At 38.3% G+C, this 66699-nt stretch overlaps 7 protein-coding genes and 1 long non-coding RNA gene across 9 annotated transcripts; 5 read left to right on the forward strand and 3 right to left on the reverse strand.

Moving 5' to 3' along the window:
* Positions 1-10698: 10698 nt before the first annotated feature.
* On the forward strand, positions 10699-13256 carry LOC109175310 (homocysteine S-methyltransferase 1). Of its 2 annotated transcripts, XM_019324559.1 has the most exons (8): positions 10702-10978; positions 11382-11438; positions 11524-11729; positions 11818-11947; positions 12302-12505; positions 12627-12698; positions 12825-12980; positions 13014-13256. In XM_019324559.1, exons 1-7 carry the CDS (start codon positions 10808-10810, stop codon positions 12975-12977), a joined length of 993 nt encoding a protein of 330 aa, XP_019180104.1. In that variant the 5' UTR covers positions 10702-10807; the 3' UTR covers positions 12978-12980; positions 13014-13256. The 2 variants fall into 2 exon arrangements, with proteins under 2 accessions (XP_019180105.1, XP_019180104.1); XM_019324560.1 differs by lacking the exon at positions 13014-13256 and having other exon boundaries at positions 10699-10978; positions 12627-12699; positions 12822-12955.
* A 2485-nt stretch (positions 13257-15741) lies between these two features.
* On the reverse strand, positions 15742-16452 carry LOC109175483. Its single transcript, XM_019324742.1, has one exon. The coding sequence runs from the start codon at positions 16450-16452 to the stop codon at positions 15742-15744; it is 711 nt and encodes a 236-aa protein (XP_019180287.1).
* Positions 16453-18348: 1896 nt separating this feature from the next.
* Positions 18349-21489, forward strand: LOC109175484 (protein FAR1-RELATED SEQUENCE 7-like). Its single transcript, XM_019324743.1, has 5 exons — positions 18349-18433; positions 18528-18623; positions 18790-18861; positions 19024-20095; positions 20409-21489. Exons 1-5 carry the CDS (start codon positions 18349-18351, stop codon positions 21487-21489), a joined length of 2406 nt encoding a protein of 801 aa, XP_019180288.1.
* Positions 21490-30311: 8822 nt separating this feature from the next.
* Positions 30312-32346, forward strand: LOC109175318 (zinc finger protein CONSTANS-LIKE 16-like). Its single transcript, XM_019324570.1, has 3 exons — positions 30312-31127; positions 31208-31810; positions 31902-32346. Exons 1-3 carry the CDS (start codon positions 30642-30644, stop codon positions 32181-32183), a joined length of 1371 nt encoding a protein of 456 aa, XP_019180115.1. The 5' UTR covers positions 30312-30641; the 3' UTR covers positions 32184-32346.
* A 1018-nt stretch (positions 32347-33364) lies between these two features.
* Positions 33365-36134, reverse strand: LOC109175312. The gene is made up of 3 exons (XM_019324562.1): positions 35801-36134; positions 34876-35081; positions 33365-33746 (listed from the first exon to the last, which is right to left on the reverse strand). The coding sequence occupies exons 1-3, from the start codon at positions 35900-35902 to the stop codon at positions 33482-33484; spliced, it is 573 nt and encodes a 190-aa protein (XP_019180107.1). The 5' UTR covers positions 35903-36134; the 3' UTR covers positions 33365-33481.
* A 5247-nt stretch (positions 36135-41381) lies between these two features.
* On the forward strand, positions 41382-41742 carry LOC109176228. Its single transcript, XR_002053355.1, has 2 exons — positions 41382-41537; positions 41625-41742. It is a non-coding gene; the product is annotated as an uncharacterized LOC109176228 (long non-coding RNA).
* A 915-nt stretch (positions 41743-42657) lies between these two features.
* Positions 42658-43455, reverse strand: LOC109175485. Its single transcript, XM_019324744.1, has one exon. It carries the CDS (start codon positions 43453-43455, stop codon positions 42658-42660), a length of 798 nt encoding a protein of 265 aa, XP_019180289.1.
* A 5435-nt stretch (positions 43456-48890) lies between these two features.
* LOC109176227 (IST1 homolog) lies at positions 48891-53205 on the forward strand. The gene is made up of 6 exons (XM_019325684.1): positions 48891-49174; positions 49542-49674; positions 49767-49870; positions 51356-51527; positions 51625-51765; positions 52471-53205. The coding sequence occupies exons 1-6, from the start codon at positions 49125-49127 to the stop codon at positions 52846-52848; spliced, it is 978 nt and encodes a 325-aa protein (XP_019181229.1). The 5' UTR covers positions 48891-49124; the 3' UTR covers positions 52849-53205.
* The last annotated feature ends 13494 nt before the right edge of the window (positions 53206-66699 follow it).

Genomic DNA, 66699 nt, shown 5'->3' on the forward strand with positions numbered 1-66699 from the left:
GTATGTAATAAGTCAATGGTACAATAAGGTGCAACTGTTTGCAACCCCAAATTGTTGTTATAAACAGTAGCTCGCCATTCGAAGTAACCTATTGTTAAAATAAAAAAAATAAATAAATAAATAAATATATATATATATATATATATATATATATATATATATATATATATATATATATATATATATATATATTATGAATATAAACATATTAAAATATATATAAGTATTTATATGGATATTATGAAACATATACTAAAATTTGACAATGAAAAAATTGTTTTGTTCATGTATTTAGGGAGAACTAGAGAAAGTTAGGGATAAAAAAATTCATAGAAAAAATATAAATCAATATAAACAAGCAATAATGAAGTAAAAATAATATTATCTCGAATTTGTAGAGGAAGATTGTAAAGTTTAGGAGAGAGAGAGAAAAAGTAGAGGTTAGGTATGAGGAAAATATAGGATAATGAAGAAAAAAATAATTTTATTAAAGTTAGATAGGTTTATAAAGTTTAAATAGGGAGAAAAATAGAATTTAAATACAGAGAGAAAATATTCAAAGTTGTTAGAAAGAAAAATTTTGAAATCTTGGGGTTGATGGTTGGATTTCAACTATTTATATTTGAAAATGAAAAGTCTACAAAAGTCCTAAAATTAAAAAGTCTACAAAAGTTCATAACTTTTTGAATACCACATAACTTTTAAAGACTCTTTAAAAGTCTTAATCGAATACCACACGACTTTTAAAGACTCTTTAAAAATCTTGATTGAATACCACTTGACTTTTAAAGACTTTCTAAAAGTTTGAATTGAATACCTCCAAACTTTTAAAGTTTATAAAAGTCTTTAAAACTCTATGAAAATCATGATTGAACTCATTGTCATCCTAAAACGAGAAGAGAGAAGGTAGCTTAAGCGATTAATTAAGCCATATATATTTATTATGTATGTAATAAGTCAATGGTACAATTATATATGAGGTTTCGCAACACCCCGCCGAGTCGTACCAGGCCACCAATTAACTTACATATGGATGGGCAAGAATTAGTGAGTTAGTAATGATTGTATCTTGTGTCATAAGCACTTGCAAGTAAACTTTTTATAACACATGCTAATTGTAATATAAATACCTAGCCATCATTTATGAAGAAAAGAGGCCGACTTTAACTCTTTAAGATCAATAAAAGAGTGGCTCTTCTTTGTCTAGATATAGAGTGAACGGTGCACCTTTATACATATGTAGTGAGAAGAAAATATATACATTTGAATCCAAACCGATAACATACCCCCTTTTGTCACTTTCTCCTTGCTGATATCTACACCATTCATGGTGAACACGGTTCCAACGGTGTTAGTACACCGTTATTTTTTTTTTTTCTTAATTAATTGCGTGACTTTTCTTCTTTATTTTCACATTTTGCGGTTTCACTTTAATTTGAGGTGAACAAAGATTTCGGACATTCATAAATTATGAATTCATGCATGCACATTCACTTTGGAACCATGCCTACACATTCCCGTCCGAAATCACGGACATTCATAAATTATGAATCCATGTCTGCACATTCACTTTGGAATCATGCCTACACATTCACTTTGGAACCATGAGATTATGAATTTTCTGTTATAAGATTATGAATTTTCTGTTATGAGATTATGAATTTTCAGTTGTGAGATTATGAATTTTCTGTTATGCGATTATGAATTTTCTGTTATGAGATTATGAATTTTCATTACATTCATAATTTCGGACATTCATAAATTATGAATTCATGCCTGCACATTCACTTTGGAACCATGCCTACATATTCCCGTCCGAAATCACGGACATTCATAAATTATGAATCCATGCCTGCACATTCACTTTGGAACCATGCCTACACATTCACTTTGGAACCATGAGATTATGAATTTTCTGTTATGAGATTATGAATTTTCTGTTATAAGATTGTGAATTTTCTGTTATGAGATTATGAATTTTCAGTTGTGAGATTATGAATTTTCTGTTATGCGATTATGAATTTTCTGTTATGAGATTATGAATTTTCATAAAATTCATAATCTCATAACAGAAAATTCATAATTTGATCAAACGCGTGCCGTTAACTCCACATCCGCGAATTTTTTTTTTTTTTTAACCTAAAAACGACGTCGTTTTGCCTTGTGTTCACCATTCTCGGTGAACACGATTCCATGGCATAATTTGCGATTGTGGCATTCAACCTACTTAGATTTATCCCGTCAGTACATTAGATTGACTAAATCTTTCAATATGTATATATATCTAGCTGTTACAGCGCGTTTGGTTGGAGGGGATTACGTGGGAAAGGAATTGCAATTTCATGGGAGATGAATTACTGGGAATAAAGTGAGAATTTAAATTCGAGTGTTTGGTTTACAGGAATAGAATTACTAGGAATTTCAATTCTAATGTTTGGTATACATGGGAATTGAAAGGATTAGTAATATAAAGTCTAAAATGCTCATTATTGTTGTGGTATTAATTTTAGATTAAAAAAATGGAGGGGTAATTTTGTCTCATTAGTAATTTTTTTTCTTCTTAAAATGGAGGAATTGCAATTCCTTCCAACCAAACTAAGTAATTTTATAGCCTTTGGAATTAGGTGGAATTAAGTGGGAAGGGAATTTAAATTCCCTCCAACCAAACGCCGCCCTGTTAGGGTTAATTCCTTGACCTATTAATTAAGGCCTACTATATTATTGCATATTACAAACACTAATTTAATTTATAAGTGGAGTTCGATGTATGATATTGATGATTTTATCGGGAGCGAGTCCACCATAAATCAGGTACATAAATATAAAATAGGAATAGGAAAATAACACTCTTATTATCGGGGCACGAAGCCCAATAAATATACACAAAGACCCCTAGGGACCGACCCAAGAACAGTGGCCCAAAAGAATAAATAACTAAGCAAAATAACTTAAACTAGAAAACCCAAGGACAGCGGCCCAAAAGAATAAATAACTAGCAAAATAACTTAAACTAGAAAATGAATAAACATAGAATAATTAAATTACCCCCGGGATTGAAACCTTGACCAACCAATTCAAGGAGAATGACTCAAACCACCATACCCGCATGGGCAACTCAACTGGTTACACAGGTGAAAGTTTGAAAAAATAACCATGGATTGAGTTTCACCAGCGGTAGTGTGGGAGCAACCTCTTAAAGTGAGGGGGGTTCCTTGTGCGCAGTGAGCCAAGGTCTAACCTCTGTAGTTCATGTTCAGTTGAGGAATGACTCAAACCACCACGTAATTAAGAGAAGTCTTCTCGTTTTTTTAGGTTTCGGGTCGGAGTGTGGGGGGCCCTTAGGGTTGGGGTTCAGCCTTTTGGAAGAATGACTCAAACCACCACGTAATTAAGAGAAGTCTTCTTGTTTTTCTAGGTTTCCTAAACAGACGACAGCCCCCCTCATCCCTTATACTGTTACAGGACCCTCCCAAGTTGTCCAAGTGTACGACATCTTGCATACGTCCACCACCCCCACCCACATGTCCCATCTCCTTGAGTTGTATGTCGACCGCCACCTTCACCCGCGCGCTATCCCGCGTTCGTCACCAAGCACGACGCCCTCCAGTCCCACGTTGCTCGCCACTCTGCATGCCAGCAGCCACACCACACATCGATCGCCATGAACGCCCGTCGCCACGGCTCAACTCCATCCACGCTACCACACTGCACACCTCCTAGCCGTACATCGATTGCCATGCACGCATGCCGCCACGTCTCCACTCCATTCGTGCCGCCACACCGAACGCCCACACGCGCCGTCACATCGATCGCCATGCACGCCTTTAGCCATGTCTCCACTCCATTTGTGTCGCCACACCGCCCGCCTCCTAGCCGGGCAATCTGGGACGACTTCGATCGCCTTGGGGCGACTCGCTTCCTTGGAGACGACCACGCCCCCAGAGCTGTCACAACGCGCACCTCCTAGCCGTACATCGATCGTCATGCATAGGGATGGCAATTCTACCCGTACCCAATGGGTTCCCCGCATCCCCGCCCTACGGTTTTAAAATACCCGCACAATTTGGGTAATGGGTGCGGGTATGGGGGGAATTTGTATACCCGCGTGGATATGGGTGCGGGTGTGGGGGGAGGTATCTGATGTGTAGCAAAAATAAGATGTGAGCTCGGGTGTGTTATGTCGTCCTCAGGGGATTGGGGGATATGGCACGCAATATGCAATCACAATAAACTAGGCACTAGCATAGGGAAATCAACAAGAAGCTAAGCAAACTACAAGTTTAAGGAAATGATAAGACTAACACATATACACAAAGATAAACACGAAAATAAAGAGATAGGACTCAAGCTAGGGAGCATTATCATCTAGATGCTTTAACAACCTAAGGGATTAGGGAGAACAAGTAACCAAGGAAACAAGCGGGAATGCACGTAGGTATCCTAGTCTACGAACCATTCTCGTGATTAATAAACAAGGATTAGAACAAGGAATTGCCCACTTTCGTGGTGAATCAATTCCAAGTCCATCAAGCACACAAAGCATCTAAAGCCCCCAATTTCCCCTGTTTTCGTAGGAAGAAATCGGGTCTATGCAAGGGGTGGCTTGGATTCATCACCCAACTCTCGTTGAGGCAAGGAATCCTCCAAAAACAAGCTAATGAATGTGTACATCAAACATTAACAAGATATAAATACAAAACCTTCACAAACACATGAACCCTAGGTTGGAGTTCTTCCCCCTTTTTGCAATAATCACAAATCAAGCATCAAGATAGATAACACAACCCTAACTCAAGTCCATAAACTAACTACTCATGATTAAATATCATAAAGAACCCAAAAGCACAAGCATTAAACATAAATCTTGCAAAAGAAAGAGATGAAAGAAAGAAAACTTCTCTAAAGAAATTGGATGGTGGAATCTTGAAATGTTGGAGTCCAAGCTTCAAATCCAAGATTACAAGCTTCAAAAGTGTTAAGAAACATAAATCTAAGCCTAATCTAACCTAAAAATATGAAGGAGAATAAAAGAGAGTGTCTAGGGTTCTAACAAAAGTCAAAACCATGGAAAAAGAGCTCAATTCGAGCTTAAATAGGGGCAGAGCAGGTAGGGACGCCCTCAGGGATGGGCGTACGCTAGGGGGTACGCCACCTGCTTCATTCTTGAGCTGATGGATGGGCGTACGCAAGGGCGTCCCATTTTTGGTGCATTTCCAGTGAACACTGGAATGGTCGTACTGGCATGCGTACGGGCGTACGGCAGGGCGTACGCCACCTGGTTCCTTTTTCAGATCTCGGATGGGATGAGGGATGGGCGTACGCGAGGCAGTACGAGGCTCCTGGAAACAGAATTCTGTGCACTTGTCTTGACTTCTAGGCTATTTTCATCCTCTAAAACCATTTTATTGGCACTTATGGTCTTCAACAAAGTTGTACCCCTTTAAGTTGGCTTTCCAATGGTGCAATAATCACCCCATTTGGACATTTCTAGGCCGAGATATGGTCAAAACACCGAACAGTGTCCGAAATGAGCGAAAATTACAATGTCTTGATCTTTTGCTCCTCTTTTGTTTTGGTTTGCCCAAATGACTAAGACCATTGAATACACCATTCTTAGGTTTCCTTGGAAGTGTTTTGCCCATCAACTTAGCTTCTCCTTGGCTACCATGGACTCTAAATGTATCCATAATGCTCCACTTGACTCCAATATCCACCAAAATGCATGATATTACTCATCTTTGATTCCAATGCTTTCCAAACCAAACTCCTTGCAAAATAACACAATTTAGTCCCAATCTCATGAAATTTGGAATGATCTATATGCAAAATGGCTTAGAGAAATGGGGGAAAATATAGACAAATAAACACTTATCAGTATCCCCACCCTGCACTTATATATACACATACTTGTGTTATTAGTATTTATTTATTATATAAGTTTATAATAAAAATGCATAATGAATTAAACTTCTTTATGTGCTAGTGCCTCGGGGATAATTCAATTGAATTATCATCTCATTGTCTTCGCTTTTTGTTTATGAAAATTGATTAGGAACAACACAAATAACATAATGAGGAAACACTTAATACAATTTATACTACCAACACAATTTTAGTTCTAATTAAGGACTAACTTCATTGGCTCTTATTAAATTTTAGAGTTATGTTTAAACTTATAAAAAAATCCATGTGATAATTAGAATTGTAGTATAAATTTGTTATTAGAGTTAAGTGTAATATTAATAATTAAAGTTGCGGGTTGGGTATTACCTGCACCCGCAAAATCCCCGCGGGGGCAGGTATGGGGTAGGAATTTTATTACCCGCGCGGGTGCGGGTGCGGAGAATGGATTGGGAATGCGGGTGCGGGGGCAGGGGATATATCCCCGCACCCACCTGCCCCATTGCCATTCCTAGCCGTGCACACTTGCCGCCACATCTCCACTCCATTCGTGCCGCCACACCACACGCCCACCCGCGTCGTCTCTTAGCCGGGCAATCTGGGACGACTTCGGCCACCTTGGGACGATCTAGGACGACTTTGACCACCTTGGGGTGCCTCACTTCCCCCGAGACCACCACGACCCTAGAGCTGTCATACCGCACACCAATTACTTGCACTTGTAACATATTTTACTTGTACTTCGATATTCAGTTATTTACAAAAACGTCATCACATCGTTTTTTACTGTGAGTTATTTTTTTTTTCTCTCTCTCTTATATATATATATATATATATATATATATATATATATATATATATAAAATTTATAATTTATAATTTAGAGTACCTTTTTTATGTTATTGACCCTATTAAATGTAGAGTAAAACCTACTGAAACACAAAGAGTCAATGTCCCACACTGTAGTTCAAACCTGAGACTTCTTATTTGAGGGGTCACAATTATATATTGAGATTCAAATTCGAAACCTCTCATTTAAGGGGTCACAATTATGCCGTGTGACCACAGTATACATAATTTAGAGTAACAAAACTCGCGTAAAATAACTTTACATGTTATATATACAATGTAATTATGTAATTCCCAAATGCAACTTCATCATTAACCTTAGATTCTTTGGGCTTGAAGTTCCCATCGTTATTGGATGCATGGTCAAACAAGCAGGCAGGCTTAATACAAGCGAAGAAAAAGGCCTGCAGTTATTAAATCATTTCGCATTAGTGCGTTATTTTATCGATTAATTTATTTGTAAAATTATATTTAATTATTTAATTTGACAGACTCAAATTGAGATGACTAATAATAATAAATAATATGGTTACTAAATTAACTATTAGACTTTTTCAAAATATATATATATATATATATATATTAAACCAACTTAGATGTTTTTGCCCCAGTCCAAAATCATACCATCACATCGAATATAGATTAAAATTTATTTGAACAAATACGAGTTTATTTCATAGAGATATGGTCAAATGCTTTCAAAACTATTTTAAAATATTAATTACTTGCACCATCAAGTAATTAATAAAGGAATAAGTTACTGATCTCAGATGTATTCTTCCCCTTTCTCTAATAAAGGAATATGAGTTTGGCCAGTAAGGATCAAGTCTAATACCACGTGATTAGGGCGATATGATTTATAAGAATTGTTGAGCGGAGGTTGGTAAAAAGTCAAGTCTAGTACTCAAGCTCTCGGAAATGTGATGGGAGTATAAAGAAATAAAGCTATACTTTCACTATGAGCTAATTAACATTCTCTCCCTTGACGAATATATCATTTAGGAGAAAACACACATCTCACATATACCCATGGGTCGAGACAACCATGCTCATCTAACATTTGGAAATATCCAACAACTATGCTCATCTAATATCTAAAAACACCTAACAAGTCCAAACAATGTTTGAACTTGTCACTAGTAAGTGTCTTTGTCAACATGTCTGCTACATTCTCACTTATATGAATTTTCTGAAACAAAATCTCACTAGAACTCTAGAAGCAACCGACTCTCTAACCTTATGAAAGTGTACATCAATATGCTTGGTTATTGCATGATATACTTGATTTAGCTAAAAAGATGGCACTTTGACTATCACAGTGCAATTGAACTCCACCTTACTCAATGCCTAATTCCTTAATCAAACTTGAAAGCTAAGCCACAAAACCTCTTTAGCTGCCTCAATCACGAGTCACGGCCATCTATTATGCCTTAGTTGTGGACAAAACTACAATCATGGTTGCAGTAGGCGCTAGTCGCTAGTTAGGCGGTAGAGTAGCGCCTAGCGCCTAAACAGCCTAGGCGGCTAACTATTAAAAAAAAAAAAAAAAAAAAAAAAAAAACAGTACACGTGTGTGTCGCTCTGTGTGTGTGTGTGTGTGTGTGTGTGTGTGTGTGTATATATATATATATATATATATATATATATATATATATAATGAAAAAAATTAACAAGGTCGAGTTGGCCAGGTTAACTCAACTATCTCGACCGAAATAATGAACGAGTTAACTCAGCCGAGTTAGGCGCTAGGCGGGCGCCTAGGGGGAAAATCGCCACGATCTAGGGGCGCTTATACCGATTTTTGCAACAGTGGCTACAATAGACTGAATTGATGATCTTTGAGGGATCTGAGCACTACACTATGCTTACTTCCCAATGGGGTCATCCATCCTGTAATTGTCGTAAGTCAAGCAGGTTTCATCGCTTTTTTTTTTTTTTTTTATGGAGCCAGAAGCCTACTCAAAAAGTTTCTTCCATTGTGTATTAAATTTCAGTACGTAACATTGTTGTCAAAGAAACTCAAAAAAAAAAAAAATGATGAAAGAAAATAATGAAAACCCTTCAATTGATTTCAGGATGCTTTTAACATTACATAGAGTACCATATATATACTATCACACTTCTTAAATTAATGCAAATAAAATAATAAAGTGACTAATTATTTTTCTAATTATCAATAACACATAAATACTAATTATTTTCCTAATTACATATATAAAATAATATAGATTTTATTGTTGTGAGATTAGTGCCAATCAATGGTGTATCACTATAAAGGAATAAAAAGAGATTTTTATTTAAATTAAAAGTAAAATTGGTACACATCTCATCGCGATGTGAAAAAAAAAAATGAAGCATTCATGTCTTTAGTCTAAACAATATAATAAATAGTCTACATCATAATTAAAAATTAAACCTAATTAAAATATACTGTACGGAATAATATACATAAATAAACCGATTGAAGGTTTTTTTGCACATAGCTTCAATGTTCAAAGGCTAGCTTGGTGATTGAATTTAAGACTTCACCAAACCATCAAGCTAGCTTTGACTTGTACGTCTTATTGATGTTGGTGAGATGTCGCATTTCTTATATGTCAAACAAAATTCATTTTCATGCCTCTTTTCAACCCTTCACCTACCGCAGAATATTATATTTTTATGCATTTCTATATCTAACAACTACACTCAGTATATTAATGAGTTATCCTAACTTAATAAAATTTGAATTATAAAGTTACCTATTAGGCTATTAAGCATATAAGCATATTAATGCCAAAAATTACTAATGTAACTAACTTGCATTGTAGTATATATTCTGATATTTACAAGAATTCTAAGTGCACAATTCGTATTTTTTATGAAAAACCAATAACTATTTCTATTGACAAATAATTGTTGCTATCAAAGACAAAAGTAGCCCAACCTCTCACCAAGGTAGTCTTGATGAATTTGACACAAGAAAATTATAGTTGTGATGCTATTTGATAAAGACATCATGTATTTTATTTATTTATTTAAATTGTTAATAATATTCAATTCATCAAAGACAATTTATTTTCATGTAATGTAACTAGTAAGTATCCGTGCATTATTAATTTAACAAATGAGCAAATTACACTTTTGGTCCTATGACTATAGGAGATGTGTTAATTTCACTCTTGACTTTTAAAACTAATAATTTAGTCCTTTAACTATGTTTTTTTTTTTTATAGCAAATTTGGTCCTTTTGGTCAAATCACCGGTGAATAGTCTCTTTACCATCTGAGTAGTTTCTTCTTCTTCGCGTTCGGCTAACAGTTGCCAAGAATCTCAATTATGTTCACATATACACAATACTAAGGCTCGAACACTAAACCTCCCACATAAAGGGCCTAACCGGATACTAGTGGATCACAAGCCACTTGATTTGTTGACGTTTATTTGATTTGTAATTAAAATTACATGAATTTATAAAATGATGTGAATAAAATTTCTTAATCACACTTTGGAGGAAAAAAAAATTTCTTAATCATTTTGCTTTATTAATATATATTAAATATTAATATATATATATATATATATATATATATATATATATATATATAGAGAGAGAGAGAGAGAGATAGAGATATAGAGATAAGATAGAGATTAGTAGTAACTTACTTAAACGGGTAAAACTTATAGGTTTAAAATTTGTTAATTAACGAATTTAATTACATTATTGGCGGAATTAAACACCAATTTGATACTTTTTGTTCTATATATATGCTTTATAGGTAATTAAGAAGCAAGAAGCAGGTAGATAAAACCATCTAAAAGGAAGGCAGAAGAAGAACCTAAAGTCATAACCCGTCCGCGTTCACAGCTGTTTTCGCATAGGAATCACAACTAAGTCATCATCCCATACATGCACCAAAATCTATGTATCTATTTAAAAAACAATATAATAGGCCAGCTCCCTCGGAGACAAGCTCCTCCTATAAATCAAAGCTAGCTTTCCGAAGAACATCTCATCTCCCAAGCTAACGTGGTCTCCATACCCTCTTTATTCTCTAGCTTTCAAAGAAATTAAAGAATGGGGATTGAGAAAGCCAAGGCACTCTTGCAGGATCTAATAGATAAGTCCGGTGGTTGCGCCGTTGTGGACGGCGGCTTCGCCACCCAGCTCGAACGTCACGGCGCCTCCATTAACGACCCTCTTTGGAGCGCTCTTTGCCTCATCAAAGATCCTCATCTCATCAAACGGGTATGCATTATCAAATCAGTTTTATATTACTATCATTGTTAGTTGTAATTATCTATACGTTAGTGGCAGCATATATATATATATATATTCCTAAACAAGTTTCTTTAATTTCTTCTTTTTTTGTTTTTTTATACGGAGTATTAATTAATTTCAAGTTGATGAATAAAATTTATATATTTGATTGAAGATAGTTTAGAAATTCTTTCAAACAAGTTTTTATATACGGAGTAATTGGTACAGTAATAATTAGTATATAATATAAATGTGTGTTTCCTAAATCAGGGCAAACTAAAAATTTCAATTGGAAAAAATTAAATGTGATTCAAGCAAGGTGTTGTATTTGTAATGTTTGATTAATTGCATCTAATGGAAAATTGATGGATTTTGAATATGTGGTGATCAGGTGCATTTGGAGTATTTGGAAGCTGGGGCAGATGTATTAGTGACTTCATCTTATCAGGTTTGAATGATTTCTTAAGGTTGACACATTGTCTGAACAACTTTAAGAATAACCTAGTTTAGTTTCATTGCATGTATGGTTATAGGCCACTCTTCCTGGATTCTTGTCTAGGGGGTTTTCGTTAGCAGAAGCCGAGTCACTATTAAAGAATAGTGTTCAACTGGCTATAGAAGCCCGGGATAAGTTTTGGGATTCTGTGAAAAGAAATGGGAAGCAGAGATATAACAGGGCTCTTGTTGCAGCCTCTATTGGAAGCTATGGAGCTTATCTTGCTGACGGTTCAGAGTACAGGTACTTGAGATCTCTCATCTCTCATCTATCACTTACATTATATTGTGTATTTAGTTGCATATATGCCTAATTAACATCATGCTTTCAGTGGGAAATATGGACCTGATGTAAGTCTTGACAAATTGAAGGATTTCCATCGTCGGAGACTGCAAGTCCTTGTGGGAGCAGGGCCAGATTTGTTAGCATTTGAGACCATCCCAAACAAACTAGAAGCCCAGGTACTCCATTTCTCATATGTAGTTAATTGGATAAAATTGTAGTTATACATCACTCCTAAGAAGTGAGATCAGTTTTGGTGCAACATTTTCAGCTCAACACTGCTGACATTAGTCATTTTTAAATAATGTATGTTGTTTCTGTTAATTTATTGTATCTTCCATTTAATATAGTACTATTGCACAAGGCAATTAGGTCCATTTTCACATCTTCTTTTTGTGGGGAGTTTGGGTTTCTTACAACAAGATAGTGCTATAGGAAGTTAATATTTTTATTTCTTAGCATAATTGTTTAATTATTCGGGGTAGTAATGCTTGCCTGCCTTCTAATTAGAATGTCCACATGCATGGCGACAGGCTTGTGTGGAGTTGCTGGAGGAAGAAAATGTTGAGATTCCATCTTGGATCTGTTTCAGCTGTGTGGATGGTGAGAATGCACCGTCTGGGGAAAGTTTTGAGGACTGTCTCAACATAATTAACAAGAGTCACAGAGTTGGTGCAGTCGGCTTAAACTGTGCCCCTCCTCAATTTGTTTTGAGTCTCATCCAAAAATTTAAGCAGGTATGTATATATAGTATATGTTAGTAGTTATTATTATTTCCACAATATGAATTGAAAGAGCTAGTCAAGAACAGAAACAGTTGCATTTATTTATTTATTTATTTATGCACTTATTGTGCAGATGACTGGGAAGGCAATAGTTGTTTATCCAAACAGTGGTGAGATATGGGACGGCATAGCAAAACAATGGCTGGTATAAGTCCCTCTCTATCATAATTTCAGATTCTCTTTTAATTTGGTTAAATATAAACTTAGCTTGTGTTGCCAAATCGAATTATATAAGTTGACATGTATGTATGTATGTATGTTGTATTGACAGCATTCAAAATGTTTTGATGATGACAAGTTTGAGTTATTTGCCCCTTTATGGCGAGAAGCAGGAGCTAATTTGATAGGTGGATGTTGTCGTACCACACCATCTACCATTCAAGCTATTTCAAGAGTCCTCAAACAAAGAATGATTCAATATTAACAACATGTTTTTTTTTTTTTTTTTTCTTCTTCTTAGCTTTCTCTTATAAGATTGCACCTTTTGTTGAGACAGAAAGTTACGTTGTAGCAACGAGTCTTGTATTACTTTAATTCATTAAAAGTGATGAGTAATTATCTCAATGCTAGTTTGAGGCAAGGAGCGGAGATGCACTGTACTACTTAATTAGCTAGCTTGTTCATTTTGCTTTTTGAGATCAGATCAGAGGCAACGTAACTTTCATCATTTCAAAAAGCTACGACTATTCATTATTCAACGTAACATCAAGTACGTGCATTGGACATAAAGGCAGAGTGATGTGCCATCTCAGTTTATTTATTTATTTTGAAAACAAAACAAATATATTAATTAAACTCCGAAAAGTAAAGCATTACAAATGAAATGAGGGTGGATTTACTTGGTCCTTTACGGGCCTCCAAAAAAAATAATTGAAAGAGAATATTGATTTAATATTTTTTTTTTTTTTTTGTATCAAACAATGTAATTTAAATTTTTATTTCTTTCATCCCAACCAAACATTGTATTTTTCCAGTTTCCACAAGAATATTATCAAGATTCTAGGATTTTAATCAACCTAAAGCTTCACGTATTTTCGGAGTAAAAACTATATTCCAAGCTACACATTTTGCATGAATTACGCTATGCTGTTAGTTCAGTCTTGTGAGACTTGTCAAAATTTTAACTCTCTTTCCTTTTGATAAGCACTATAGCTTGGGAAAAGATCCTTTAGATAGCAAATTCATCTTAACCAACTCTTATGGGCAAATAGAGTTTGTATAGTTGTTGAGTTTTGAATTTGGTCCTCAACTACCAATTTGGTCCTCAACTATCATTCTTACTCAATTAAGTCCTCAACTATGTAACTTTTACTCAATTAAATCCTCAACTATACAATTCTTACCCAATTTAGTCCTCAACTATACAATTCTTACCCAATTTAGTCATCTGTATTAATTTGACTGTTTGTTGACTGTCAAAAGTCGGGATAAAATTATAATTTTACAAGATTTCTCCTTCCTCTCCATTTAGCAGCGCCAAACCATGCAGCAATACACTCCGATCAGATTTCGATCGTCAAAAAATCGTTGGAAATCAAATTCATGGGCTACCCACTACTTCGATACTGACAGGTTTAGAACCCAACCGGAGCTTATTGCTACATGGTTTGGCGCTGCTAAATGAGGAGGAAGGAGAAAACTTGTAAAATTACAACTTTATTTCCACTTTTGACAGTCAACAAACAGTCAAATTGACAAAGGACTAAATTGGGTAAAAATTGTATAGTTAAGGACTTAATTGGGTAAGAATGATAGTCGATGACCAAATTGGTAATTACGACATAGTCGAGGGACTATTTTGGGTATTAACTCTTGAATATATGACAATTAGTTGAGTTGGAAGCTGAGACCTTACCTTCAAAACGAACAAACATGCTCTACAAATAAATTGAAACTAACACACTATATTATTGCGACGGTCATACATTAATTTAATTTATAATTAGAGATTTATAATAGTTTATAGTCTTTTTTTTTTTTTTTTTTTTGAAAACCAACCAAAAGATGATTGTACTAATGAATCAAAGCTGCAATCCAGTCAGGTAGGGCTGTTAACGAACCGAACATAAACGAACAGAGGTTGTTCGTGTTCGTTTGCTAAGAATTTTGGAGTGTTCGTGTTCGTTTGTTAAGATTTTTTAAAATCCTGTTCGTGTTCGTTTGTTAAGCGTTCATTAGTGTTTGTTAACGTTCGCGAACACGTTCACGAACGTGTTCGTTTACGTTAACGAACATGTTCACGAACGTGTTTGTTAACCTTCGCGAACACGTTCACGAACGTGTTCGTTAACGTTAACAAACACGTTCACAAACATGTACGTTAACGAGCATGTTCACGAACATGTGATTTACGTTCATGAACGCGTTCGTGAACCTTTAATAACCAAACACCTGCACATGTTCATGATCATAATTCTTTCGTGAACAACAAATAATCTACGTTCAAGAAATAATCAACGTTCATGATCACAATATAATCTATGTATATATATGTTTGTGAACATTATTAAACGAACACAAAACGAGCTTGTTCACGAACATTATTAAACGAACACAAACGAGTTTGTTCACGATCTCTTAGCAAACGAGCATACAACTGTTCAAGTTCTGTTCGTTTATCAACCGAGCTCTAAACTTTGTTTGTTAATGGTTCGTTTACCTTAACAAACGAACATAAACGAACACTTACCGAACACGAACACGAGTAGTTTGCCGAAAGCTCTGTTCGCTAACACCCCTACAGTCAGGAGAGATAGAATCCCAATACATAAACTGGTCATGTGAAAAAGCTAGAGAAGCTAGAGTGTGAGCATGTGAATTAACATGCCTAGTAACATAACTTAACGAGCAATAATTAAACAAAATCATTGAGGTCCTATATTGGTCCACTACGACCCCAACATAGGATAATATAGTCGTTGATTCCTGGGGTATAGCATTCCGAAGCTCCGTGCAGTCCGTGAGGAGATCCACCGTTGTTACATTTTTCTCTAGCAGCCAGGATAGGGTCTCCTTACAAGCTAGCAGGGCCTCCGCCATAAGTGGCGAAAAAAAAACCGGTAGCTTTCCATTTCGTGCCGCAAAAAAAGAACCGTCCAGCGAGAGGAGCACTATGCCGAAGGTGGCTTCCCCAGTGGCCTGCCGGAAACCCGCATCTATATAGCATCTTGGCCTGAAGTGGTTGCCATTCATCTGTGCCGCAACCGGCTCGGGCTGAGAGGGCGCTGATTGTCCTGTCGGAATGAGCTCAAGGCAACCGTCGCTCTCCTCCATGCGGCGGCGGGGTGTGGGAGGGCTCCATCCCATACCGCCGAGTTGCGGCTCCTCCATAAATGGTACAACACTGCTACCATGAGTCCACTCTGCTCCTCTGTCAATATTGTAAGTGCACCCGTTAGCCATGCGGGGAATGAGTTGGTAATAATATTTGTGATAGGTAGCTCGGAAACATTCCAAACAAGTCTAGAATATTCACAAGTAACTAATGCATGCATAACATTCTCATGAACCAAACCACACATTTGGCATGTAGGGTCCACCTCCACCCTCTTTATAATCAAATTAGTAGTTGTAGGGAGAATATCACAAATTGCCCTCCACATGAATGTCTTCCATTTTGGAGGTACCTTCATCTTCCACATAATAGTCCATTTATCAAAATCCCCTGGTGTATGTTCATAAATCCCCATAATATTTTTGTAGGCATTCTTTACCGTGTAAATCCCTTTGGGGTAGCCAAGCCAATACCATGAGTCCTCATATCCTGGGCTTATAGGGATTTTAACTATGCGACTCACACCCTCATCATTAAATAAATTAGCTAAAATATGGGGATCCCAAGTATTAGTCTGTTCATCAATTAACCCTGCTACCCTGGCGCCTCTCAGCTCCTCAGGCATGTCTGTTTGAACGAGGTGGTTGGGATCATCCGGTAATCATAGGTATCCCCAGATCAATGTTGTTTCCCCATTACCAATCCTTCTTCGTACTCCTGCAAAAACCATATCATGTTTATAGACTCTTTGTTCTACTAGTTGTGTTGCTAAATTTTATCCTTTTATAGTATAAAGAACTAAAGGAGATAAATTGTATGAATTACAATTACAAAATACATTGGAATAAATTCTAGAGTGTGAGGATCAAATTGTCCTCTCTAATAATGCTATATCTTTCTTTCCCTATGAAGTTCACAGTCATTTTGATCTTTATGCTACTTATTTGTTTTTAATTTTTATATATACCAAACATTATAATTAAAAATTCTCAATATTTCTATTCATGTCTACTAAATAATAGAATTTGAATTCTTATTTTATTTTCACCTTATTTTTTTTACACCGAATTATAATTCATTCCTCCATAATTTTCTCCTTGCAACCAAAAAGTATGTGAATGTTTATTATTTAGTCCGCATGGGTAGCTCAACTGGTTATAGAGGTGAAACTTTGGAAGAATGACAGGGATCGAGTCTCACCAGCGATAGTGAGGGGGCTCCTTGTGTGCAGTGAGCACCGGTCTAGCCTTAGCCTCTGTGGTTCATGTTCAGTTGAGTCACCACCCAAATGCTCTGTCGGGGAGAATGTTTATTATTTAATAGTATACTAAATAACGGTTTATTTACAAGGTAAATCATACGTGGTCTATGATATAGCGATTGATATGATGTACCGCCATTGTGGTCCAAATGATTATATTCAATGACGACTTGTTTAACGTTAGAGAATATCAATAGTTATGCTGTGCAACCGAATGTACCATGCGCATGGTGCATACGGTTCAAAACGACGTCGTTTTGATTAAAAACGCGCGTCCCACTTAAAAAAAAATTCAGGTTCGACTCTCAGCAATAGCATTATTGTGGATATATAATTATGAAATTGTGGTTATATAGTTATGAATTTATGGATATTTAGTTCATTCATTGTGGATATTTAGTTCAATCATATATTGTGGATATTTAGTTCATTCATTGTGGATTTTTACTTCATTCATTCATTCATTGTGGATTTTTACTTCATTCATTCACTGTGGATATATAGTTATGAAATTGTGGATATATAGTTATGAAATTGTGGTTATATAGTTATGAATTTCTGGATATTTAGTTCATTCATTGTGGATATTTAGTTCAATCATATATTGTGAATATTTAGTTCATTCATTGTGGATTTTTACTTCATTCATTCATTCATTGTGGATTTTTACTTCATTCATTCATTGTGGATTTTTACTTCATTCATTCATTGTGGATTTTTACTTCATTCATTCACTGTAGATATATAGTTACGAAATTGTGGATATATAGTTATGAAATTGTGGTTATATAGTTATGAATTTCTGGATATATAAAAATGCTATTGCCGGGAATCGAACCTGATTTCTTCTTTAAGTGGGACGCGCGTTTTTTTAACCAAAACGGCACCGTTTTGCAACCGTATGCACCTTGCAAGGTGCATTCGGTTGCACAGCATAATTTGCGAGAGAATATGGCAAATTATATTATGCACCGCGGTGCATAATCCATTATGCTCCGAGGGTATGAAACGACGCCGTTTACCATTAATTAGGGCGCGGTTCAGACGTCGCCGTTAATTGTTTCCGGACGGCTAATTTCTATCAGTCGTCGTTATTTTCCTATTTTGAAGTCGTATTTCTTTCCTTTTATTAGATTTGTCGTTCTTTCCTTTTTCCTTTCTTTTTCTTATGATTCTTCGATCTGTTCCTGATTCGATTCTTCGAATTGATATAGTTTTGATATAAGTCAAATTGTTGTATTGTTTTCTATGATCGGAAATATGAATAAAATAGTAGTTACAAACAGGATTGAGGAGATTGATTCGAATTCAATGATCGTTGATGAGAACAGTTCAGTATTTGCAGGTGTATATCATTATACTATGTATTACAGTCTTGTGTGATGTTGTTATTGTTTGAGTATAATTTGCCGATATGTTATGGTTTTTTTTTGTTGCAGGTAAAGATCATATTCCGGTCGCCGGTGGATGTATTTCGCCGATTGCGTTCGATGTTCCGTGTACAAATTTTGTCGACGATAATGAGTATATTCCAGGTATTAAATGCATTAATGGTCTTGTTCATGTTCTTATTTGAGTTTTATAGTATTCAGGACCATGTTACGCAGTTTCATGCTGATATCGCTGTAGTTTCGGTTATTGAACAATATAGTGTCGGTTTTAGTGACCTGAAGTGTCAGTTTATATTTTATTTGGTTGCAGATGATTTTGACAATTCGATTGCTGTTGATGGTACATCTGAACATGTTATTGTTGAAGAGTCAGCTATTCCAGGTTAAATGTTTAGTTCGATTCTTAACTGATTTTGAATTTGTTGTGTTTTTAAAACCATGGTAGTCAGTTTCATGTTTAATGGACAATAGTGTTAGTAGAATGCTAATGTAGTATATATAGTTTCAGTATAAATGTTAAAGGGATGTTTTAATAAAATCACAGATAATGAAGAATTGTTGGGACTGTCTGTTGGATCAATAGAAGATGCATTTGGTAAATACAATGATTATGCGTTTCGTATGGGGTTTAGTACTAGAAAGGGCAAACAGTATTATGTTACTGGCACTCGGATTTTGAAGACGAAAGTGTTTTGTTGTTCTAAGTCTGGTTTTAGAATAATACCAGACAATCCTAATAAGTGCTACTCAAAGATAGTTACTAGGTCTGGATGTAATGCAATGTGTCAATTTGATATAGATTCAAATGGGAAATGGGTTGTTACTAAACATGTGAAGGAGCATAACCATGAACTGTGTCCGGCTTCATCAAGTTATATGCTTAGATCGCATAGGAAAGTGTCTGAGAATCAGCTGACATGTTTAAAAAACATGAAGAGGAGTGGGGTCCCCTTATCGGATGGTATTCGCTTCTTAAAATGTCAGTCAGGAGGGTCACCGTTTGTTGGATTTACTCCTAGGGATGCGTATAACATGATATATTCAGATTCGGCAAAGCATCTAGATGGCACTGATTCTAATAGCTTGATTGAGATATTTAGAAGGAGACAAATGGATGAATCTGATTTCTATTTTGAATTTGAACTTGATGAGGATGCAAGGCTGTGTAACTTTTTCTGGAGGGATGGTCAAATGAAGGCTGATTATGATTTGTTTGGTGATTTAGTTGTACACGATACAACATACCGTACAAATATATATGATATGATATGTGCCCCTTTTGTAGGAATGAATCATCATTGCATGAATGTGATGTTTGGTTGTGGGTTTTTACTCAATGAGAGGATAGAGTCGTTTGTTTGGTTGTTCAAAGTATTTGTACGATCAATCGGTGGTAAGCATCCTCAAACAATAATGACTGATCAGTGTGCTGCCATGGCTACTGGAATCGCACAAGTATTTTCGAATTCAAATCATAGGCTTTGTATATGGCACATTGGGGAGAATTCGAAAAAGCACATAAAAAGTCTGAGAAATAAAAAAGGTTTCTTAGAGCTTTTCAATTTTCTTTTGAAGTACACTGACACCGAAGCTGAATTTGAGTTTTATTGGACCAGGTATTTTTACTGATTTTTTCAGAATGATATTATGTAGTGTTTTATATTCTGGTGAATTTGTGTTCTGTATGTTGATTGATAGTACCTTAGATATTAAATGATATTATAGGTTGTATGAAATGATACTGCTTATTTGATAAAATGATACTGTGTCAGTGATTAACAGTTGATGATTGTATTTGTTTGTAGAGCTCAGCTGGATCTATTCGGCATTCCCTACACCCCCTCTACTTAGAAATATGATCATCAACTTAGAAATATACAGTATAGGTTTAAATTCATGTTCTTTTTTTTTCTTTATATTTTTTTTCAGGATGATGACAGAATATGGGTGCCATAAAAATGTTTGGTTAAATAAGCTATATTCTATTAGGGAGAAATGGTGTCCTGCATTTAGTAAAGAATATTTCTCTGGTGGTATTTTATCATCTCAAAGGAGCGAGTCTACGAATCATTCAATATCTAGAAGATTATCAAAAACAGCTGCGTTGTGTGATTTTTATAATTCATTTGTTAGTGTAGTTTCTGAGTGGAGGAGTAGGGAAAACGGTGAAAATGTGCGTTGTTCACAAGGGTTGGCACCTATGGTGATGAATCATGTGAAGCTCCTTTCACATGCTAGGGACATATACACTATTGAGATATATTATCTTTTTGAGGAACAGTTTTTGAAAGGGACTTCATGCCATCAAGAATCTGTTGGGGGAAGTGGTAATGAGATAAAGTATCATGTGTGGCGTCCTGACGTTGATCTCATTCGTCATGAAGTGTGTTTCAAAGTGAATGATTTGGATATATCTTGTAGCTGTATGTTGTTTTCAGAGATGGGTATTTTATGCTCACATTCTTTACGCATTTTTAATGTCCACTGTGTTGCAGCAATACCAGATAAGTACATTATCAAAAGATGGACCAAAAAGGGTATTGAAGATAGAATAATAAGCAGTGATAGTTCCTTGAATATTCTTAGCATTGCGTCATTTGTTTGGGGTATTCAAATGGGTAGGAAGTTTCAGCAGTTAGTTTTATCCAGCCAAGCAAATTGCAAGGCTCGGGAAGTGTGTGAAAATGCTTTTGAGGATGCTAGGAGGAAGGTTGAAGGTGATATTGGTCCTATTGTCATTGAAGATGGTGAAGAACAGATAGCTGGTGTAATTCAAAATCCAGCACGTAATAGGGCGAAAGGTGAACGCAATAGGAGGCATATTAGCACAATTGAAAAGAAGTATAACCAAGTGAGAGGGCGGAAGTTGGGTGTCAAGATTGCTGAAATGAGTACAAAGGCTGCAGTGCAGGCATCTGTTGAAGGAGTTGTTGCTAATATTGTTGGCAGTGGTTATTTTGTCCATCCCTCTAGCGGCAGTCACGAGTTAGGTTTGGTTAAATCTAGTTGATAGGTCAATTACAATCATTGTAATATTGGATTGGATCGGTTTGGATATTAGATAGTATGTGTGTTGTCATGGTAGCATAGTTTTTTGCAGTATGAAAGTCTGCTGCATGTTTGACATATTATTTTTTTATGTTTTTAAATGAAGTCATAGATATTTTTAAATGATACTGTAGTGTATATAGAATGATACCACAGTGTATGGAGAATGAAACTAAACAGTATGTCTCTCACATTTTCATATATATTACAATGTAACTATAAATATAATGAACTGATACTATAGTGTATAATAAATGATACTTTAGTTTATGCAAAATGAAACTGAATATAATATTTTGCATACTGTTTTAGTTTATGCAAAATGAAACAGTATGAAAGTCTCATGGTAGCATAGTTTTTTGCAGTATGAAAGTCTGCTGCATGTTTGACATATTATTTTTTTATGTTTTTAAATGAAGTCATAGATATTTTTAAATGATACTGTAGTGTATATAGAATGATACCACAGTGTATGGAGAATGAAACTAAACAGTATGTCTCTCACATTTTCATATATATTACAATGTAACTATAAATATAATGAACTGATATTGTAGTGTATAATAAATGATACTTTAGTTTATGCAAAATGAAACTGAATATAATATCTTTAATATTTTCATATGTTAGTAAATGAAACTATAAGTGTAATGAACTGATAATGTATAAGATACGAACTTAAAGTGTACGTGTAATAAACTGAAACTAAAAACATTTATATGGAATTGCATCATTATACTTGATTAACCAAAAAGCTTGAAGTTAAGAACCATCAGTGTGTTCAGTGAGAAAACTTTACAACCAAACAACATCGTCTTTCAGTCAACAAAAATTGTAAACAAGATGATAATCTACCCAAAATATCAATGGTATATGTCATTTGGTACCCATAAATATTGACACCATTTAGGCGACTTATGTTCTTGTCATATCAAAAACAAACATTCACATTTTCGTAGCTGGTCCGTTTATCATAGTGATCTATTTGTTGCTTTCAAACGCTGTCTTGGCGTTCTTCAGGACTTCTGCTCTGTACTGATTGGTTGGCATCATGATAATTCTGGCTGCATATGTTGCTCGTAGAGACATCAAGTAGAGATCCTGCATTTTGTTGGTACACATCAGTTAACTATGTTTTGTGTCAGAGAATTTGAGTAGTATAAATATGTAAAGTATTATGTGTACATACATTTTGATCCTGTTTCTTTGAAACAAACCCACATTTCCAGTTCTGATCCCCCATGTAGGTTTCCATATGTCTCATTGCGTACAAACCACAGTCAATCTTGTTAGCTGATGATCTCCAACTCATTTTAACTAGGTCAACAGTCAGTTTTTTCACATTTGCCTGCATATCTTTCATTCCATTCTTTCCAAGGAATAATGCAAATGCATTTTGCTGCATGTCAAAAGTAATTAGATATGAATTATAGGTGAATTGGTTTTGAGTATTGAAGTAAGTAACTAGATGACTTACAAGCAGCTGTGGACAGTCACCATACTTGCTTTGAATTTTCAGCCCTTTGAGGAGTGGCAGGTTGTCAATGATTTCAAGCTTTGATGTAATGAAATTTAAGCACAAGACAAAGAAGTGATGATGCCGGTAAATGGGAAAGAACACCTGTTTTGATTTTTTAATGTTTTTTTTAAAGAAAAAAATTAGAAAACAGTAGTAGTATGTTTAACTGTAAATATAATATTTTGAAAAAGAAATGATTACCAATTTTGCATCACTAATATCGACATTCCCCATGTTCTGTATCTCGGTGGTTAGACACTGCTCAAAGTCTTCTTGTCTATGTGACTGGTGGTGTGGTGCCCAATCTGGTGGAGTGTCAAGTTGGAGCTGTAGAGTATATATTGTACATTAAAGGATGTTATTCATAAGTAAACATGCATAACGTGAAAAATAGTAATGGTGTTTGCTTACAAAAGATTGTGTTGTGAAGTATATCCTCTTTGGCTTATCAATCCCACGGCTTGGATCCAACATATTCAGTCTTAGACACCAAACATCTAAGAATATACTCTCAAGCTCAGCACTTCTTAAGGTCTAGAATTGCTCTCTATTGATGTAGTACCCCTCATGGCCAAACAGTTGTTCACTGTCATATTTGAAAATGTATATAAATAAAGTAGGTAGCATTCAAAATTGTATATTAGAGAGTGGGTGTTAAGTGTGCTTTATACCTTAATGGTTGTTCTTCTGTTGGGTCAAGGAAAGCATAGTCTGAAATCAACTTTTCCTTTGGACCGACATTCTTCAGCTTTTCAGCATTTGTTGTCCAGTATGGGGACCTTAGGCGCAACGGCAGGTTCCTGATCCTCTTTGTCTTATCAATTATAACATCTTCATTGTTGTCATCAATGTTAGGCTCAGAAATCAAACTGCAGTTTCATGGAGGATCATGCATGCATCAGCATATAGAGATACAGTGCATATAATGCAGTTTCACTTGATAAACAAGTCAGTTTCAGTTATATATATATACAGTTTCAGTTATGTACACCTACAGTATCAGTTAATTGTAACTTCGGTTTCAATTCCTAATATATATATATATATATATATATATATATATATATATATATATATATATACACACACACACACATATGTCAGGCATACTATTCAGTGTCGGTTTACATACAATATGGTGTCACTTTATGAATAATACAGCTTCATTTATAATAGGTTGCATTTCAATTGAAAATGAGTGGAAGCAATGTAGATATAATAGGTTGGAGCATACCTATCAAATAGATTGTTTTCAGTTCCAGGTGGTGGGGTTTCCAGTTGTGGTTCACCAGAGTCTGAATTGTCACTTTCCTCTTGAATATCACTTGTATTGTTCTGGTCTTCAGTATCATCTTGTGCTTGCGTATCATTCATTTCTTCAGGAATATGTTGAGGTTGTGATGAGTTTATAGGGCTAATTCCAAGATCAAAACTTGGTGTTTGAATCGGATGTGGCGTTTGTGATTTAGCAGGAGCTTGAGTCGGGTAGTCTTTGGTGGTTTGGTAGAATGCCTGTTCAAGCGCATTGACTGCTTCAAGGAAACTTGGATGATTGTAAAGCTCATCATCATACAATAAAGTCTCATCTCGTTCTGGTTGTGAAGAAGAGACTGAAGTAATCATGTCAGCAATGTTCCCAAAAGTGATCTTAATTATTTCTCCACCAGTTCTTGTGTTTCCTATAGCAGCCATCACACCAGCAAACTCAACAACTGTGTCAGTCATCTTATTCAGTACAGATGTAATCCTCCCAAGGGACTCATTTGATTGGCTGCCTTCCACTTGAGCACCGCTCTTTTCAGGTATGTTATCTTCCCTGGTCGCATGTTCTTGATGTTGAGCTCTGTCAAGTACCTTTCCCCGTCCAAATCTTCCAGACAATACCTCTGCCTTGATTCTTTGCTTAACTGCTTCTTCAGTCCAAGCAGTTATTGCAGGGGAATCCCTTTGAATCTTCTCACCCTTGTATTGTACTCTGTCAAGGTATGTTAACTGTGTTTGAAAGAATAAAAGTTATAATTAGCAGTTATGTTATCAGTAATTGTAGTAGCATATAGTGTATAGATTAATGAGAAAATTATTACAAGTATACTAAAATATTACCAGCAAGAACAATGAAGGACCAGTGAAAAAGCTCTCTTTGTTATTCTTCCCAGATTCAACAGCATTTACCAAAGATCTGAATGTGTATTGACACCAATTCAAGTCTTTCAGCTTTGAAACATCAAGCATGGAGTATAAAATCTTGTAGGTTGCTTTTGTGCTCTGGTTGCCCTTTACCAAGCTGGACACAAGCAGCACAATGAAGTCTCTCTTGAACATATCTCCACTGTCTCCTCTCTCAATAATGGCCGCTGGCATTGTATTCGTCACCGGAGAACCTTTTGTTATTCCCCACCTCTGTCTCCAAGCTGCCAACAATTTCTTGTATTCAACAGATTCATTCTCAGAAGTAGCCTCAATAACAGGGATTTTCCCTTGGGGAAGGTTCATTGTGCTGTGTACATCATCCTCCGACAGTTGCATGTCATTATTTTCCAACATCAGTATGCACTCATAGACATCAAACCTTTCGACAAGATACCTAGTTAGTCTGCTATCCCAGTCAAATATGGTCAAGTTTAACATAGCAGCCAACCCAATATCTTGAACTGCTCTGCGTTGATCTGGTGATAGAGACGAAATGAGGGTCCGAAAATACTTTGGTGACATTCTGGTTTGTAGATATTGCATTTTACTCATCTCACTCTTAACTGCAGATTTCTTTATCCTCTTGTGTATTTTCTTCTCAACATTGGGGCTTGTTGTTGCTTTGCGCTTGGGCAACGATGGTCCCTGGTCCTTTGATCCCTGAGCAGCCGGTTTTGATGCAGTTGTGTTTGTATTAGGTGATCCCTGAGCAGCTGGTTTTGATGCAGTTGTGTTTGTCTTAGGAGCAGGAGCAGATTGTTTGGTGGCTTTAGCTCTCTTTGGTGATTTTGCTGTTGATTTGCGTTTGGGTGCCCTTTTTTTGTGCCTCTCTTCCACCTGAACAGGTGGTTCGGGTTCATTTTCAGGTGGTCCATTTTCCTGTCCATCTTCTTCTTGCACAGTTTGTTCTGGTTCTGATGGAATGGTTGGTTCATTTTCAGGTGTTGGTGGTTTATCTGCAGGTTGTCCTGTGGCAACAGGTGTTGGTTGAGATGGTGGCGTTGGTTTGGCTGCTTGTGAGTCCAAGACAGCCTTGGTTCTTTGCTTTCTTGTGGCTTTCTTCATCTGTATAGGTATGGTATGCAACAGTATGATAAGTTTTTAATGATGAATATTTTATAAAACAAAATGCGACACACATATGAGCACTTTCAGTTCATATACAATGCACTTTCAGTTCATATACATTATACTTTCAGTTCATATAGAAATCACTTTCAGTTCATATACAATGCACTTTCAGTTAATATACAATACACTTTCAGTTCATATACATTACACTTTCAATTCATATACAATGCACTTTCAATTGAAATAATATTTCAGTTCATATACAAATCACTTTCAATTGAAAACAATATGAGACACACATATAAGCACTTTCAGTTCATCTACGATACACTTTCAGTTCATATACAATATACTTTCAGTTCATATACAATACACTTACAATTGAAATAATATTGTAGTGTTGATGAACATTTTTAAAACAAAATGCGACACACATATAAGCACTTTCAGTTCATATACAATACACTTTCAGTTCATATACAATACACTTTCAGTTGAGAATAAATGCAGTTTAATTTAAGAAGAAATAGAGTTTCATTTGGATATAGTAGTTTCATATGTAATATATGGGACCACACATTCCGTATTATTATACACACTTTGCAGTTTTATTTTATATACAAACATCTGGGACCACATTACATGAAAAAGACAAACATGTGTTTCTTATTTAGGGTTTACAGTAATATTATAGTTTTGTTGACTGCATGTGTTTCTTATTTAGGGTTTACAGTAATATTAAATGCATTATAGTTTCTCAATGCATGTTTGTGATGCAAAATATGAATGTTGCTTTCGGAATGTCTGAAAAAAAACTAGAATGTATGTACTGTAGAACATATTTTTCTTTGTAGGTAAATATAACATCACATTATATACAATAGTATTATTACCTTCTCGTTGAAACTGAAATATGCAGAAATACGAAGAAGAACAGCGATGGAGACGAGAGGTAAAAAATGGCGGGTGAAGTCTAAGCTTGGAGAGAGTGCTGATGGTAAGTGTGGGTTGTTCGAGAACAAAGTGACGACAAGACTTCCCTTTTTCGTTTTTATATTGATTTTTTTTTATTAAAAAAAAAAAAAAAAAAAAAAAAAAAAAAAAAAAAAAAAAGGAAACAACGTGCTGAAAGTAATCGACGGCGTTAAAAGGCGCCGTTTCATTTAATTAATGAAACGGCGTCGTATATGGGCTGCGGTGCATAATCGATTATGCACCGCGGTCTATAATATAACAACTGAGAGAATATGGTATGGGCTTAGATTCAGGAATTGAGTATAAACAGTTGTCGGAATCGTCCTCTATGGGGCCTATACTGGACTCACACTGAGCGTGTGAACATGGGTAAGGCGTGGACTTTGGATAATCCAAATATTCTATTATTGAAATCAATCAAATACAATGAGAAAACTCAGAATGACTCTAGGGGACCACCTTGGGCCAGGGCGGGGCCCATTTCCGTCATTCCTTAGCATGGGCGATGATACTGCATTAATCATATTTGTTTTCTTGTAATGTGCAAATATTCTACCACGGAAAATTATTCTATATGGATCCGAATCTACAGATACACAATTTACATACTAAATATTCATAATTTTTTTAAAAAAAATTTACAATTTATGATGATCATGTATTGTATTCACAAATTTTTAAAACTTAAAAACACAATTTATATTTTAGAAGCTCACAATTTCAATATTAAAAATACATAATTTAAAACTATGATCCACCTTGTAAGATGAACATTGGTCCATGGTGTAACAACTGCTACCATACCCCACTCTTCATGTTGCCTAGATATTTCTAAGATCTTTTTTTTCTTTCAAAGATATTTCTAAGACCATGCTCTCTCTCTCTCTCTCTCTCTCTCTCTTTTATTACTTTATTTTATTTAATTGATAATTATAATGTTTTGATATATTATGTTTAATAATATTATAATATATAACACATAAATGCATAATATATACACACACAATTACAATCCTAATTATTACTTTTATGTAAATAACATTATATTTTTATGCTATGTTTGGCAGAGCTTATTTAGAAACTTATAACTTATTTTAATATACTAATTAGAAGTCATGTTTGGTAATGTTCCCAACATAAACTAGTAACTTAAAATAAGAGTTTTTTTGAACTAGGTAACGTTTCAAAAATAAGCTAGTAGCTTCATAACTTTTTTCCATCTTTATCTTTATTATTTTAAATAAATGGCATCCTTTATCCCTCAATTAAAACCCTTTTGCCATTTTCTCTTCTCTTATATTATTATTATTATTATTATTATTATTATTATTATATGTAAGACCTCTATTGAGATGAAGGAAATTCGCAACAATATTGCTACTTCATTATGGGATGTTAGATCATGATTATGCTAATAGTTTTATTTCAAAATGTTAAATTTTAATATGTAAACAAACCTATTTAAATTTTATGAAGATCGTCATTTTTAGTCTTTTTGCATTTATGAGCTTATCAAAAAATTAATTTTACCAAACACTTTTAAACATAATCAAGTAATTTAACAACTCTTCAATTTTCAACTTTCAGCTACTTTTTAGTTAAGCTTACCAAACATAGTCATATTAGACATGAGCATCTAATTTATTTTTAATAGAACATTTTGTATTTCTGAAATTACTAATTTTTTTTATCCTCTATTAAAGTGGTCATTTTCAAGTCCATATATGACCTTGACATTTAAAAAGAAAAAATTATAGATAAAATCTCCAAGAATCCATGCTAAGATTTTCTCCTACAAGTAGGAAGATTTAGTAGTATGGGTGGTGAGGTTTCTACATACTTTTTTTTGAGAATAGGTTTCTACATACTTATCCGTCCAGTTTCTTTTCCATAGCATGCATGTTTATATTTCTCTTAGCTTGTTTTGATCTTTTATTTTACTTTCATTTCAGTATTTTCTATGTAAACTATCCCTAGCCTCCTACTTAGCTGGCCAGCTGGGTAGCTTTACGTACCAATTGAAGTATTGTGAAGTCTACGGAACATTTGTGTTACATATTGCTATGAAATGTGAAAGATCAGAGTTGCTATGAAAAAGAAAAAAGTAGAAGTAGACAATATTATGTAATGTACCATTGTACCTCTCAATAAAGTAAAATAAAAAAGGAAATAAAAAAATTTCTCTAGGGATATGATTGTAGAACAAAATTCAGAATATGCCATTCATGAATTCAACTCCTTTTTTCTATTTTGGTAAGGGAGGAAAAGGCCGGGGACCATATAGCTCAAGGAGTTTTGAACCAGTAAGCCCGCAGCAGAATAGAGAGAGAGAAGCTAGCTAGCCTACAAAAGGGTCAATTTCAGTGTAGAGTTGGAGAGAGAAGTTTGGATGAAAACTAAACTAGACTGAGTAGATCTTAATGAGCTTCAATTCTCATACCGATCCTTAGGAATAACCAGAAATCCCTAGGATTAAAACTGCACCCAATCAGCATTCAGGAAACAGGATGACCTTTCCCAGCACCACCAATTAGAAAGCAGATAAGGCGTGTGTGTGGGCCCAAAAGTGCATTTGGGGACCATCCCACTCTTCACTATCCAACTAAATAAACTCCCAAAAAGAGCATCCTAGAAATGACAAATCATATTTGAATTTCATTCCATAATAAAGGATCTTATATGTTTATTACTTACCCCAAAAAGGGGTAAAATGCCCGTGCGCACAAGGAATCTGTCTACTTTAGACATAATTCTAATATTGTTGTCGCCGAAATTCGAATCTTGGTCTCTTACCTCAAATACTGCTCACTAAATCATTGAGCTAAGCCCATGCGGGTCTTATATGTTTATTATTGTTACGTTGACTGGACATGACTTATATTAAACTAACTTTTTTGTATATGTTATAACTTTTGAAAATTAATGATTATTTTTCAGGAGTCATTTTCTTTCTTTGCAAATGGATCCTAATTCAAAAGAGAAAGAAAATAAAAAGTGCATTTCGTGGGCCAATAAATAATTGAGATGTCCTTTCAGATCTGTTGCAGCCTATACTATACATAAAGGCCAAACTCAACATTTTTCATAAGCCTTTCCTTTCGGCCTTAATCATCAGCTCCCAATTAATTCAAAATTGTTGGAACTGCTTTCCAGCCAAAACTTTGATCGATCTTAATTTCATTTCCCAAAAAAGATCTGACTCAAAAAATTTACGTACTGTTTAATTATTTTGATTGATATATACGTAGAGTCAATGTCTGCTCTGAATTAACTGTACTAATAACGTATGTAGTCTATGGTTTGTATAGTAGCTAGCTTAGCTTGGGATAGAAATTAAAATTGAGGGAGCTGAGGGTGCAATGGAAGGCAAGCATAAGGCAGCAGCGAGAGCTTGCGATTATTGTATTGGTAAGAGGGCACGATGGTACTGTGCGGCGGATGACGCTTTCCTGTGCCAGGCCTGTGATTCCTCGGTGCACTCCGCCAACCCTTTGGCCCGAAGGCACGCCAGAGTTCAGCTCAAGACTTTGTCCAATATAGAGCCGCCGTCGTGGCACCGAGGCTTCACCCGAAAGCCTCGTACACCTCGTCACGCCCACGGGAGGTACAATAATAATAATTCAAAACCAGTAGTTCATCATGACGTTGTCAAAACCCCTCTCCACCTCAGCATCGTCCCGGTCCCGGAGATGTGCAGCGACGAGAATTATTCCCATGACGACGAGAAGGAGGACCAACTACTGTTGTACCGCGTCCCCATTTTCGACCCGGTCGTGGCGGATATCTGCACCACACTCAATATTACGGATTATGATGCGGCGGCGGCAGCCTTTAACCAATCCAAGGTATGTATATATATATCTTGATGATGATGATGATGATATGAAATTCAAAGTTTAATTAACACTGGGATGGAATGCTGCAGTGTGCAGGAGGAGGAGGACACGGACACCACAAAAATTGGGACGGAAAGAGTAGTACTACTACTATGCCGCCCACGACGACGGAAATGGAAATGGAGCTTGCGGAGTTTGCAGCTGACGTAGAGAGCTTGCTAGGAAAAGGGCTAGATGATGAAGAGGAGTCGTCGTTTGACATGGAAGGTTTGGGGTTTTTAGGGGGTAATAACGTCGAAGAAGAGAAAGCGTCAACGATGATGGAGTTTAGCCGCCGCCATGAGAAAGTAGTAGTGAAGGTTGAGGAAGAGGACGCACCCGCACCCGCATGCGAAGCAGCTGATGATGATATTTTCATGGCGGCTAATGCTAATCATCACTACACTAGTAGTAGTAGTTTATGTTTTGATACCCTTGAGCTAAAGTTTGATTATGATAATGATTATTATTCACCAAATAATGAAAAAGAAGAAGAAGGAGAAGAACTATTAAAAATGCGTAACAAGTCGACGATTTTGTTGAATCTTGATTATGAAGCTGTTATTTTGGCTTGGTCTGACCAGAGGTGTCCTTGGATTACTGGCCAACGCCCGGAGATGAACTCCCATCACGGCTGGCCTGATTGCATCATGGTACGTATACTACTACTACTCCCATCAATCTAGTGCATATCTAATCTAAAACTTGATTTTATCTAATTATTAATTTAATTTAATTAATTAGCAACGGGGATGTGGAAGTGGAACAATCCATGCCGCCGCGTACGATGGAGTCGGAGACATGGGAATTACGTTCGGACAGGCCGCAATAGCAGACGACGTATGGGTAGGGAGAGAAGCAAGGGTATCCAGGTACAGAGAGAAGCGACGAACCAGACTGTTCTCTAAAAAAATAAGGTACGAGGTGAGAAAACTGAATGCAGAGAAGAGGCCGAGGATGAAAGGGAGGTTTGTTAAAAGGGCCAATTTTCCATTGCTCGATCAACAAATAGGCCGCCCCGCATAGTACGTATAACTGTCATACGCTGCTACTTTAATTTTGGTACTTACATCTTTGTTTAATTGTTTGTGTAATTCGGAGTTTGAATAAGTGACAATCATGCTCATGCTGTAACAATTTAGTGACGTTGACATACCATTTTTACAGGTGTCTTACTTTTTTACTTCCATCAATTCTTCAAGTACAAGTAGTAGTACGTAGTAGATCACTACATCAGATCTATATCTAGCATAATATACGGAGTAGTAATATAATATTACAATATGCAAATCTAATAAGAGTTAATAAGTTAGGCCCTAACCGAAACTAAAAAATGTTGGTATAATTGTTGGTTGAAACAAATGGTTCATATTATTTTTCTTACTTTACCTTATGTTATATCATTTACTTTTCTTAAATATCCTTGTATTTCGTTAGTGTAAATTTTAATAACGAAATATTTCGTTAACTATTTATTATTCTTAACTTAATTTTCATAAAAAAGGTTATCCCGAAATATAAGGCAGGCAATAAGTTATAATTCTCCAAATTTCTTGCTCATAATTCATCTTCCCTGAAACAATTGAACTTATTAAACATTTGCGCACAAGAATCCCTGACTGCTACGGGTGATACTAAATCCTTGATCGTGACAAATTTCACCTCTATTACTAATTGAGCTACCCATGCAAGCAGAGTAAGAATAGATTGATACTAGTAATTGACGTTGTTGCATTGTAATGTAATGTGGGCCTGTCATGCCATTAAATTGGGAACTTGGATTTTTCCTATGTAATGGTCCATATGATGATTGGTATTTTTTCGATATAAGGAAAATACAAATGGCTCCGTGACCTTTTCGGCAGAAGAAGAAGAAAGTGACAGACTCATCACTTTTCTTCCAGTAAAAATCTCATTTGCTTAACATTTTCTCTCTAAAATATTAATATTAATTGTCCCTCCCTCCCTCTTGTTCCCGTTTCTAGAACGCCAGTGGTTGGCATGATGAGTATCATTTGAATTCACAGGCAAGCTTTTTCCAAGCAATAATAAGTACACTATTTCTATATTGGGATGGCAATTTCAATCCGTTCCGTGAATATCCACTCCGCAAGAATCAAATTTTTTAGATGATAGTGAGTGTAAAAAATATAAGGTGGGTTAGGTGATGGATGTAGCCAACCCATTGCCATCCCTATTTCTATACCTTCAGTCAAGAAGAAGTAACATGTTAATGTCAAACTATTTCAATTGTACAATATATCCATCCATAGTGATACCTTACACCATATATAGAGCAAGACAAGACTAGTCTCAAAATACATTTATGCAAAGCCAGTCATGCCCACATTTGAGCTATTACGGTTTGCTTTGTGAGCTGGTTGAGTAGTAGCCTTAGTGAAATACATGTAATAGTACACGTTGATGATCATTGTTGCTACCACAAAGACAGCTCCAGCAACGAATACACCTTTCCGAAGTGTTTCACAAGAAAAATTTTCTGCCAATATCATATCTCGATACTTGGTGTGATAAGCATTTTTCTTAGCACCAGCAACAAGACATGCTTCTGCCACCACAAAACTCAGCCTGCACATGTATGCATTCATTATTCTTAATTTCAACAATAACTTGTGTATGTTGTATGATGGGTGAAAGAATGAAAGAAAGAGATACAAGAAATTGTTCCAGGAAACAGTTTGTAAGTTAGCAATAACCACCATGATCCATATCAAAGAACAGAATTACCATGTTACGGCATTATTTTTTATCATGCTAAGACTCCAATCAGTTTGCCCATTTATTTGTAATGCCTATTTGGCATTTCCCTCAAGTCCTTAACCAAATCTTCTAATTCATGAGTCAAACATTGCTAAACTATCCAATCCAGGTGTGGTTTATAACCCTGTTAAGGCCCATCACTGCACAAAGAGCTTTTGATGTCGGAAATGGGTTGTGTAACAGGCTATAAGGTGGCCAATACGCTTATAAGATATGCTTCTTCCTCTAAAATAGGAAACACGTGCAAAATACCCTGGGAGATTTATAGGATAACTTGTTAACATAGTATTTTTAATCTTACTTTACCTTCACTAAGGGTGGGGGGAGATTTAACAAAAACAATGTCACTTTCCAAATAAATAATGAAACATATATATGTACAATAACTAGGAAACTTATATGATATGTACAATGGAAAAAGAACTTAGGGTGTGTTTGGTTCGCACATGGGAATCGAAATCGGAATGAGTATCAAATACTTGGTAATGGCAATGGGTTTTGGTGAAAGTATTTAACATGTTTGGTAGTAGGGTGGAATGAGAATGGTTACTAATAGTAGTGCTTGAGAATGGATAAGAGAATGAAACCCTTATTTTATTTGGGTATGGGTTTTTCAATTGATGGGGTATTCGAAACCCATAGTAGTGTTCTAAAGACCTATCAACCAAACAATAACAATCACTTTCATACCCATTCCTATGGGCAAAACCCATCAACCAAACACACCCTTAGTCTTTTTATTCTTATTTTATCTTGGCTGGGAGGCATCGAAAGACAACCAAGTCAGTTTTCAATTAAATAATGAATGCATAGAGGCTGGATCATGATAGTAAATTTTTTTTAAAAAAAAATGAAACAACAAAATTAAAAAAGGGACTAGCAAGACCTCAACTTTCAGATGAATTGCAAAAGAGAAAGGTGGAAATTAGATTCTCACCATGAAGAAATAAAATAAATAATTGTCCAGGCACGATTTCCACCAGGAGATAAAGGTCTTCCAAAACACATGCACTTTGTCACACCCATTACCAATGACTCACTTGAGAGAAGAAAGAGGAAAGCACCCACCCCATATCCAGTGGCAACATCAGAACTATAAACACAGTATGTACGATTGGATGTGGTATCGTCATGCAGAGTACCCTGCCAACAAGAAACAATGCTCACAATTTAAAGGCATACACCTATACAATTTAAAGTTCATATTTTTTTTTCTTGGTTAATCAATCAACATACAAGCAAGAAGGTGATAGAACAATTGCTTAGCAGATAAAAAAATAAAATTATAGTCTCTCTTGATTTAGATCTTGTACAGTGGCTAGGTGGATACTGCTAGCTAGTATTTAAATCATTTTGAAACTATAAGCAAAAATTTCAAGCAAAAATCCCACATCAAGCCCTGAGAAAAGAGAAGCACTGAATCCAAATCAGTTTCTAGCCCTTCATGTACTGTAAAAAAAATCTAGCCTTCAATTCAAGTTAGAATGTGCAAAAGCACTCAAGAATCCATTCCCTGAGAAACAATAATCAATCAAGACTTACATTTAAAGCTAACAATACCTAGAGCTTAAATAGCAGATGATGGGTAACTAAAAAGCTCAAACCTTCATCACAAGATTACAGAGGCACCATGACAAGTAACTTTAAAAAATTGTACGGAAACACTATACTCCATAATGGTGTAACAGAACTACCGCATTCAGATCTTAAAGAGGAGATGTTTTAGCACAGTAGAACTCAAATTAAATCAGGAAAATCAAATAAATTACTCGTGATCTAACAAGCATTGACATCATTTTCACTTGAGCAATCAGATATCTAAAGAGAGAGAGAGAGAGAGAGAGAGATAGGGATATTTGTACAGTGCTACGGCGGCGCTCGGCGGCAATGGCGAATCCGAAGGCGGTCAAGCTCAACACAATGGCCAGCAAATGAACGAGGGACGATCCCTTTCCTTCTCCCATTACTGCTGTTGGCTTTAGGGTTTTGAAGAAAGAGACGAGAGTGTGAGTGCGTGGGTGATTTGCGGGGATAGGGATACTACTCACTCCTCACTCACACAGTACAGTGGAGTGGCAACTGGCAAAGCCAAAATCAAAAAGCCGTGAAAACGCGACTTCGTTGAGCTTTACAAACACGCACCGATAAAGTTAGCTATCTCACGCTCCGGAGATAAAGAAATGGAAAGCCTCTACTGACTACTTGACCAGTGAGTCTACACTCTACTGTAGTGTTGGCCCAGTTGTAATTGGATTCCTTGCGGCCTTGGTGAACGGGATTGGATTTATTATGTCGTTTCCAAAACTAATCTGCCACTTTTTTTTTTTTTTTTTAATAGGAAAATGATCCATTACACCCCTAACTTTATACGATAAATCAATTAGATTCATAAATTTTTAAAAGTTGCAATTAAATATATTAATTTGTTATTTTCGTGCATTTAGAGTTTAGACACAATAGTAGGTTAATTACCTATAATAACGGGTAAGTTACTGACGTTGCATTTTTCAAATAAATAATAATAATAAATTAATATAAAAGAGAGATATATTTTTATAGTGGTTCGGCAAAACATGTCTACTCCATCCTTCTCCTTATAAACCCTTAAGGATGTTTGCACTATCTTAATAGTACAAAGGACGTTCAAGCTTTGAACAAAAAGTCGGCCTTGAACTCCACCAGACTTTTCGACTATAACCAGTCTACTCCACCTCTTTCTACTTCTATCGTGTATAGAACACAAGGGTTGAATAATCAATTTTCTTCTTTCTCTAACTAGAGAGTTCGATTTTGAATGTTTTGATCTTCACGAATAAGCAGAACAAGCCTCTGAAACTGTATATGAAATTTGAAGTTTGGATCTCTCTCACTGATCACTAGATGTGAGCTTTTGAATGATTTTGAACACTTACAAAATTATTAGAAAATGACCATCATCTTCTATCTCCTTAAGTGAAGGTATTTATAGGCATTTTAAAAAATGTTCGTTGGAGGGAAACCAATTTCCAACGTTTATTACCTAGCAAGTAAAGATTATCGGGTAATCCGACTGTTAGTTGAGCTTGTCAGATTTTTCAGTCGTCGGTGACTTATTTTGCTCTGAACATATCTTTTTGCTCTCTACAAAATGTCTTACTTTTACAGCTCGTTTGGTTCGCTGGAAAATATTTGAAGGGAAATGGAATTGAAATTCCATGGAAAATGAATTTCAGGAAAATTGATTCAATTGTTCGGTTGGTAGAAATAAAATTACTGGGAATATGAATTCCATTGTTTGGTTGGGTTTAGAAAGATAAGGAATAATGAATATAAAGACCAATATGCCCTTAAAAAGATGAATGAATAAATAGGTGCCTATGTAATTAAGAAATTTTCATAAGGGTAAAATGGTCCACTCATGTTATTTTTCTTCCCAATCCTTGTGGAAAACAAAATCCCACCCCTTTGCAAAGAATTCATTTTCCTCAACTTTGAGGAATCCATTTTCCAATGGAAAATGTTTTCCATCCAACCAAACAACATAAACCAACATTTTCCTTCACTTTGAAGAAAACATTTTCCATAGAAAATGTTTTCCATCCAACCAAACACCCCCTTAAAGAAAAATATTTATTGGGATGTGTTCATAGGACCCTCCTGTAACACCCCGTGTTACGGCCTTCAATCCCGGATTAATTATTAAATTAATCCCGTTAATAATAATTAAATATGATTTAATTCGGTTAGGTTTCCTTTAATTAATTAATAAAGGTCCACCATGAACCGTGGACCCTTGCCTAAATTAGAGTCCTAAGCCTATTAGGAATAAAGAAAGTAAACCCTTTACTATTCAGATTCTAATTAGGAATCCTAGACCTAGTTATCTATTAGGAATAAAGGAAGTAGGCCTTTTACTATTCAGACTACGATTAGGATTCCCTTTAATTAATTAATATGGTCCACTATGGACCATGGACCCTTATCCCTAAACTCAATCCTTAGTTCCAAAAGGAATAGAATTAGCAAGCCTACAATATTAGTTCCTAACCAGGACTCCTAAATATATAAATAGGGGACTTAAGAGGCACCTAGAACCCCCCACCACAATAAACGTTCCACCACCCCAAAGTGCTCCAAGAATCCCCTTAGAAGAAATCAAGAAAGCAAGAAAGCTTAAAGAAAGACCCTTCATAGCCAAGGAATTAATTAAGATTAAGAGGTAACCCATGTCTCAACAAAACCTATTTTCATAGTTATGATTCCCCCTTAGGGTTTCCCCATATTATTGTGTATTAATGATTGGTGACGATTATTATTAATGATTGATATAATGATTCCATGAGGAATCTTGATAATCTTGATGTTGGGAGATTCTTGGTAATTATGGTGTTCTTGATGCTTACATGGGGATCTTGATGATTAATTGGAATTCTTGATGATTATGTGATGTTCTTGATAATTGTGTGTTGTTCTTGATGCTTATGCGTTATTCTTACCGAATCTTGTAATTAGAAGACGAACCGTATTCTTGTTGATATAAAAGCGATTAGAACCCTAGGTTGTATCGTATGATATTATTCTTGGTTTATCGGGTGGGGAAATCGCATGTTGGGTGTTGATTATGTTTAGAAAAGCATGATAGGTTATGTGCCGTTCGTTTCTCGTATTTGATCCGTTAATTGTCTACGTGCTGTCGTTAATTGCGTTGTAAAGTGTCTAAGCATGGTTTCGGGTTCCACAACGGTTCCCGGGGCGAAATTATGTGATAAGAGCCAGTGGGGGGTAGGTGGGGGGGTGGGGGCCCGCCACCTACCCACGACCGGAAATAGTATATCCGGCAGTGGGCGGCCGGCGGGCGGGCAGCTGCCCGCCGGCGACCCGCTGCCCGGAACAGTATGTCCGGCGGGTGGCCCCCCACCCACCGGCTACCCGCTGGAAATTCCCCCAACCCGGGATCCCGGCTTCCCCGTTTGATGTTCCCCGTTCCCCGTGGTGTCCCAACGGACTCCGTTTATCGTGCCTATGTCTAGTTTGATGTTTCGGGTACCGTTCGCAGGTTTATGAGTCTATTATATTGCATGCTAGTTGAATTGGTATCCCGTTGACCTAGGTGGAAGAAGTATGAACCCCTTAGGACTATTCTTAGTAAGTGATGGATCACGCATAGGTTTTGTTATACGCTTTCTCCCCCTTCCCAATGTGTAATGTGGGTTGCATGTGCTTGCTATGTGTTATGTGTGTGTGTTACCCCAATTCGGTTGCGATCGGATTGGTTATCCTGAGCTGCGGTTCAGAAGCTGGCTGCAGTCAGATTTATACTCTTGGGCTGCGGTCCACTGTTTGGTTGCGATCAAACGTTTCTATACGAGCTGCGGTTCGTCCTTTTTCCTGGCTGCGGTCAGATGACATTCTCTTGGGCTGCGGTCCACCGTTTGGTTGCGATCAAACGTTTCTATACGAGCTGCGATTCGTCCTTTTTCCTGGCTGCGGTCAGATGACATTCTCTTGGGCTGCGGTCCACTGTTTAGTTGCAATCAAACACTATGATGAGCTGCGGTTCATCGGTCGGTTGCGATCGACCCCTCCGTGTTGCGATACGGGGCAGGGTGCTGCGGGGCCGTGTCAGAGCTATATGCGCTGACCCTCATGTATGGGCATGCGATTGGTCCTGTGGCGCCAACAAAGTGTGTGTTATGTGTTGTGACATGGACGAGTTGTGATTACGAGTGTCTTGGGGGATGTGACTATGGGATTTATATTGGGGATTGTTCATGTTGGGTTATGATCATTGTTTATGCTTTGCCTTATCTGCCTTATCTGTTGTGAACTGCATATGCTCGTTATAACTGTTGCTTGTGTCTGGCCTTATCTGTCGAGTCATTCCCGGTTTTAAAGCTAGAGTTCGTAGGATATATCTTCATGCTCAAAATGGTTTTCGTATATCTATATATATCTCTATATGTATTGTATTTCAACGCGTTGGAGTGGGTTACCAGCATCTCTCGCTGAACAGATATATTTGGCTTTCAGGCACAGAAGATTAAGTCACTGGAGTGCGCTAGAACTTAGAAGTAGATAGTTTCCCTTTTGGCCTGCGTGCCACGTTTACGTATTTACGCTTTGAGGATACTAGTTAGTTAGCCTGTGCACTTGGGTTCTCTAACCCAGGTGTGGCATAGCACCCCGAACGCTTGTATTTATATCTTGGGATTTAATAAGATTCTACCTTTATTATAAGTTTTAAATGTCTTGAAAATCTGGAGTGTTACACCTCCTTTGCCTTGGACACATTCACCTTAGGTTTTAAGGTTTCGAACTGTTAGGTCAAAGAATGTCTCGAGCAGTTCTTTTTGAACGGTTAACTTCGTTAACGTTTCGAACCTTAAACCTTTACAACCTCTCGGATACGAATGGTTGTCTTTACCATTCGATCCGCTTTTACTTCAAAATGTAGGTCTTTCCATCTTTTGACCTTTGCAACATTTCGGTTACGAATGGTTACCCTTACCATTCGTTATTCGTCTACTTCGAAAGGTAGGCCCTTCCACTATTCGGGTTTTGCAACATTTCGATATTGCAGTCTTTTACTCCTTGAATCTTCTTCTTCAGTCTTCAACTCTTGAAGTCTTTATCTCGAGCTATTTGAAAGGTAACCATTCAAGTTGCTATTCGAACGTTTTGTTGAGATAGACCGAAATAACCTTTCGAGTAATCATTCGAAATAATTTACTTAACCGAATTGTGACTTTTCGAGTTACTATACGAACTATTTGAATTTGAGCATAGACAATCTTAAGTCTAGAAGATAAAAACAAAATGGGGGGACTAAAATTCCTACATTTTGGTATCATCAAAATCTAAATACAAATGTTCCTAACATTTATTTTTCTATTATGTAAAGTAATGTTATGTCAGGGGCGGATCCATAAACTTTTTTCAGTGGGGGCGGACAATAACAAAAGAGAGAGTTTGAAGAAAAAAAATGAAACACTTAAGAGTATAGCCATAAATATTGTTGGATATGTGCGAAAAATAAAACACATCAAAACTTTATAAAAATATTAACAACAAAATATGAAACATAATTAATTTGATAAAATAATTGGAATAGAAAACACATTATTATTATATATGTGTGTGTAAATCTCACCATTAATTAATATTTATAAGTCATTAAGAAATTGTGTGTGTTGAAAATAAAATCCATAATAAAATTGTACATGTGTTGAATAAAATCACATGATAAGACTCAAATCTTGGCCATTCTTAAAACAAATCACACGCTTTGCCACCTGATCTAACCATCTCTGTTTAACTTTTATCTATTTTTTTTATACTTATACTAAAACCTGTACCACACACACGCACATATATATATACACCAGGGTTATATATGGGGTGGGGTGGGGTGAGTGGGGGGCAGTTGCCCCCACTGTCCCCATGCTAGATCCGCCACTGTGTTATGTTGATTTTTTTTATGCGTGTTCTTTAACTGTTAAGAAATATTCTTATTGTTATTATAGTCATTGGCAGCAGATTATTTGCAGCAATGCATTCCTCAAATCCAATTGCGCAAACACAAGAATACAATATTAGAAAATATGATATGGATCGGATGAGGTAACAATTTTAAATTTTCATAGTTTTTCATAGTTGATATGGATTAAGTTGATGTATAGACTAATAGTTTATTTGCTTGCTCCTTAGGATTTGTAGGAAATAAATTATGAAGTTAATGATGAATGTGATAATGTAGACAACTTGGATGTTGGTGTACAAAATGAACCAGTTAATGTCATATCGCGAGCATGATGGTTGTATACTTGGATAGTTGGATGATAGTTGAAGTGCAATTGGTTTTGTTATTGTAGTATTTTTATTTTTTATTATTTTTTTTTGAAAATAAAGAAGCTAATTCATTAATCATAGGCTGAAACGTAAAGATCATGGAATGGCGAAACATTCCTTACAGTCAGACAAAGAAACAACTTCCCTAACAATGCTACAGATTGTATCACAAATTTGAAACTGAATTCTTTGGAGGAACTTAAAGCTTCTTTAATGATTTGGTCAAACGTACCAAAGACTAACACTCGTTGAATAGTCTTGCACACCATTTGGGTATCTATTTTCATTTTTCTGTCCATTGACAATATCTCCATCGGGCTAAACTGCATATCATAGTTCAGAGAAGTTTCTTTTTCATTGTCATGTTTGTCACCCAGGATGAGATTCACATACGCCATGACCAGTTTTATCATTTCACGCTTTATGCAAAAGAACTCGTCAAGTAAACGAGAAGAAGAAACTCATCAAAACAACGAGAGGAAAAACACACAAACTGCAAACAAAATTAAACCAGTAAAACAAAGTAAAGGGAAACAACAGTGCGAAAATAAGGGAGTAACGATCGGTAGCGGTGGAGATGGAGGAGAAAACGGTGAAGGCGAATGCTGGCTGCGGTGGAGATAGCAGCAGGGGAAGACGATTGGACGCTGCCTCCGATCCGCTTACTTCACGGAGGCGACGATCGTGTAGAACACCAGAGATGAGAGAGAATAAGAGAAACCCTAATAGAATGAGAGAGAAAATTATCCTTTGTTTTTTTTTTTGAAAGCCGTAAGGCATATATTAACGAATGAGTGAAACTAAACAGTCAGGAGGGACATAGTCCCAATACATAGGATGATCCTGATCAAAAACAACCGTAGCTAAAGTATGCGCATGTAAATTAAGTAATCTAGAAATAACATTCAGCGAGTAAAAAGAAAAATAGGCTAAACCCGCCCTGTATTGATCCTCCACCACCCCCACATAGGATAGAATAGTTGTAGGACCAGACAGCAAGTGGCTTCGGAGTTCTGAACTCATTTCGCTCCCTTAGCCAGGATAGGACTTTCTTGCAAGCTAGCGCCTCCGCCATGAGGGGCGATAAACAACCTTCTAGTTTGCCATTTATTTCCGCTTTGAATGAGCCATCCGGGTGCAAAAGTACAACACCGTACGTTGCATCTCCCGAATGTGTCCTGTATCCTCTGTCGAAATAACATTGCGGTCGGCCCTGTAGAGTTGGCAGCGCCGGTGCCGAAGGTTGGCCGTGGGTGTGTCCTGTACCGTTTGCATGAATATAGGCTGCCAAAGCCCCAGCCGCCCGCCTCCATACACCGTTCGGCCGCGGCAGCAATCCCCTCCACATGGCGTCATTCCGGGCAGCCCACAGGTGATACAGGACTGCTACGATCTTGCCAAACTGCTCCTTTGTTAAATTTGCCATAACGCTCATTAACCACACTGGGAAAGAAGAAGCAATAACATGTGTAATAGGCAATCCCGAAATATTCCACACTTTTTTAGAGTAAACACATGAAAATAGTGTGTGCATAACATCCTCATGTAATAAGCCACACATAGGGCATGTTGGGTCCACATCTACTCTCCTTATAATCAGGTTATTCATAGTAGGGAGAATATCACATAGAGCCCTCCATAGAAAGATTTTCCATTTTGGGGGAACCTTCAATTCCATAGTGTGATCCATTTATCAAAAGTACCAGGATCGTGTACATAATCCCCAACAATCTGCCTATATGCATTCTTAACAGAATACATTCCCCTCTAGTCCATGTACCAATACCAAGTGTCCGCATAATTCGGGCTTACAGGGATCCTGGAAATACGAGCGACATCCTCTGGGTCAAATAAATCATTTAAAATATGGGGTCCCAGGTCTTTGTCTGTTGATCAATCAGTCCCACCACTCTAGTGTCCCGCAATTCCACAAGCATTATTGTTTGTACTAGAGGACTAGGATCATCTGGTAACCAGGGATGTCCCCAGATCAACGTATTTTCTTCATTTCCTACTCTTCTTCGAACCCCTGCGCAAACCATACCATGTGCCGCCATTATACTCCGCCAACAATAACTTGGGCAATTTCCAATCCTAGCATTAACAAAAGAGGTCGTCGGGTAATACCGTGCCTTATAAATTTTGGCAGCAAGAGAGGTTGGATTAGTGAGAAATCTCCATGCCTGCTTCCCCAACATAGCTAGGTTGAAAGCACGAAGATCCTTAAAACCCAAACCCCCATATTTCTTAGAGACACATAACTTATCCCACGCCTTCCAATGGATTGTTGTATCCATTCATTTCCCCCACCAATATTTGTTCATTGTTCTCTCCATATATAAACAAACTGACTCAGGTAGCAAAAAAATACTCATTGAAAAAGTAGGCATAGATTGGGCCACACTTTTCAACAGCACCTCCTTCCCAGCCTGGGACAATAACCTCTTATTCCACGAACCAATCCTCTGTCTGATTTTATCTTCCACATAGGAAAAAACTGCTCTTTTATTTCTCCCAATAAAAGATGGTAGACCCAGATACTTACCAAAATTGGGTGCTTGATCCACCCCTAAACAGCTCGCGACGACATCTCGTTCCTCCCACGCAGTATTTTTGCTGAAACAAATGTTAGATTTATGATAATTAACCATTTGCCCAGATAACTTCTCATATCTCATCAAACATTGCTTTATCACACTGGCCTCCTGAAAATTTGCCTTAAAAAACAATAAACTATCATCCGCAAAGAAGAGGTGTGATACCGGGGGGGGGGGGGGGGGGGGGGCTCCAGCTACTCTGCATCCATGTATAGATCCTGCTACCTGAGCTTTCTGTAATAGTAAAGACAATCCCTCTGTACAAATAATGAATAGATAGGGAGAGAGAGGATCACCCTGTTTGAGACCCCTTGTCGGAACTACTTGTCCCCTTGCCACGCCATTAACCACAATATTATAAGTCACAATTGTGACACACAGCATAATCAAATCAATCCATCTCCTATCAAACCCCATAACCTCCAACATCCTTTTCAAAAAAGACCATTTCATTCTGTCATACGCCTTCGCCATATCCAACTTTAAGGCCCCCCACCCAACTCTACCACACTGCTTCCTATTCAAAAAAATGACCAATCTCTGAAGCTACTAGAATATTATCCGTAATTAATCTCCCCGGAATAAAAGCACTCTGGGATTCCGAGATTAGTTCTCCCATAAGCGGTTTCATCCGGTTTGCTATCATCTTAGCCATAATTCTATACAGCACATTACTCAAAGCAATTGGTCTCATATCCCCCACCGTCTTAGGCACATTTTTCTTAGGGATTAATATCACATTTGTGTCGTTTAATCCATGTGGGAAATCCCCTTGATTAAGGGAATTTACAATAAACATAGACACATCCTGCCCTACTACATCCCAAAAATGCTGGTAGAATCCTAGGTTCATCCCATCCAGTCCTGGGGCCTTATCAGGAAACATAGAGAAAATCGTTGTTTTGACCTCCTCAGTATTAAAGGGCGCAGTAATTCAGTATTATGGGTTGGGAAAACTCGTGGGGTAAAGTCATCAAATAAAGGATCACTACATTCAGAATTACTAGAGGCAAATATTTTTTCAAAGTAATCCAAAACAATCAAATTCATGTTCTCCCCTTCCACCCACTCCCCAATATCATTCCTCAATTTGGTAATATAATTCTTCTTACGGGCAGAGGCATACCTGTGGTAAAATTTTGTATTGGCATCAGTTTCACGCAGCCAGTGTTGCTTCGCCCGTTGCCTCCAAAAAACATCCTCCTGGGCTTCCAGCTGGGACAACTGGTTATCAAGATTATGAAACTCAGCTATCGCACCTGGATCACGTCTGTGTCAAATAGCTTCCTGCCTCATTCGCAGCCTCTTTATGTTCTCCCCGAACTTGTAGAAGTGGTCACCACCCCACCGCATCAGACTATATCCACAACTTTGCTGACAATTCAGCAAACCCCCAGTCCGACCATTCTGCCATGCTGTCTCAACCACCTCCCTGCACCCCTCATCCAGCAACCAGGCCATCTCAAATCTGAAACCCCTTGGACCCCTTCCCCCTTGTATGCATGACGCATTGATATTGAGGAATAAGGCCGAGTGATCCGATTTCCGAGTCAGCATATTTAGTACTTCCGCATGTTGATTAACATCCCCCCAAGATGTCGTTGCCAACACCTTATCCAACCGTTTTTCAATCCAATCAACAGTGCCCTTAAACTTTTCCCAGGTAAACTAATAACCCCGCATAACCATCTGCGCCAAACCACATCCTTCCACTGCCTCTCCAAAACCACGTAGGAGATTATTCGGGTGCGGGTTGCCCCCCCCCCCCCCCCCCCCCCCCTTTTCTCGTGTTGATATAGAAGATCATTGAAATCCTCTATTACAACCCAAGGAAGAGAGGATTTCCCACTTAACGTCCCCAGAAGATCCCATGCTTCCCGTCTCCTATGCCGTTTTGGGAAACCATAAAAACCCGTCATGCGCCACACCTTACCCCCCCCCCCCCTCCCCCACCCGTACCTCCACATCTATATGATTATCAGAGTAGCTCAGGAGCAAATCAGTATTATTCTTCCTCCAAAGCAATGCTAAACCACCACCATGACTCTCAGTATCAACATAAAACAAGCCCTCGAAACCAAGCTTGATACGAAGGCGCTCTGCATGATCCTGTCTTACCATAGTTTCCATTAGAAAGATAAAATCTGGCTTCTTACGGGGCACCATGTCCACAATTTCCCGAACTGTCCGTGGATTGCCCAAGCCACGGCAGTTCCAACTTAGGGTACTCATTGGGTCGGGCGGGCTTGGGAACTAGCGCCCGCCTGCTGCAAGTTTTTTGAAAAATCCGTCATCACAATATCACCCCCGTCCAACCCATGTCGCACACCACCATTCCCCACCCTTTCCCGCCGACGCTTGGACACGGCTGCCGTCGGCTTTCTTTCCACCGTTTGCTGCCCCACGGCAGCGCCCTTCGCCCGTGCAATACCCCGTACTGCCGTGGCCGGCGGTAGCAACCAGCTGCCGCCAACCAGTCGCGGTCCTCGTGTTCCACCCGCCCGGAGCTCCGGGCCATATGGATACTCCTCAACCGGTACCACCGAGTCTCACGCCGCACAACAAAACTTGTAGGCATGTCCCAGCATCCCACAGAAAAAGCAGTATGTATGGAGCCGCTCATACTTGAAAGAGACCCAACATGTCGTTTTATCACGCTTCACAAATTTCATTCGGCGTTTCAGAGGCTTGTCCACCGACAATGTAACCCTAATCCGATAAAACGTTATCCATGGCTCATTCTGAAACCGGTCACCCCTCTTCACAAACACCCCCAGGTAATTCCCGATCTGTTCCTGAATCAACTCAGATGTATACCCAGTAGGCAAACCATGGATTTGGATCCACATATCAACCGTGTCTAGCTTTACATCCACGGGGGGAGTCCCATCAGGCACTTGTTTGCAAACAAACGTACTATTATCAAACGACCATGGTCCCTCATCAATGACCCTTTGCACATCCGTTTTATGATGGAAAACAAAAAGAAACAGCCCCGGTTGTATCTCAGAAGCCTGAACCCCACTCCCCGGTTGCTAAACGGATGCCATGACCTGGCTCATAAACTCAATCTTAATAAACTTCCTTGTCAAGAAACGACCAACCACCCCCACGATTCCTCCTCCGCCGGGCCGTCCTGCCCCCGGCGCTCTCCTCCACCTGGGGCACGAACGCCGCTTCCTCCTCTTCTAACACAAGGTCCGCCCATCTGGCCGTGATGCCCACCACCGCCATATGTTCCGTTGTTGATGAAGCCATGCGCTCAAAACGTGTAGCAGTTCGCACTGCCCTTCTTCTGTCCGTCCGTTCTGCTGCTCACGATAACGCCGGGAAGGCCGGAAAGAGATGTCGAAAGAGCCGACTAAAACCCTAGATAGACCTAGGTAGATTCTTTGTTATTGTAGTGATAGGGAATATCCCGACCGACATTATTTTACCCCGGCTGGTATGCCTTTGTCTTTTTCTTCTTGTCTTTGCAGGTAACAGGTCGGGCTTCTTGTGAGGAACCCGGTCGGGATCTGACCGGGAGTTGCCCGACCGATAGTGTCGACCACCGAGCGGTAGCCCTTTGGCGCGAGAGCCGGCAAAGGACACGTGGCGGTTCCTTGCGACGACAGACAGGGCACCCGGGAGGATGATACGTGGTGGCTACGTGGAGAGCATGCCGAACGACCGGATTTGTGTCTCCGGTGCAGCGGCTATAAATACCCGCAGTAGCTACAGTGTGAGGGACTTTTGGACGATCGATAGGTTGTTGTTAGAGAATCCCGACCGCAGCCAGTCGGTACTCAGAGCAACCAAGTAGATTGTACTTAGGGCCTTCACCGTGATCAATAAAGATATTTACTTGCTTTATTTGGCCTCGTGTTTGTTTAATTATTGCTTACGTAATAATTAGCAGTATCATGTAGTATTTAATTTATGGATTTGATTATTTTTTGGTTGATGTGATTATTATATTAATAGAAAATTGTATGATATTTAAATTTAAATTATTATTATATTTTATCTTAATTTATTATAGAATTTGAAAAAAAAAATTTAGGCATTTTGAATTTGAATATTTGAGTAGAATTGAATTCAAAAATAATTTTCGATTCGAGACGAAGCGCTTTAATTTTCGTTTCTGGCATGGAGATGAAGAACCTCCGGCCAGGGACGAAGAGCTCTTCGTCCCCGATCAGATACGAAGAAGGGTCTTTGTCTCCGGCAGCCTGGAGACGAAGCGGACAAAATGTTATTATTATTATTTTTTTGTTTAAATTTCTGTTATTTTAAATTATTAAAAAAATAAAAAAATATTATTTTAATATAATAACCTCCACATCAGCAAATTAACTTGTAAACATGTTACGTAGTATTTTTTATTCAATTGTATCATTTTGCGTTGTTACTCAATTACATTATTTTGCATTGTTAGATCTAGTCAGTTCAATGACTTTAATTGCAATTCGACGGCATATTGGACCCTTATTCAACAAGTTTTTAGAGTAGATTTTTGAGAATCCGAAAAGTTCCATCGGTTCGGTTTGGATCCGAACACGCCATTGACCTTTATGTTTTATCCCTCATTTATATTTTAAAAATCTCCGTGCCGAATTGATCTATGTTTGAATGGGAAGTGCGAGCATAGAAGTAGTACTATTAACAACAAAATCGAAGATCGGATATTTAGGAATCATCCATGTCTAATACGGACTTACGGAGTATCTGGTGAAGATCACATATTGAATCAGAACTGAATTTAGATTGATCGGCAACGATGTCTCTATTGAATCAGCTCTTCAACAGAGGACTTCAGGCCTCTAAGTGGTGAGTTAAATAGCATTCTTTTGTTGATTGCAATTTTTTTTTCCTCCCAAACATATCTATTCTCTGTAATTTTAGTGAAAAATACAGTCTTTATCTTTAAATTTTACTTTTTAGTTTCTATTTATACTCTGCGTACAACGCATGTCTTTATGCAATTGTAGTTTTCATTTGTGGGTTGTCAGTTTTCTGAAATGCACAAGTTTTATTTATGCAATTTGGTGCTAAATGCATCCTCTAGGAGCTGGATTATTTTTATACGTTCTTGTAGAATTTTTTTTTTTTTTAAAAACATAAATTTTGGAGTAGCCATGCTTAGTTGTTGGCTGTGTAGTTAAAATGTGATACTGATAAATAAATGGTTTTGTAGCAAAACATGTTTAACTTTGGCTGTCTCTCGCATTAAATTGCTGCAAAACAAGAGAGATGTGCAGCTTAAGCTTATGCGCAAAGAGATAGCCCAATTTCTGCAAACTGGCCAAGAAGCCATAGCTCGAATCCGGGTAGAAATTCCTTGTCACTTGTGCTTCACAATTTGTATCTTGTATCAGTGTTAGTATGATCTTGTTTAGCATTACTGAATGCCTTCATTCAGGTTGAACATGTTATACGAGAACAAAATATATGGGCTGCATATGAGATCTTGGAGATGTTTTGTGAATTTGTTCTTGCTCGTGTTCCTATTCTTGAATCCCAAAGGTTAGCCTATTTCTGACTTGAGATCGAAGAAAATGCCTTTCATTTATTTGATTTCCATTCGGATTTAAATGATTAAGCAAATCAATTACTGAATTACGCAATGTAATATATTGTTTTTAGTAGGTTTTTTAAGATAAAAATGATTGCTCCATTGCTTGAACCTAGTTTGTGCTTAGCTGTATGAGCGTTATTTATCGACCTGTTTTTATTTGTTTTTTTTTCAGTGTTAAGCTTCTGTATTCTACAGGATAAATTGATGCCTCAGACTAACATATTAACGGTGTGTTTAGTTGTTGGAGAATTGTGTTCAAGTTGAAATATTATCCAAAGTGAAAATGGAAACAAAAAATTTTAATTATCCAACTTTTTTTTTTTTTTTTTAACAAAGTTAGAAAGCAATTATATTTTGTTTTCCTAATGAAAAAACAGGTGAGCAGTTCATCTGTTTCCCTGCTTCAGTGAAAGCCAAATAACTGTGACGGAAGCATCTAGGCTTTATAAACACACAGATATATTGAGGGAGAGAGAAAGAAATGTGATGCCATAGGAGAGAAGGAGATTTGAGTGATCACTGGGTGTTGAAGCCTTAACAGCGCCATCAGTGTGTGTGTTTTTGGGTGAAGAAGTTGAATGTGGATTCAATTTTGTGGGAAAATGAGGATAGCAATTATGCAAATTTGGCGTTGAGGACAAATATTGAGGTTTCTATTATAGTTGAAGGACTAAAATTAAACTTTTCTGTTCATTTTAACTGAATATCTAATAGGAAGAACTAAAATTGATATTGTCACAATAGTCAAGGAATGGAAATTGAACATTACTTCAAAAGATAAAATAAAGATGACTAGCTCTGTATTACTTAAATGCCAATCTAGTATCACATCTTTGAATTGTTCTAGGGAGCCAGACATCACAAGACAGATCCACCGTGGATTTATAAATCTTAATAATGTAATTTACAATAATGTAAGAGTTGCATTTGAAGCCTTGTTCAGATGAAAACGGAACACTACTAGCTTCACACAGTGTTTCACTGGCCAGTTCTTCTGAACCTTTGACCACAAGTCCAATCTCTCCATTGAATTATCATTCACCTTTGGCTTTCTTTCTAGTTCAGTCTACATTTTCCTGAACCTCTAATTAATTGAAGAAAGAAACACAACATATATGAACAAACAAGGGAATTTTCCACATAAGTTCTCTAAGCTAATGACTCTTACTGAAATGCGATACACCCATAGGAAATGGACATTGAATAAAAATAATTCAGTCTATTTTGATAACTAACCAGCGCGATAAAATTACAAGGATCTAGCAAACAAATCAGACCTTGTTTCAATAATCTTGCTCTTATGAAGCATTGAAGCCCACGGTTTGGTTACTCAGTTTTGGCCCTATCATGATGTTCTATGTTACAACTTTTCATATTGTCACTACTTTATATTTGTGATGCTGTGCTTTGACTATTCGTTTTCTGGGAAACAGAGAATGCCCTTCAGAGTTGCGTGAAGCTGTGGCAAGCATAATATTTGCAGCTCCCAGGTGTTCAGATTTGCCAGACTTATTACATGTCAGGAATTTATTTGCAGCCAAGTATGGGAAGGAGTTCGTAGCTGCTGCATCTGAGCTTCGACCTGATACTAGTGTCAACCGTACAGTTAGTTCACTTCCCTGCATTATTCCATCGCCTTATGGATGTACTTTTGGGATTGCTTACTTTAAGTACTCATTTTGTTAATCTCCGAGTGTTTCAGATTGTTGAGAAACTTTCAGTTAGCACTCCATCCCCACAAGTGAAGCTCAAGTTATTGAAGGAAATTGCACGGGAGTATAATGTGGAGTGGGATTCTTCTAAGACTGAATCTGAACTTGGCAGAAAACCAGAGGACCTTTTGGTAACCTTCCTTGCTTCATTCTTGCTCTATGCCTAAGAGTTGACAGTTTCTATATTACCTTGTGAAGAATTTGACTAATATTCTGAATGATAGACATGCAAAAGTTTAAGGATTCAATCCTCATTTTGCTATTAAGATTTTTGAGTGGTTAAGAAAGTGGCTTAGTAGTTTTCATGCTTTAAGATTCTCTATCTTATATAAAATGCAAACAATAGTTGAGACATAAAGAAGTTGAGTTGTTATGCCATGTACAAGTTTTTTTTTTTTTTGAAAATATGCCATGTACAAGTTGATTCATGGATCTTCTCACTGCTTTTTATATTCAGTCATTGTTCTTTTTAAGTCAATGACTCTTCAGTGTTTCCTTATTCATGACCCAACCACGTCATGTAAAAATAATAATGAAAAACAGGGGTTAACCCCAGCCAAGTTGGTTAAGGATACAAACTTGTAACCACAAGGTCACGAGTTCAAATCCCAGCCTTCTTGGGAAAAGCTTTTATTGAGGAAAATCTTTTACAGCGATTGCTTTCAAGTTGACATCCATTTCTTATTAACTATCATCCTTGCATGCATGATGCATGTGGACATAATTCATTTGATTTGTGTGAACCGACTGGGAAACATATTTTAAGTTGATAGGATTTTATTTAGATCCTTGTTCATGAGTCATGACATCCTTAATGGTTTTTGTTTCTTATACAGAATGGACCAAAGCAAATAGCCAAAGCTTCTCAAGTTTGTGTGGAGCAAAATTCTCGACCAAGTTGTGAGAATTCCTTGCTGTCAACGAATGGTAAACAACGTCGAGAGCATGATCCTCAATCTCCAGGTTGTGTTGCCAAGTCCAAGACACGACCCTTCTTATCTGCTGATACAAATAAAGCATCTTATTATCAGGAGAACAGTGGTGAAGCAGTAAGTGATATCAGGGATACAAGATCAGCATCATCATCTAATGTATTGGAGAGAGCTGAGAATGCTATTATGGCGGCAGAGCGTGCATCAGCTGCAGCACGAGCTGCTGCAGAGTTGGTAAATGTCAAGTTTGAATCTGTGAAAGTAGAAGAGAAAATTATATAGTAGTTAAAATGCTTAACTAAATAAACCGAAAATGGAAATGAGTGTGTATGTACCCTTTTTTCAAAAGGGGAAGCTTGTGGCGAGAGTACATGAGTGGAGGTTGATGTTTGTTTTATTGTGTGAAATGGATTGGGAAGCTGGAAATGAATAAAACTCTTTAGTATAAGGAGATGTTACTCTTTAGTTTATGTAGGAATAGGAATTGAAGTGTAATCTCCCTCAGCTGGTCCGTTGAGTTTCACTGAATGTTTAAAGTGAGTATGTAGGCATTATATTTCTCTAAAAGAATTGTTGTTACTCCTGCTGCATGCAATGCGTTTCAAGTTATGGATCGGAAGAGATGATGAATTTGTGAAATGATTGATTTGTAGGATCCACTGACATGTATAATCAACTTTTAATGTGTTTGGTTGCAACTACTCCGTGATGACAGATGAGGAAGCAATGCTAGTGCTAGAAAATTAAATTATATTTGTTATTTATAATTTATAATGGGTGGCTAACTGGCTATCTACTATCTAGTGGTGTGGTGGTTGAAACAAATCACAAGTGGTTTGAGCTCTTACTGAGTTTTCAGCCTTTTCAGTGGTCCATAGTCTTTAAACCAGATAGCCCATATAATAATAATAATAATAATAATAATAATAATAATAATAATAACTTCGACCCCAAACTTTATATATATATATATATATATATATATATATATATATATATATATATGTGTGTGTGTGTGTGTGTGTGTGTGTGTGTGTGTGTTTGATAAAGATGCAACAGTGGTTAGCAGAGGAAACTAATGACACGAGTAGAGCACCTTAGACCAAAATTTAGTATACCACAAAAATATACATGGTGTAGAAATATATAAAAATATATCTCTGTTTTTTTTTTTTTTTTTTAATATTTTCATTGATTTTTAGCCGTTAATCTAAGTTCATCTAATGGTCCATATCTGTATGCACGTTGCATTTGGGGAGGCTTCCGCATGTGATATATATATATATAAACATTATGGGTGTTTGATAAAGATGTAACAGTGGTTAGCAGAGGAAACTAATGACACAAGTAAACAAGAATCAGCGCAGCAAAAAGAGAAGGTGTTGGCGATGATGAATTTTGTACCCACATTGATCTTGTGGGAATGAAGAGTCGTTTTCGCATTTTATGTGTGAGAGAACACATATTTCCACTGGTCAATGTGGATCCTTTAATTTTATTTTATTTTCTTTTCTTTTCTTTTCATCTTTATTTTGTGGCAATACAGATAAAGTATGTATTAAATTAGGCTAACCTCTTATTTTATTTTCTTTAGGAATGTGTCTTGTATCCTTATGGTCCAATGATACCAAGTTGCTCCCTTATAGGGGAGGTTGCGGGTTTACGGGAGGGAATATTGATTCTTTGGCTTTTTGTGCTTTATTTGATTGAGAAAGTAGTTATGAATAGATACTACACCGTAAAAGAGTCAGTATTATACATCTCTACTTTGTATACACAATAAATTCCTGTTCTTATATCTCTCTATGTATGTTACACGTACATTCAATTATTAGTTAGTAAATGTATGCATGATATATTCATATATAAGATAAATAGATAATTAACTTATATCAGTTTTGAGTCATATAAATTAGAAATATAAATGTGTAGAGTTTATCAACTTAATAAATGTATTGATATAAATTTAAGTAGGTATAAATAGTGTTCAGAAGAGAGAAGCTAGCAAAAAGTTACAACAACTAATTAATCTACCCTATACAGTTATTCATTAGGAGCTAAACTAGAATAAATAGAGATGGAATATGTCAGCCACATATGTTCTTAATACGTCCTCGCAAGATTGAGGATCCGTCAGAGACTCAAATCTTGAACCGGAAGAGAATAAACATGGAACGACCCAAGAGGTTGGTAAGGAAGTCAGCTAGCTGAGTGCAGCTCCGTAGGTGAGTGCATGAACTGCGAAAGACGATTGACGGCATAGGATACATCCGGTCTAGTGATGACCAGGTACTGCAACAAGCCAAGGAGACGCCAAAACTGAGTGACATCAATCGGTGCATGCAACAACTTGTCCGAGGTAGCCAGTGGTGTTGAAATAGCCTTTGCACCATCCATCTTAAATCGAACTAGAATATCAGTGACATATTGACTTTGAGTCGGAAACAGACCAGCAGGTGTTGGAACCACCTCAATGCCCAAAAAATGATGTAAGGGGCCAAGATTTTTGAGAGCAAACCGAGCTGACTGAGTGTCAACAAAGCGATTAAGCCATGCAACATCATTACCTGTTAAGATAATATCATCCACATACACCAGGAAATAAATGATGACAATATTAGCAGAATAGACAAATAAAAAAGCATCTGCTTGTGACTTCACAAAGCCACAGCGTAACAAGAACTATGAAAGCTTCAAGTACCAAGCCCTAGGCGCCTGCTTAAGGCCATATAGACCTTTAGTCAGCTTGCAAACATGGGATGGAAACGAAGGATTCACAAAACCCTGTGGCTGCTCCATGAACACCTCCTCATGCAATGTCCCATGCAGGAATGCATTATTAATATCTAACTAGCGCAAAGTCCAGCAGTTACTCAAGGCAACAGTCAAAACCACACGGATGGTCACTGATTTCATAACCAGGCTATATGTTTCAAAATAATCTCGGCGAGCAGTCTACAAGAACCCTTTAGCGACAAGTCGTGCTTTATACCGATCTACCGACGAGTCGTGCTTTATACTGATTTACCGACCCATCTGGTTTGCGCTAGACACGATAGACCCACTTGCAGCCAATCGAGATAGCTGCTCCGCGGGGAACTAATTGCCATGTTTTGTTACGTTGGAGCGCTTCAAACTCCTCATTCATAGCTTTCCTCCACCGAGCGTCTTTAAGAGCCTAGGATTAGGACGACGCTCCTGGGTAGAACGACGGAGATTATTCTGCGGTTGAGAAATTTTAGAGGTGGTGACGGGCTGAGAGTCAAACACGGATTGGCTTGCATGTTGGCCACTTTGTGGAACAGTGGGGGACGACGAACTGGACGCAGCTGACGGTGTTGGAACTGGAGTCGAAACTAGAGTTGGAACAGGTGTTAGAACTGGAGTTTGAACACCCACCAGAGCAAGTTGCGGGTAGTCAGCTACGTTAGAGAGAGACGTACCTGGAGAAGACACAAAGGTCGGTGCTGGTGATTGCGTAGCTGAAGGAATGATCTCTTCCTGTGTAGACAAAGGGGATGATTTGAACAAAATATTGCATAATTCGGAACCATGCAAATCAGATGGTGAGCTGCTAGACGCTTTCTGCAAATCGTTATAAGGAAATACATGAGACACAAATCTAACATGCCTAGATACATAAATACGATTGGAACTAGGATCCAGACATCTATAACCTGATTGAGTGTTGGAGTAGCCAAGAAAGACACATGGGCGTGACTTCGACTGTAGTTTCTTGGTGTTATAAGGGCGCAACCATGGGAAACAGAAGCAGCCAAAAGGTTGTAACTTACTATAGTTAGGCGACTGACGAAACAGGACGTAAACCGGAGACTGGTTACCTAAGACCGGTGCGGAGAGCCGATTGATGAGGTAGACGGCTGCCTGAAAGGCGTAGGTCCAGTACAAGGACGACAGGGATGCAAAGTGAAGGAGGGCCAAACCGGTTTCAATGACATGCCTGTGTCGTCGCTCTGCGATGCCATTATGCTCAGGAGTGTGTGGTGGGGGTGGTGAAATGAGAAATGCCATTGAGTGTTCAGGAACGGTATAAGTTTTATAAATTCTCCCCCATTATCTGAGTAAATAGAAATAATCAAAAAGCCAAAGAATTTTTCCACTAATTGTTTGAACTGAGTAAATATTGTAAAAACATCTGACTTATGTTTCATGGGGTATAGCCAAATGTATTTCGAAAAGTGGTCTACAAATATAAGATAATAGGAAAACTGATCAATAGAATTTCCAGTAGGCCCCCATACAATTGGTATAGATTAATTGCAGAGGTTTAGTGCTAACAAGGGTATTTTTTGCGAAGAGCAATTTATGGCTTTTATGAATATTGCAGGAAGAGCAGTAGAATTGTCGCAGAGACGACATAGAGACTGGAACATTACAGGGTTGCAACACCTTATTGGATGAATGACCAAGCTGTTGGTGCCACTAAGACAGAGAGGACAACTGCGTAGCATATACTGTTGGGTGAGAAGCAACTGGTCCATAGTATACACCATTATTGTTCACTCCCCGCAGTAGAGAAATCCCCGTTCGAAGATCCTTGACAATAAAATGAGAATCAAAAAATTTAACAGACACGTGATTAGTCTTGCATAGTTGGGAAATGGAAACCAAGTTAGTATGTAACTGAGGAACACGCAAGACATTTTCTAAGGTAAGGACAGAAGACGGAGTAGGGTTGACAGACCGGTCAGTATGTGAAATTTGAAGGGAATTACCATCACCCAAGCGAACCTCTTCAGGCTCATTGTACTCAGATAGTGTCTGCAGTGACGCGAGACTAGAGGTGGCGTGGTGCGACGCACCACTGTCAAACAATCAGGGTGGAGATGCTTGCGCGGACAGGACTGTAGGCAACGCCGTAGACGTCTGTGTAGTGAGGACGTTATGCTCTTTTAGGAACCTGGCCAGTTTGCAGCACACCTTTGTTTCATGACCTGCAAAGTTACAAAACTTGCATATAACAGTGAGTCGATTTGTTCCCCCTTGTTGCCAATTCGATCGGTTGGCTCCGTAATTGGTAGTATTGGTACGGGCATTTCGATTGGAGTTCGATTACCGATTGTTCCGAGGGAACAAAGTCTGCTTAGTGACATTAGCAGTCACCAACAAGGGCAGCGTGAACCTGTCGGCGCCAAACTGGGAAGTTGGTGGTAGTGAGTTTGATAGTGGGTGGGAGCATTTAGTTGAATGATCTCATTGGTGTTGGTAGTGGCAGTAGAAGTAGACCTGGCAATTCGTGTATACGGATTTGTTAACGGATCGACACGAACACGATAATACTAAATACGGACACGACACGTTAAGGTTAACAGGTTGAAATTCCTAACACGAACACGAACACAATTTGTAAACGAGTTGACACGATAGACACATTTTGTTAATAGGTTTCGGATCATGTCGACACGATATGACATGAAACCCGTTTAAACTCACTAACTTTTATATATATATATATATATATATATATATATATATATATATATATATATATATATATATATATATATATAATTTGAAGTAAAGTTATATATATTAAAAAAAATAAAAAATAGAACCTACAATTTAATTCATCAAACAAACTAACAAAATATCACTCTGTCTTATTATTATTATTATTATTATTATTATTATTATTATTATTATATATCTCCATTTTGCAAATATAGTTTGTAGTTTGTACGTGCAAATATAGTTTGTAGTTTGTACGTACATATCATGATTGAGAACAACAATGTATGCTGTTGGCTGTTGTTTGCAAAATCAAAATGTATGCTATAATGACCAATGGTGTTTGCATGCTCAAAATTCACCAACTATATATATGTATGCAGGCCGGGTGGAATCATGTAAATGTTGACCAAATTACCCCGGCCCCTGCATCATTATATTAATTATGAGTAAAAAGAATAAAGAATTTTATGAGTATATATTTAGCATTAAAATGTATATGCAGTGGGTTTTGTCTTGTGGTATCAAATATATTCTATTCCTGGTAAGATTCAAGATGCAGGAAAAGCATCTATCATCCAACCACACCTATCTATCTATATTATCATTTAATTTTACATTAAAAAAAATAAATTAAAAGTAGTGTCTCAGCTTTGAGAAAATTAATTTTAATTATAAACTAAATATTGCAGTTATATATATATATTTTTTTATTATTAATTGTACTTCAATAAATAAAAAAGGGATGGAACTTTGGGGAGTATAGTTTCAATTTATAATTAATTAAGGGTTACACTTGTTTGAGACTGTCTCACGGATGGATCTTTATATGTAAGACGGGTCGGGACAATATGAAAATGTAATATTTATACTGAAAAATACTAATTAGAAATAAAATGTTTGTTACTTATATCCGGTAATACTTTTGAGAACAAATAATGTAATGTTTTTACATTTTTGATATAAAAGTATTACATTTTTCATCAAAAGTATTAAGTAATGTTGACAATTGTTTGTTACTTGTAAGGAAAAATATAATACTTTTAATCAAAATATAAAAACTTGATCTTCACCGAGGGTTTAGAATCAACATGATTGTCATGATCTTCATTGGAGGGGCGTTTTACCTTCAGAATCATTTTATGATATCTGATTAATATTTTTAGGATGTTTACTTGATTTTCCCTAGGATGTTTACATAGAAATAATAGCTCATATTTATAGTTGTAAGATAAAAGAGTTTTGATAGGTTCAAATTCTTTTGATATTATCTAATTAAACAAATTAGATAATATTAATATTATCCAAAATATATTCAAATTTAATAATATAAAAAATTATTTATTAAATTTTCGGTATTAACATATATTAATTCAATTTTTTTCATAACGTTCAGTCTAGTATAACTATATAAGTACATAAAATTTATATATTTAGAAACTACATTAAAAGTATTATTTAAATACAAAAAATTAAATTTAAAAGTAATTTAAAAATACTAAAAATATATGTAAAGAAGAAAAAATTTAGTTAGATAGTAAAGTATTAACATGATAGATAAAATGAAACACAAAGAATATATATTTATATTCCGTGGTCGGTAGAAAAGAGGATTGAAGCATGTCGTTAGCAACGCAAACTGATGGCCAATAGAGAGAAGAAACAGTGATATTACAGTAAAGGCTGTTACAGTGGGTATAATTGTCGCCCCAAATACAAAAACTTTTTTTTTTAAAAAAATAAAATAAAATAATACTCCGTAGTATTAATTATACCATATGTGAAAAATAAAAAATAAAATAAAATAATCCCTCACACACAGACACAGTGCAATGTAGCAGCTTTAAACATCCCCTAAAAATTGTGACTAAGCCGACTCTACAAATCTATAGCCGTCGACTTTTGCAGCAGTCTAGCCACTACTTATATTGTTAAATATTTTTCATAATTTTTTTTTATAGGAGATTATCAGTTTCTTTAGTCTGCCCTAGGTTTCACCAAGATCAATTCTATCAGTGCTAGTACGTACTATTCCGTGTCTTTTTTTTTTTTAATGTAAAAAATAAAATATTCCCCCCTACCCTCCCTCATAAATGTAGACACTGCTAGAGTGCTAGCACACCTATATTATTATTTAAAAAAAAAACAAATACCCGGATTATTATATTATTGATTAAGTATAAATGTTTAGTAAAAAATGATATTATAATACAATATTATTAAAAATTATAATTTCTTATCTTACAATATTAATAATAATAATAATAATAATATTATTATTATTATTATTATTATTATTATTATTATATATAAAAAAAAGGAAATACATAGTCCTATCCGTACGTAATTGATAAAATGAGAAGAAGAGATAGATAGAGTGTTGTTAAAAAAAAAAAAAAAAAAAAAAAAAAAAAAAAAAAAAAAAAAAAAAAAAAAAAGATAGATAGATAGATAGTGTATTATTGTATTTAGCTAGCATAGGTAGAGGTAGCAGATTGCAGCATGCAGGTTAATAGGTACACTAGGATGTTTGTCAACCTAGATTATAGTGTTGTACGTAGGTATGATATGATATGATATGATCTCGGGATTTCAGCTAAGATATAAACCAAAAGAAAGAGAGAGACTCAACATGTAGTGCTTCTGTAGCTCTCTATTTGTGCAACAGTAAAGTATTGCCCGCCCAGGCCACAAACTCTACATCTGCCCCGCCCCCGCCCTCTTGCATTGCATTGCATGCGTGTATATATATATATATATATATATATATATATATATATATATATATATGACTAATGCTCCCACCCCATCCTAATCTCTTTCTTGACATGACACTTTTCATTTGATGATTTAATTTTTAATAATAAATTAATTAGTAAGATCCTAATCCATGACATTTAATTGTTATAAGTCATGTTAGGATGAATTTTAGGAGATGGGGAGATTTCATTAGGATCCTACTAATTAATTTATTATTAAAGATTAAATCATCAAATGATATATATATATATATATATATATATATATATATATATATATATATATATATATATATATATATATATATATATATATATATATATACTAGTCAAACACCTTGTGCATAGATAGCACCCGGGTTGGATTTCCTTATGAGAGGTTGTGAGTTCGAGTCTCAACTCTGTGACTCAGTAGGTTAAGAAGGTACACTTATGCATACCTAACGGTGAGTAACCACACAGCCGCATGGGAAACAAGGTCAATTTTATAAATATTAGTTTAAAGGATTCAAACTTAGGGGGGTGTATTCAATCATGACTTTCATAGAATTTTAAAGACTTTTATGAACTTTAAGAGTTTGGGGGTGGTAGGGAATATCCCGACCGACATAGCTTCACCACGACCGAGGAGCCTTTGTCTCTTTCTCCTTGTCTTTGCAGGTAACAGGTCGGGCTCCACGAGAAGAACCCGGTCGGTCTACGACCGGGAGGTGCCCGAGCGACGGTGTCGACCACCGAGCAGTATCCCTTTGGCGAAAGAGCTGACGAAGGACACGTGGCGGCTCTTTACATCGACAGGCAGGGCACCCGGGAGGATGACACGTGGTGGCTACGTGGAGGACATGCCGAACGGCTGGAATCCTGTCCCCGGCATAGCGGCTATAAATACCCACAGTAGCTACAGTGTAAGGGACTTTTGGACAATCGATAGGTTGTTATTAGAGAATCCCGACCGCACTCAGTCGATACTCAGAGCAACCAAGTAGATTGTACTTAGGGCCTTTACCGTGATCAATAAAGATTTTACTTGCTTTAATTGGTCTCGTGTTATTTTATATTGCTTACGTATAATTAGCAGTATCATTTTGGCGCCGTCCGTGGGGAAGCCGTGCAAGAAGCCAACGTCTTGACGAGCACCCGATCACTATATCGACATGTATCCGTGGGCACACAACAACTTTGCCGACGACCAGGCGGATGCGGCGAGCTCCTCCGACCACTATGCTACCCAGCAGCAGGGTCAGACGATGGACCTCAACCTCAACCTCTCACCACCGCATCCGTCAAATACATACCCGGCCGCCCAGCAGCCGGTGAATTACATACAACCAGGATACCCACCACCCGGTTTGCCATACCAGCAGCAGCCGATGATGTATCCCGCCCAATATCCGTACCCGGTCCCACCTCCACCGTATGGGTATTGGCCAGGCCAACCGATGTGCTTCACTTCCCCGGTTGGTTATCCACCATATACGCCGGCCTATACAGCTCCAGCCGCCGCCCCTCCAGTACAACCGACCGCACAAGTAGAGCCGCAGCGTCAGTCCACGTCCCGGGCTCGACGCTCGGCTCATTCGCGGTTGGGGTCGGGGGGTGCTGATGCGATGGAGGCACCAGCTCAGGCCGTTCAAGCGGAGGACTCTGAAGAAGTTGCCCGAGCGATAGCTTTTGATCGTCTCCGACCAGAGATGCGCCAGCGTTTGGGACCCCAAGACCCGAATCGCGGGCAAGAGGACGTACAAATGCAGGAAGCTAGCCACGAGGCTTCATCCGGGTATAGCGGGTCGAGATCTCACCGACGGCGACGCGCTCGGGATACAGCCCAAGCCGCTCAAGCCGCCGAGCTCAACGAAACCCGAGGATTGCTCTACAACCTCCAGGCTGAAGTTGCGCAGCTCAGGAGTCGCGTCCTACAGCACCCCCGGCCGACCGATCGACCCTACACCAGACGCCTTTCACAGCAGCGGTAATGGCTCAGCCTTACCCGCTCGACTTAAAGGTCTCGGGAGAGAAGAGTTACGACGGTCGGACAGATCCTGAGGCTCACGTGAATGATTTTTTCAGCAATATGATGCTGAAGGGCGTTTCGGACGCCGTGATGTGCAGGGCCTTCTACTCAACCCTCACCGGTCGGGCGGCAGAATGGTTCCGAACCCTGCAGCCGGGGTCAATCGACAAATTTGAGACCCTGGCGATCAAGTTTGTACGGAAGTTCATTACTTCCAAAGTGGTGAGGAAGTCCTATATGTACCTCGAAAAGGCCAAGCAGCTCGAAGGGGAAAGCTTGACCGACTTCCTCATTAAGTGGAAGGCAGCGGTCGGGGAGGTCGAGCCCATGGATGATGCGACCGCCACTCACATGCTCCACATCTCTCTCCGGGCGGGGTATCTATACCAGGATTTTATCCTTCACCCCCCGACCACCTATGAGGAGGCCCTCCGAAGGGTCACTGATTACGCCAACGCAGGTGAGGCGAATGCCGTCAAGCGCTCACAGGAGGTCGGCTCTTCGTCTCGTAAACCGGCCGGCCGGGCGGAACATCGATCGGGAGATGACAATCCCCGACCCCGCACCAGGCATGGCGAGTTTACGGCCTTGAACCGATCCGCAGCGGAGGCCATGCAATATGCCCAGTCCTGCAACCTCATCAAACTCCCCCATCCCGATCGAGACGGCCCTGACAAGAGTAAGCATTGTGCTTACCATCGATGTGCCGGGCATGACACCGAGGAGTGTACCCACTTGCGCCAATTATTGGAAGATTTGCTCAATTTGGGAAAATTGGACAAGTGTGTGGGAAAGAGAGAAGACAGCAAGAGAAATACCGATCGGAGGGATCACAGGCGTTCTCATCACCGCTCCGATCGGTCGGGTCAGGACCGAAGAGATGATCGAAGGGACGATCGTCATGATGACCGACGGGACCCTGACCCTCCGTCCGGTAGCCGCCCGACCGGAAAACCTACCATTCACGTCATTTTTGGTGGGCTGGAAGATGCTTCCCGACCGCGGATTAATTGCCCGGTCGCAGTAGTGGATTCCCGGGAGACTGGGAAGAGGCAGAGGATGGAACCCATAACCTTCACCCTTGAGGACCAACCTAGCAGCAGCGACCACGGCATGGAGGCGCTCGTGGTCACGATTGACGTTAAGGGGACGGACGTCCAGAGGGTTATGGTTGACACGGGCAGTAGCGTGAACGTCCTATACTTGGACGTGTTTGAGAAGCTTGGCCTTGACAGGAAGGAGCTGACTCCGGTCGGTGTACCACTGTCGGGATTTACCGGGGCTCTTATCTACCCCGAGGGAAAAATAACGCTCCCGGTCGAGATCGGCACGCCTCCAAAGTCGATCCAAACGGAGCTGGAATTTGTTGTGGTCAACCTCCATTGCGTCCACAACATTATCTTGGGCCGACCCGCCATTATGAAGATCGGTGGGATAATTTCTATGCCCCACCTGTGCATGAAATTCCCCACCCCCAACGGGGTCGGCGTGGTCCGTGGCGATGTCCAGTCCGCCCGGAAGTGTTACACCCGAGCGGTCAATAGACGTGACTCCGGTCCATCTTCCCGGGTGAACACTATAGCCAAAGAGGAGGCTAAGGAACGGAAGGAGCAGCCTGAACCTTCCGGAGAAATTGAAGAAGTTCCCCTGACCGAGGATCACCCGGATAGGAAGATAAAGATTGGCCGAGCCCTCACCCCCGAGCTCCGAGCGGAAGTTCTGGCCGTACTTCGGGAGTACGCTGATATCTTTGCGTGGGGGCCCGAAGACATGCCCGGAATCGATCGGTCGGTCATCTGTCACAAGTTAGCCGTCGATCCCGCAGCCAAGCCGGTCGTGCAGAAAACACGACACCTTTCCTCCGATCGCCGCGAATTTGTCAGAGAAGAGGTCAAAAAGATGGCGGTGATCGGGCACATCCGTCCGGTGATCTATCCCGAATGGGTGGCGAATATTGTCCTTGTTCCGAAGCCCCCAGCTTGGAGGATGTGCATTGATTTCAAGGACCTCAACAAAGCCTGTCCGCTCGACCCGTATCCTCTACCGAGCATTCACCAGATGGTCGACGAGACGGCCGGGGCCGAGTTAATGAGTTTCATGGATGCCTTCAAGGGGTACCATCAGATCATGATGCACCATGAAGATGAGAGCAAGACAGCCTTCGTGACCCCGGATGGGCTGTATTGTTACCGAGTGATGCCGTTCGGTCTGCGGAACGCAGGAGCCACTTACCAGAGGATGGTCAACATGCTCTTTGCTGATCTGCTGGGCCGAACGATGGAAGCTTACATCGACGATATGTTGGTCAAGAGTCGGGACCGATCCGACCACACTCGGGACCTTCGGGAGTGCTTCCAGATCATGAGGAAGTACCAGTTGCGGCTGAACCCGACCAAGTGCACATTCGCGGTTCAGACCGGCAAGTTCCTCGGCTATATGATGACCAAGAGAGGAATCGAGCCCAACCCGGCCAAAGTAAAAGCGATTCTGGACATGCAGCCACCTTCCACCGTGCGGGAAGTCCAGCAATTGACCGGTCGGTTGGCAGCCCTCAGCCGGTTCCTCTCCAAGCTAGCCGAGCGCGCTTTACCTTTCTTCAAGGTATTGCGAAAAGTTAATGGATTCGTCTGGGACGAAGAATGCCGAGCGGCTTTTGACGAGCTGAAGGAATATCTTATGTCACCAATCGTGCTCTCAAAACCCGAGCTCGGGGAAGAGCTAGACGTGTACCTCGCCGTGTCCGATCGCGCAGTAAGCGCAGTGTTGTGCCGAACCGATCCGGAAGGGGTCCAGCGACCGGTGTACTATGTAAGCCACGCGCTACATGGTCCCGAGCTACGGTACTCCCGGCTAGAGAAGGTCGTCTATGCCCTATACATCGCCGCAAAGAAGTTGGCTCCCTACTTCCAAGGTCGAGCAATTCGCGTGTTGACCGATCAGCCGATCGGGCCAGTCCTCCGAACTGCTTCATCGTCCGGCCGCCTAGTCAAGTGGGCGTTAATGTTGACCCAGTACGCGATCGAATACCGACCAAGACCGGCTATTAAAGGTCAAGCTCTTGCGGATTTCTTGGTTGAGTGCACCGCCCGGGATACCCGGCCTCCTGAGGTTGCGGATCCCGAGGCTGAGTGGTGGTCGCTGGCTACAGATGGGTCGAGTAGCAAGAAAGGAGCAGGAGGAGGAGTGGTGGTCACGAGCCCGGAAGGATTCAAGGTCTATTTTGCTCTTATGTACCAGTTCCACCCGACCAACAACGAGGCCGAGTACGAAGCGTTCGTTAACGGCTTGCAGTGCGCTCGGGACTTGGGGGCTAAATACATCCGAGCTCAAACAGATTCCGCGCTCGTGGTCGGGCAAGTTCTCGGGGATTATGAAATCAATGGAGAACGTCTACAGCTCTACCGAGATCTTGCCATGGAGAAGCTTGCTCAGTTCCGGGGATATACCGTCCGGCATATACCCCGATTGGATAACGCCGATGCGGATATCTTATCCAAACTGGCCCAAGACGCCCCGGAACACATGTCGAAGATAGCTCGGATCTTGGTGATCCCCAAACACAGTATCCATCGCCTGCCGGTCAATCCAATCCAACCGGTGGAGGACAGCTGGATCACCGATCTGAAGGAATACCTCGAGCACGGTCGACTCCCAGACGACCCACAGCGTGCTCGAAAAGCCAAGCTGAGAGCCCCGAGGTTCCAAGTCTTGCATGGTCGTCTTTATCGGCGGTCGTATGGAGGCCCTCTTATGCGTTGCTTGACCGCGTTCGAGGCCGAGTTAGTCATGAAGGAGCTGCACTCGGGAATCTGCTCCTCACATCAGGGAGGTCGATCCCTGGCTCGTCGTATCATGTTGATCGGGTACTATTGGCCGTCCCTCCAGCTAGACTGT

Source organism: Ipomoea nil, unplaced genomic scaffold (assembly GCF_001879475.1).
Source record: "Ipomoea nil cultivar Tokyo-kokei standard unplaced genomic scaffold, Asagao_1.1 scaffold0688, whole genome shotgun sequence".
Classification (NCBI taxonomy): Eukaryota; Viridiplantae; Streptophyta; class Magnoliopsida; order Solanales; family Convolvulaceae; genus Ipomoea; species Ipomoea nil.

Bases quoted from the DNA above. Each gene is read 5' to 3' on its own strand.
- LOC109175310 (XM_019324559.1), top strand. From the start codon at position 10,808: ATGGGGATTGAGAAAGCCAAGGCACTCTTGCAGGATCTAATAGATAAG. The intron at 10,979-11,381 runs GTATGCATTATC...TGTGGTGATCAG, and splicing joins ATCCTCATCTCATCAAACGG to GTGCATTTGGAGTATTTGGA. The intron at 12,506-12,626 runs GTATGTATATAT...CTTATTGTGCAG, and splicing joins TCATCCAAAAATTTAAGCAG to ATGACTGGGAAGGCAATAGT.
- LOC109175483 (XM_019324742.1), bottom strand. From the start codon at position 16,452: ATGCCTGAGGAGCTGAGAGGCGCCAGGGTAGCAGGGTTAATTGATGAA.
- LOC109175484 (XM_019324743.1), top strand. From the start codon at position 18,349: ATGAATAAAATAGTAGTTACAAACAGGATTGAGGAGATTGATTCGAAT. The intron at 18,624-18,789 runs GTATTAAATGCA...ATTTGGTTGCAG, and splicing joins CGATAATGAGTATATTCCAG to ATGATTTTGACAATTCGATT. The intron at 20,096-20,408 runs GTATTTTTACTG...ATTTTTTTTCAG, and splicing joins TTTGAGTTTTATTGGACCAG to GATGATGACAGAATATGGGT.
- LOC109175318 (XM_019324570.1), top strand. From the start codon at position 30,642: ATGGAAGGCAAGCATAAGGCAGCAGCGAGAGCTTGCGATTATTGTATT. The intron at 31,128-31,207 runs GTATGTATATAT...GGAATGCTGCAG, and splicing joins CAGCCTTTAACCAATCCAAG to TGTGCAGGAGGAGGAGGACA. The intron at 31,811-31,901 runs GTACGTATACTA...TTAATTAATTAG, and splicing joins GCTGGCCTGATTGCATCATG to CAACGGGGATGTGGAAGTGG.
- LOC109175312 (XM_019324562.1), bottom strand. From the start codon at position 35,902: ATGGGAGAAGGAAAGGGATCGTCCCTCGTTCATTTGCTGGCCATTGTG. The intron at 35,082-35,800 runs GTACAAATATCC...TCTTGTTGGCAG, and splicing joins CCGAGCGCCGCCGTAGCACT to GGTACTCTGCATGACGATAC. The intron at 33,747-34,875 runs GTGAGAATCTAA...ATACATGTGCAG, and splicing joins ATTTATTTTATTTCTTCATG to GCTGAGTTTTGTGGTGGCAG.
- LOC109175485 (XM_019324744.1), bottom strand. From the start codon at position 43,455: ATGGATCACACTATGGAATTGAAGGTTCCCCCAAAATGGAAAATCTTT.
- LOC109176227 (XM_019325684.1), top strand. From the start codon at position 49,125: ATGTCTCTATTGAATCAGCTCTTCAACAGAGGACTTCAGGCCTCTAAG. The intron at 49,175-49,541 runs GTGAGTTAAATA...ATGGTTTTGTAG, and splicing joins GGACTTCAGGCCTCTAAGTG to CAAAACATGTTTAACTTTGG. The intron at 49,871-51,355 runs GTTAGCCTATTT...TCTGGGAAACAG, and splicing joins CCTATTCTTGAATCCCAAAG to AGAATGCCCTTCAGAGTTGC.